We start from the raw sequence: 68,158 nt of genomic DNA, 5'->3' as shown, positions 1-68,158 counted from the left end.
TGCACATCTTTTCAGCCATTTTTTATTTAAGGAAGCATTGTTGTGTTTGGGGGGTAGGGGGAAGGACCCATTGAATTGGACATTGTCAGATGTTTACTTAGAATGAACAAAAACTATTATTATGTTTTCTGTCCCACTCTGTAAAATATAAAATGCGAGAAACATGATTTCATTGCAAGAGTGATGCTGGCCACCTGCGCCCTGTGAATGTGCATCACTGTCTGCCCGCCACACCCCTGCCCCCATAGGTCCACCAGTGAGAGCTCGGCTGAATCCTTGGTGCTTCCACCAGCCCCTGGGGGCCAGGAACTAGGCTGGGGTGGTAGAAGCTGGCTTTAGAAGCAATACAGGTCTGCAGGAAATAAGTGAATTATGCACGGTCAAAGACGTATAACCATAAGCAAATGCAGCATACTTAATGCAACAAATGTCAGAGAGAGAGGAGGTGACAAGGGTGGGGCATATATGAAAAGACAAAAAGGCAGGTGCCTTGGAATGAGTGCAGCCTGCCCGCTGATAAGCCATCAGCTCCAGCTACTCTCCAGGTAGGTCTCCGTCCTCTGGTGCTGTGTGCCTTCCCTGAGCTTGGGGGTGGAGGGGATCATGCCCAGGGCCAAGTGCAGTGGCCACATCCCGGTTACATACGCTGAGTGACTGATCTGTGCCCAGCTGATGGAGGGCATTGGGGGTCAGAGCTCATCAGACCCAGTGCCTGCCCCTCAGGAACCTCATTTGGAGGCTGTGGTTCTCCAACTGAGCATCAGGTCCACTCAAAGGCAACCAGAATTCCATGCAGGTGTTGTCACTTCTCAACCTGGGGTCTGAGCGAGAAGTGATTCTTCCCCTTAAAGGATCATAAACTCCTCTCCCAGCTCCTATTATCCCCATGGCCAGGAGGAACACAGTGGATGCTGAGTTAGTGAAGAATTGGGTCCCAGAGTGCCTTCTCTTCACTATTACAGAATGACATTTGGGGGGTGGGTGCTAGGTGTGTGAGAAAGGCAAGCACAGGATTCTGGGGAGCCTAGAGGAGGGTCACTTAACCCTGCCTGAATTCAATGGGTGGAAGAAGGCTCTCTGGAGGAGGAAACAGGTGAGCTGGGTCTGAAGGGTGAGGAGGGGTTGTCAGGTAGCCAGGTGAGGAAACTAGGGTAGGAAAGTTCGGTATGTCTGTACATGTCCTCAGGAAGGACACATTCAAAGCTCCAGTGCATGTCGGAGCCTGTACGGGCATGGGTGGGATGAGCTGGGCAGCTCCTCTCCATTCAGGTGTCTGTCTGCATCCAGTATGCTCAGGAGGCGAAACATGCAGCTGTGCCCACAATTAGCTTTTAGGCATATACGATGAACCTGAGTAGAAGAAGAGGTAGGAGGAAAAGACAGGAAGAAAAAGAAAAATTTGCCATGAGGAAAGGAGGAGGAATCTGAGGCAAGGGAAGAGGTGGTTCTGGGCAGAGTTCCGGTTGCTCTACATCTTCACCAAAGATTGGTGCTGTCAGTCTTTTTAGTTTTAGCCATTTTGGGGAGTGTGTCGTGTTAGCTCATTGTGGTTTTAATTTGCATTTGCCTAAAGACTAATGAAGTTTAGCGTCTTCTCATGTGCCTATTACCACCTTCTTTGGCCAAGGGTTTCTTCAAATCATTTGCCTTTCTTTTTCCTGTTTTTTTTTAATGTTTTTTTTTAAAAAAATGGATTGTTTGCCTTCTTCTTATTGAGTTACAATAATTATTTATATATTCTGGAGCCAAGTCCTTTGGTAGATATACGTATCATGGGTAGTTTTTATCTGAGGGGATTACTTCTTCATTTTCATACAGTGTAATGGTGTCTTTAGAAGAGCAGAGTTTTTAAATTTCAAAGAAGTTCTATTTATCAATTTTTTTTTTTTTTTTTTTTTTTGGAGTACGCGGGCCTCTCATTATTGTGGCCTCTCCCGTTGCGGAGCACAGGCTCCGGACGTGCAGGCTCAGCAGCCATGGCTCACGGGCCCAGCCGCTCCGCGGCATGTGGGATCTTCCCGGACCGGGGCACGAACCCGCGTCCCCTGCATCGGCAGGCGGACCCTCAACCACTGCGCCACCAGGGAAGCCCTATCAATTTTTAATGGTAGCTTAATATTAAAACATACCAAAATTTAGAAATTAACTCATTTAACCAACCCATGCTTGGACATTTAGGCTGTTTCCAACTTTTCACTATTTTTCTTGTAAGGAATGTCATTGTACTTATAACTGTTTCAAGGATAGTCTCAGATGCATCTTAGGGTGAAAAGGTTTGTAAGGCTTTTGTTATACACTCTGAAAATGCTTTCCTAAAGGGCTCCTCATACACTGTAAATGAAGTCCAGTTTCAAGGAACTGGCCAGTCCTCTTAGTATTCCTTCCCAGAGCTTGCTAGTTTGTTCATAGATAAATGAAACTTTAGAAATGCTTAAAAACATACATGTGCAATCTTGTCATGACACTTTGTTTAGTAAACCATTTTTTCCCCTAGATAATACAAAGACAATTATAATAAATTTCCAGTGAGCATTTCCAAAGGCTGGCATCTTACTTCTAAAGGAACTCAGCCATGATTTTTTGAAGGATTGCTGGGCAAAGGGCTATTTGCTTTTCTGTACCTCTGTTGACCCATCTCTAAAGCTGGCAAAGGTCAGCCTACTCTGTCTCACTAGCAAAGAGGGCCACAAACCAGAGACACTGTTCCTGACTCTCAGGACAGGATGTCATGATAGTAACCATTTGCTGAGGCCACTAAGCCCTGGGCAGGGACTGCTAGGTTACCTCTAATCCTCAGCAAAAGCCTTGCCTGGTGATACTCTTGCTTCAATTAAAAGGAGCAAGGCAGTGACTGGCCCAGTTCACACCACTAAGAATCACAGAGCTGGGGCCTTTTGGCTCTGAAGCCTATGCTGCTGTTGTCATGTTTTTGGTCTATTACCTTTCAGCCACACCATAGACCACACACAGGTCAACAAATGTTTAAAGACACGGGGGAGGAACACAGGGAAGTCTATTATCTTAAACATTTTTTTGCTCTTGGAGATTTCATTTGCCGGTGGCCAAAGAGAGTTACTGGTTTTTGCTGGAAGCCTTGGAAATATCCTGGAGCTGGTTGGTGGCCCGGTGACTGGCCTGTTCCCCAGCCCCTCCTGCATGCCCTGGTTAAAATGGATGAAAACTGGAGCTGACCATCTGGGTCAATAGGTTTGGAAGCAAGTAGGTGGAGCCTGGAGACAGGTCCCCTTTCAGAAGGTCCCCTGGAGGGCTGTCTTCCTATCTCTGCAAAGGTCCCCTCCAGGATAGTGGACATGCCCGGGAGAACAGATAGGTATCAGCACTGAGGACCAGCTTGAGCCCAGGCTGTGAATGGCATGTCCTTAGCCTCTTTCCACCTGTATTCTGAACGCCTACTCCTTAACTAGGTACTCGGACGTCCCAATTTGCCCAGGACAGTCCTGGTTTAGGTCTAATATCCCAGTGTCATTGTTTTTTCCCACTTTCCCTCAAAACTATCCAAGTTTGGACATTTCATCTTAATTCAGATGGGCCAGATAGAGGCACTCAAGAGAAACTCTAACTTGAGGATACTTGCGTTAGGGATTCACCAGGGTTGTCTCTCAGAAGAACATTATTTTGATAACGATATATCAGTCATGACAACTGCAGGTGACCTCACATTGGCTTTAGAAAGAAAACAAATGTATTGGTTGGTTTAGTTGGATAGTGGGAGGTAGGGAGTGGGCAGGATTCAAGCATGACTGAAACCACGTTCTCAAACAATATCGTTATGACTGTCTCTCTGCCTCTGTTTCTCTCTCTGTCTCCGTCTCTCCAACTCTCAACCCTTGTTGACTTCATTTGCTAGGCAGGATCTTTCACACGGTGACCAAGCTGACTTCTGGAGGCTCCACACTTACATCTCATGTATTAGCAACCCCAGCAGAAAGAGGAACTTCTGTGTCCTACAGGCATATATTCCTACAAGGCCAGGGAAGACTCTTATTGGCTCTACTGGGGTCATGGGCTCATCCCTGAGCCAATGGTTATGGCCTGGGTGAATGGCTCACCTGGGGTATGTATGCATCATGGTGCAAGGGACAAGGCAGCATCAAAAAAGGACAATTAGCTGGGCAGAGTAAATTTATAGCATCTGCTCATCACTGTACAGAGCCACCATTTACAGAGTCACTTCTAATATTCCAGGAGCTTTATATATATTGTTCTTTATTTCCACAACAATCTAAAGAGTGTAATACACTCGCATATTACAGATGACGCTTGAACAGTTTAAATGACATACCCAAGGATGGGCAAGTGGTAAACTGAGGAGCTGACTTCTGACTCTAGGTCTGACTGGCCCTCCTACAATGTCATGGTGACATTTTACACTTGGAGGGAGTGAGGATAATTTGAGCCAGGGGCCCTTCTTGGACACCATATCACACATATGCTGCCTGAAATAATGCTTCTGGAAAGACATATCCCCTTTCGGTTCTGCCTGTAGATTCTTCTGCATCCTCCCTGCCTCTCTAAAAGATGAAGCCAGCTGTCCCAGGAGGAAGGTATGAAGATGGTCTGTTCCCCATTCCGGAGATGGCCAGGTGCTAGGTGATCCCAGCACAGGACCTAGCAGCCTTCGGGTAAACCTGTCTTCTTCAAGTCTCCACCTGTAAGAGAATGGCACAAAGTTCTACTGCTACTGAACACAGGATTACTCTGACTGTCAAAAGAGTATAAAGCAAAAATCTTGCTTTGTAAGACAGAATGATGCTGGTGATGCTAAGAGTCATAGTGCCATCTCAGAGCGTCTGACTCAATTCTTGAAGGATAGAGGGAAAACATCACGCAGTGCTCTTTTTTCTCCAAGGGACAGGAGGACTTCCCTTTGCCCACCTGAGTCCTTCATGGTTTAAAAAATCATTTCCCCAGACCTCACTCTTCAGACATGCAGACCAGCAGGTACGGCACACACTCTTTCACAGTGTGGTTTCCCAACCAGTGTCCCAGGGAACAGTTTCCTCATTTCAATTTGTGTTTTTAATAGCATTTCTTTCTGATGACAAAAATAGTATACAAAAAAATTTGCAAAATAAAAAAGGAGGAAGGGAAAAAAAGACCAAACCCATGCCGAACTGCTCACCCAGAGATAGCAACCACATTTGTTTTTTTAAAATTAAAACAAAAATTTTAATTAAGTGTGGTTGAGTTACAATGTCGTGCCCATCTCTGCTGTACAGCAAAGTGACTCAGTTATCCACATACAGTTTTTTATATTCTTTTCCAGTATGGTTTATAACAGGACACTGAATAGAGTTCCCTGTGCTCTACAGTAGGACCTTATTGTTTATTCATTCTCTGTATAATAGTTTGCATCTACCAACTCCAAACTCCCAGTTCATCCCTCCCCCTCTCCCCCCTGGCAACCACAAGTCTGTTCTCTATGTCTGTGAGCCTGTTTCTGTTTTGTAGATAGGTTCATTTGTGTCATATTTTAGATTCCACATATAAGTGATACCATATGGTATTTGTCTTTCTCTTTCTGACTTACTTCACTTAGTGTGATAATCGCTAGGTCCATCCTTGTTGCTGCAAATGGCATTATTTCGTTCCTTTTTATGGTTGAGGAGTATTCCATTGTATACATGTACCACATCTTCTTTATCCATTCATGTGTCGATGGACATTTAGGCTGTTTCCATGTTTTGGCTATTGTGAATAGTGCTGCTATGAACATAGGGGTGAATGTATCTTTTTGAATTATAGTTTTGTCTGGGTATATTCCCAGGAGTGGGATTGCTGGCTCATATGGTAATTCTAGTTTTAGTCTTCTGAGGAACCTCCATACTGTTCTCCATAGTGGCCGTACAGACTTACATTCCCACCAATAGTGTAGGAGGGTTCCCTTTTCTCCACACCCTCTCCAACACTTGGTATCCGTAGACTTTTTAATGATGGCCATTCTGACTGGTGTGAGGTGGTACCTCATTGCAGCTTTGATTTGCATTTCTCTAATAATTAGTGATGTTGAGCATCTTTTCATGTGCTTACTGGCCATCTGTATGTCTTCTTTGGAGAAATTTCTATTAAGGTCTTCTACGCATTTTTCAATTGGGTTGTTTGTTTTTTTGTTGTTGAGTTGTATGAGCTGTTTGTATATTTTGAAGATTAAGCCTTTATCTGTCGCATCATTTGCAACTATTTTCTCCCATTCCATAAGCTGTCTTTTAGTTTAGTTTTTTTTTTTTAATGGTTTCCTTTGCTGTGCAAAACTTGTAAGTTTGATTAGGTCCAATCTGTTTATTTTCATTTTTATTTCTATTGCCTTGGGAGACTGACCTAAGAAAACGTTGGTACAATTTATGTCAGAGAATGTTTTGCCTATGCTCTCTTCTAGCAGTTTTATGCTGTCATGTCTTATGTTTAAGCCTTTAAGCCATTTTGAGTTTATTTTTGTGCATGGTGTGTACCAACCACATTTGAATATCAGTTGGGACTATACTGTTGTAGAATTTAATATACTGTATTATTCTATTAACAACACATTATAGCATTTCCCCATCACGAAAAAGTAGAAGTGTTATTGTTTTGGTAAACATTTCATGTTTGGCCATACTGTAGTTTAATCACAGCTGGTAATAGGCCTTTGTGCAGAGGCCTGGGGTTGGGCTTTGGAGAGCTGGAGGGACGCAGGGGCTGGGAGGCCTGCGCTAAAAGGACAGAAGGAGAGGTATACCAATAATCCGTCAGATATTTGCTTGTCTGCTCGTTTATTCCTGCCTCGATATTTGAGGGCTCTGCTGGGCACCAGCCTCCCCTCCCTGTTCTCCTATCAATGCCCGCTTCAGGTTGTTAACATCACCCCCTCAAAGAGCCTTTCACCACCCCCAGACCCCATCAAGCCCCTGCAACAGTGAACTTTCGAGGGAGGGGCTTCATTGCTTGCACCAGTGGCAGAGCTGAGCCCAGACTGGTACTTAGTAGGTGCTCAGAAACGTCTGGAGACTGAAAGAGAGAGTGAACATGAAGAGTAACAAGAACAATATAATAATAGCCAACATATTGTCAATTTTGTACTATTATAATGGGATGCATATCTTTGTGATGAAAGCTTTGCTAAAATTTTATATTTCCTATACTTGGGATTCTAGGGTTGAAGAATATGGGTATTTTGATGATTCTTAATATATACTGCCAGATTGCTTTCCAGAAATTCTGTATCTGTTATACTCTCAGAAGCAGTATGTGAGAGTATCTGTCTCTCTGGTTTTAAGTAACATAACTTAAAAAACGATTTGCTGATTTGATGAAAGTGAGGGCAGGAACGGTATCTCATTGATTTAATGGACAGTTTTTTTCTTTCTTCTTCTTCTGGTAAGACTGAACTTTTAAAAAAAATTATTTATTTTTTTCGGCTGTGTTGGGTCTTCGTTGCTGCACACGGGCTTTCTCTAGTTGCGGCGAGCGGGGGCTACTCTTCGTTGCAGTGCGTGGGCTTCTCATTGCGGTGGCTTCTCTTGTTGCAGAGCATGGGCTCTAGGTGCCCGGGCTTCGGTAGTTGTGGCTCGCGGAGTCTAGAGCGCAGGCTCAGTAGCTGTGGCACATGGGCTCAGTAGTTGTGGATCGTGGGCCCTAGAGCGCAGGCTCAGTAGTTGTGGTGCACAGGTTTAGTTGCTCCGTGGCATGTGGGATCCTCCCGGATAAGGGCTCGAACCCATGTCCCCTGTACTGGGAGGCAGATTCTTAACCACTGCGCCACCAGGGAAGCCCAAGACTGAACTTTTAATACCTATGTATTGATCATTTGAATTTCCAATTTTGTGAACTGTCCATTTGCCCATTTATTTGTAGAAATCTTAATGTTTTTCTTATGAATTGTGAGTTCTGTTTTATTTTCAAAGATATTTCTTTAGTTTCTTACACTTCAATTTTTTATGTCAACTTTCTTTTCAAAACGGAAATAATTTTTTTCCTGATGGTGAAAACAATGGACTATCTTGGTAAAAAGTAAGACACTAGAGAAAACCATAAAGAAGAAAGTAAAAATTGCCTACATTCCTACCCTTTGGCCTATACTAACATTTTTTGAGCATTTCCTTCCAAACTTTTATCCTGTGTGTTGACGGTATTTTTTGAGGTTTAAAAAAATTGAATTTTTGCGTACCCTCAAACAAGCGTTTTTTTAAGTCAATACTTCCTCCAGTGGTTTTGTGCTTTAAAAAGTCTTTCCAATCTAGAGATCGGATAAAGAATTATCCTTTTTAAAGATAAGAGCTGTGCGTATTTTTTAGTTATGAAGGCAACATAGCATATTACAGAATATTTAGGAAATTAAGGGGAAAAAATCAGCCATCATGCCTTGATTGTATCACATCTATTTCCTTGTGCATGGTTCTTTCGAGTCTTTTATCATGAGCACTTACTTTTATGTTGTTGCAAGGAGAGGGCATGCACGATTTCCTATCATCTCCTTTTCACTCATAATTATACTTAAGCATTATTTTCATGTTGCTACACAATCTCTGTAATTGTTTAAAACGATCCTCTAATGGTCTCTCTGGTCACCGTGCTGTCTAGCTAACCCTATCCTGCTGATAACCATTTAAGTTGCCTCCAATTTTTCTGTCAAGTGGTATTTTGAAACACCAAAGTCCAGTGAAGCAGAATCTCCCACTGTTCCCTGGAGGCTGACTGTAATATGATTTGACTTCTGCTCATTTCCTCCTTTCCTCAGAGGAGGACTGGAAGAAATCGCTCTTAGAGAATGGTTAGAAGAATGCCAAACATAAAATTAGGAGGAGAGGGACCATGAGGTGAAAGCTTGATGAGCTTTTAGGAGAAAGCTACCTTAGAAACTGCACTGTTTAGGTTTTGTTCTTGTAACTCAGGAATCGGGCATGAGTTTATTATCATAATAATTTTGACAAAATGCCTTCCCCTCATGCAGTGCTTGGTGCTTTTCCTGGTATGCAGTTCTGTGTATCAGCTGAGGGCCTTAGTGCTGGAGGGCCTGGGTCTGAATCTCTGCTTATCTCTTTGACCTTGAGCAGCTGCAGAGCCTCAGTCTGTCTTTCTGCAAAAAGGAATAATAATAGGCCCGGAGGACTGAAGTCCTGAGCACTCTTGGGGAAATACCAGAGGAGTAGCCAGAGAGGTTGCAGAGGAGCCTTCCCGGGGAGCACAGGCCAAACCTTTTTTTCCTGGGCCTCGGTTTCTCCATGAGTATGGCAGGCTTGGTGTATGGTCTGCAAGAGCCTTTCCTGCTCCTCCCAGAAGCCTCCAGGGGGCCCCTGCCCTGGCTCCTGCCTGGGTGCTGGACATGTCCAGTCCTCTTCAACAGGGCCTCCAGGACTCCTCTCAGCATTCAACTCAGCCCACAATTCCTGGGACACACCCTGACTTCCAGGACGGCAAAGTGCTGTGGCATCCTTCCAACCCCTGACATGATTTTGGGGAGGGGTGTGGGTGGGATCAGTAAACCCAATGCATATTTATTAATTTTGAACAAGTGTCATCGGTCTGTTGGCAAAGTTGTCATCGGTCGGTTAGCAATAACCTTATCTTCTCTTTGGATAATGACAATTACTCATTTTTCTTCCAGCAGGGCATAGGAGATCACCCAGTGTATAGTGGTTGGAGAGCCTGGGATGTGGAGTCAGAGGTCTGACTCCAGGCCTCTCTGTGCCTCGTTTGCAAAATGGGAGAAATACTAGCACCTACTTCATCGGGCTGTCCTGGACACGGACCGAGATAATGCCTGTCGATGAGGCGCTTAGCAGAGTTCCAGGCACACAGGAAGGCTCAGTACTGTTAGGCTGCTGTTATTATAATAATTATCCGCAAATTAGAAAACCGAGCGCCTGTTTGGCAAGGGACTAGGCAAGGGGAACAGTTCACAGGTGGCGCCCTGAGAGCCCAGGTCGAGAAGGGTGAACCTAGAGGCCAGGAGGAGGCCGAGCGTCGAGAAGGGGGGCCAGAGGTGAGCCCCGGGAAAGAGAGGCGTATCCGGTTGGGCTGCGCGCTCCAGCCCGGGCTCCCTGATCGCCACACACTTTATCTTTGATTTTTGACAGCACCCTTCTCCTCCATCTGGCCTCCTTTCCGGGGCTGAGGAAAGGAAAGACGGCCCGCGGCGGCGCCGGACCTAGGCCTGTCGTATTCGTCCCAGCCCCGGGGCGGTGTCATCGGAGGGTCCCGGGAGTCCCGCTCGCCACCTCAGCCGCGGCGACGGTGGGCGCCGCTCCCTCCTCGCTGGCCGAGCGGTTCCGGCGCCCGGGTGGCCCTTTAAAAGGCCGTGTCTTGTCCGGAGGGGGCGGCGGGGGGCGCTGACCGCCGCCTGAGGCCCGGCCCCTCCTCCCTCCCCCTCCCTCCGCCAGTCCGTCCCTCCCACGGTCCCTGTGTCGCTCGCTAGCTCGCTTGCCGGGCGCACGCTCCGCCTCCGCCAGTCGGCTCGGCGGTCTAGTGCGCGGTGTGGAGCGGGAGCCCGGGCCGGACGCGCGGCCGGGGGCCGGGGCTGGGGGCTGGGTAGATCGGCGCCAGCCACCGGGCAAGCCTGAGCCGCAATGGCTGAGATGGGCAGCAAGGGGGTGACGGCCGGGAAGATCGCCAGCAACGTGCAGAAGAAGCTCACTCGCGCGCAGGAGAAGGTGAGCGAGCCCGAGACCCTGCAGCCGCGCCGTCCGGACACCTGTCCCCCACCCCCGCGCCAGGGGCTGGTCCTGACCCCGGGCCGGGCCCTGTCACCTCCAGACGAGCGCTGCCGAGGGCCTTCGGGGGTCCACAGGCTGCGCCCCCCGGCGTTCTGGGTGCCCTTTGCCGTCCGCGTCCTCCGTCTCCTCTCACCCCCGGCGGGGTGCAGGAGAGGGCGCAGCTGTCCCGTCACCCCCCCCACCCCCACCGCCGCCGCTTTGTATCTTCGCGGCACCTCTGCAGAGGAGCGGCGGCCCCCGCTCTTCTCCGGGCGCGAGGTCCAGGCTCACCCCGCCCTGGAGGCCGAGGCCCAGAGGCTGGGAGGCGAGGTGGCGCCCCTAGCCCTCCGGGACCACTTGAGCCCTGCGGGCGGGGCCGGCGCTGGGGCGAGGGGGGTCTGCCCCTTGTCCCCAGGGTCGCTTAGTTCCGGGAATCCCGAGGCTGCCCCTCCGCTCGCGGGTGCTTGCGCGCCGACTCCAGGCCTCTGAGCGCTTCCTGCGCTCGCCGTTCCCTCCTCTCCACCCGCCGCTCCACCTTCTGTCCCCGTGGGCCGAGGGAGGGGTCAGGTTTCCCTTCCCGAGAGGTGCCTGCGACCTGGAAGCTCCGGCCCGGCTCCCGGGGAGCAGAGAGCTGCGCACCCATCGAGAGGTGCCCTCGCCAGAGCAGGGGCTTCGTGTTTCCGGCCGCGGGGAGAGAGGGTGGCGGCTCTGGCTTTGGGAGCCCACGGCCGGGGTGGGGAGCCGGCCCGGAGGAGGGGCGGCAAGCCGCCGGGGGTGTGGAGGGCCCCGCAGGAAACCCGACCCCTCGGCGCGGAGAGCCACTGTTTGCAGCCGGGGCTTCCCGTGGCCCTCGGACTGTGCAGGAAACGCGGGATTGGGCGGCAGGGGTCCGCGCCCGCCCGGCTTGCTATCCCTAGCCGCCTCTGGTTTATTGAATTGGATCACGCCAGCTGCTGACGCCACTTCCCCTGCCGACTCCAACTCTGAAATCTGAGATTGCAGAATCAGTGCTGCTGCCAGGGTGGCCCCCCGGTGCTCCCCTGGCCGGGTCTGTCCCCTCTGCCGCCCGATCCCGGAGACCGGCTGGCCTTCCCCCGCCAGGCTTGTGGCTGTTTATAAACAATGACTTTTGCAGCCGAGACCTGCGGGCTCCCTAAGGATGCAGCCACGTGACAGTGGGGGTGGGGGTCGGGGTGAGAGCGGCGGCGGCCTCTGGAGCTTTCCCCCGCGCTTCCCTCCGAGTCCTGCAGCTCATCCTTGCGGTCCCGAGCTAAGGAGGTGGGTGGGTGGTGTAGAGGGAAGGGCCCTCAGCCAGACTCCAGATCTGGCCTGTCCCAGCTGTCCTCCTCCCCTCCCCAGGGCGGGACGAGGGATTAGAGTACCACAGATAGCTGGCTGGGGGCTGGGAAGGCTTCAGTCGCCCAGGTTGGGGGGAGGGAGGGGCAGATGCCTCTGCCCTTGCTCCCCTCCCACGGCTGGGTAATCCATTTAGGTGCCTGGAGCAGGCAGCTCTGGGTCTAAGCCTGCTTCCTGCCCCCGAGGGGCTGAGGAAGATGAATGGGAAGCCTAGGGAAGGCAGAGGCAGTTTCCCTGCCCCCAATCCAGTGACGCCTTACTCTTCCCCGGCTCCCCTTTGCTTTTGCTGTGTCCCCGTTGCCCTACTTGCCTTGTTTCTGCAGCAGCATCTTTCAGTAATTTCAGGGGCAGTAGGCATGGGCTGTGTCCCCTCCGTGTACATGGCGAGAGGTCATCATTGACCCCACTGAGCTGCCCCCCCCCCTCCTTAGCCTCTGTTCTGTGGCTGTGGGCAGTTGGTGGACAGCTGGTCAGCTGTGGATGCTGGCCGTGGCCAAGGGCCGGCCCTGCCCGAGCCTGGGCCTCATGGGACTGGAGTTGCTTAGCGTTCTTGCTGTTCTCTGCCCCGTGGGCTCTGGTTGGGAGATCTTCCCCAGCGGAAGCCAGAGCAGCACCACGGGCATCCTGGCCGAGTCTGGGAAAGTAGCCTCCCCTGTTGGCCCAGCTGCAGCCCCCTCCCAGGAAGCCCGATGACTTGACCCACGCCAGTCTCTCTCCTCTGCCCTCCGGAGGCTCAGAGTCTGCGTTGCCGCCTCGGTGCCGCTGACCTGGCTATCTCCTCGGCATCTTCAGGTGGCCCTCGGGACCATGTGTAACTCGCAGTGGCAGTGGTCTCATAGGCACCCAGCCCCACCTCGCCTTGGTCAAATCTATGAGTAAAGGGGCAATTCCAGTGGTCCTGTTGCCACGGCAGGGTATTTCCTGAGCAGGGACAAGCAGGCGCTTGGGTGGAGGGCCTAGGTTGTATCTGCATAGGAAGAAGGGCCCCCATGTCTCCTCTTCTTTTCCGCACCCTCGATCTCCCTCCCGTGTCTTCTCTGTCCAGTTGTCCACCAGGATTCAGAGGGGGACGGTGAGGCGTGGGACAGCTTGCCCGCTGGTGCCCGTGGAGCCAGCTCTCCTGTCCCCCAGCTCAGTGACTCCCCGCTGGGCCCTGGCATTGCCCAGTGACCCGGCAGCATCCATCACCGGTCTGGGTGCTCCCTGGGGCTTGGGCAGATCCGTGTGGGCACCCAGCATTCACCTGGCCCCAGCGGGTGCAGAGTGACTGTTACGAAAAAACAAGGGCGTTTGGGGGCTTGGCTTGGGAGCCCTGACGCAGGCTCTGGGTGAGCTGATTTGTCCCGTGTGTGCTCCCTGGCCTTCCCTCATTCAGCGAATCCCGCCTGCGCCTGGACCTGTGCTGTGTGCCTGAGCCTGGGCTGAGCCCGGGGTGCTGCGGGGAGCAGGGTGTATGTGGCTCTGGCCGGCGTGGAGCTTACTGTCGTAAGGTCCTGAGGCCTCTGGAGGAGGAGGGTGTGAGAGGGTGTGAGACCACAGCGGAGGGCTCCCCGGGGTCCGCCAGCCAAGCATGGCACTGTCACCGCTCACCTCCCAGCCCCCAGCTGCCCCCAGGGTGCTCGGGTGCAGAGCGTGTGCCTGGAGTTCGGACCCAGGTACCATGAGGTCATCTTCCCGTCGCGTTCGGCTTGTCGGATCCTCTATAAATGACTCTGTCCATTTTTGGGCCTCAGTAGGTGGCTGAGCAGAGCCAAGTTGGGGTGGAGCCTGGGTCAGATGACAGAGAAGATTAGGGCTTGGTGGGCTGGGTCCCAGGGGTGATGGGACGGTTGGGGAGAAGGGACAGGTGAGGTGGGGGTATGCTCTGGCCTGCTTGCCCCGAGGTCCACTGCCCAGTAGTCCTCACGGGGCATGCATGAGAGACGCCGGCCTGTGCTGGTGGAGCCGGGCCCACGGAGGGCGCAGGGGAGGAGGCTCTGCCCACTGTCTGCCCCCCGCCGCCGTCACCCCGCCACTGCCCCGGCGCTGCTGGGAGTGGGGAGGCCTGGCCCCGAGGGGCAGGGCCTGGGGCTGTCCGTGCACGCAATAGCGCTGGCGTGTCACAGCAGATGCTCCCTAGAGGGAAGGTGCAGTGGCAGTTATCTATAGGACCCCGACACATGGCCATGATGGGGCCACGCTCATCTGGGTGGTCAAGGCCTCCCGTGCCGTAGCCACGGAGGCCTCCTCAGTAGGAGCCAGGCCTTTGCCACCGGCTCTCATGCTCACGGTGGCCTTGAGAGTAGCCACGCCACACAGAAGGCAGGGGGCAGGGAGCCCGCTGAGTCTGCTGGACGGCCTCTGAGGCCCCGGGCCCTGGTCAGCAGTGGCTCTCCTCGGCCCCGACTTTCCACTGTCCTCCCCATCGGGGTGTCTGTCTCGCCCCTGAGTGTCCTCTCTCTCGTCCCCTCCCATGTTGGCTTTGCCTCCGTCACTCTGTACCTCCCTGCGCTGTGTCTCTTTCCTCTGATCTTACACAAGTGTTTCTGCACCTCTCCAGGCTCGGATCAGCTTCTCCCTGAACCCGAGTTATTTATGTAGATGGTTCATCTTGCCGGCACTGGAGAGAAGGCTCCTGAGCTAGGCGTCATCTCTGGGTGGGGTGTTTCTGGGGGCTCAGTGGATGTTTGGCTGAGGCCTGTGGGTGTGGGGAGGTTGCAAGCGTGACCTCCAGACTTCCCGGGCCCCGGCGGGCGGGGGTGGGCTGGGCCTCACCCCACTCCATCGAGTCTGCTGGCTTGTGGCAGGGCCCAAAGCAGGCTGTTTTGCCCAGGTCGGCTCACTGGGCTATCTCGGGCTTGGGGAAGGTGTTCCCCGGGGGCGGGGGGAACAGCTGTGGGTCAGGGTGCCTGTGGAGTGGGGGAGTGAGCCGCTGGTCACCCAGGGAAGGGGTGGGGTGTGTCGGGAGCGGAGAGGGGTACCTGGGCCGTCGATTTGGGTTGGATGTGATCAAGTCTTGAATGCTGGTGGGATCTGTGGATTCTGTGGACTCTCAGAGAGGCTGAGGCCTCAACTCTTCACCCTCCTTCTTCCGCAGATGACCTCGCCGTGTCCCCTTCTCACCTTCGCTCTCTGGCATTGCCCAGGCCCTTGCGCCTGGATGAGGCGATCTCTGCCCAGCTCGCCCCTCACCAAGTTGTGCTTCTGTCCCCCCCTTTCTGCCTTAGCCCGGCCTTGCCTGGGCTTTTGCCATGAGGTTCTAGAATCCCTGGGTCCTACCCAGGGGCGTGTCAGAGACAGACCCCGGGCATGGGCTCGGTAGGCAGCAGGTGGGGATCCTGGGTTCCCCTGACCAGCCGGGACCTTGGGCAGATGGCAGGACCCTCCTGAGCCCAGTTTCTTCATTTGTGAAGTGGGGGTAATGCTGGTTCCCCTTCACACGCCCGTCGTGGAGAGTAGGGCCTCGGACAGTTGCCCGTCACACAGCAAGTGCTCAGTGAGCAGAGCCGCACGATGACCCAGAGACCTCCCTCCCTGCCAGGCCCTTGTCCCAGCCCTTCTCCCTGGAGTGTCCATTACAGGCCTCTGCAGACAGCTAATCCCTGCTGAGCCCCTGAAGGATCAGGATTTGTAATGTTGTCCCAGCCCAGGGTGATATGTGTGTGTGTGTGTGTGTGTGTGTGTGTGTGTGTGTCCCCGTGTCTGTGTGTGTGTGTGCAGGGGAGCGGCGTGTGGCGGGGGAGGGAATTGCACAGTTCCGGGGTTGGGGCGGGAACTGGACTCAACTACACGTAAATCCGGTGGCCCTGGGTAAGTGTCCCCCCTCTCTGGGCTTCACTCTGGCCATCTGTAAAGTGATCACGGGGTTTGCTTCTTCATTTACTGGAAAAACCCACTGTGTGCTGGGCACCATCTTGGTTCTGTAGGGCTGAGCAAAACCAAGCCCCTGCCTGCCTGGAACTGACGTCTCGTTGGGGGAGACACTCAAGAAACGAAAAGTCTGGTGGCAGGTAGATACAAGAGCAGGGCAGGTTTTCCTCAGTGGAATGTGATGGCTCAGATCAGCCTTTCCTGAGCATTCCAGGGCCAGGTGCTCACATGGTGCAAGGGATTGGTTTGGGGAGAGGCTGAGCGGAAGCTTCTGGCTCCAGGTGAGAGGGCATCTGGGGGATGATGCCTTCCTGTTTGATGTCACCCTGCTATGTGGTTTTCTAAAGCTCCTTTTTATTTATTTATTTATTTTTTGCGCGGCATGCGGGATCTTAGCTCCCCGACCAGGGATCGAACCTGTACCCCCTGCATTGGAAGCATGGAGTCTTAACCACTGGACCACCAGGGAAGTCACTAAAGCTCCTTTTTTGGCAAGTCTCCTTTTGGGATTAAAAATGCAAAGAAAAGGACACCAGAGCTGAAGGCACTGACAGTGCAGGCCAGTGCTTCTTTGTGGGCGGGGGCTCTCACCCAGGATGTAATAGGAGGTGGGAGGGGCCAATAAAAGAGGAGGAGGGAGACACCAAAGATGGCCCATCCCGGGGAGGACCACTTAAAAGATTTTCACATGAAGCAGCAACTCAGGGTGGTGGCAGCCACACTCTAGGGAGCTGGGTTTGAATCCCTTCCCACACGTTACTACCTTTGGGCAGGTCACATTGACCTCTCTGAGCCTCAGTTTCCTCAGCGGAAGTCAGTGGTGAGAGCCACAGAGAATGCTGTGTGGATTAAATGGACACAAGTGAAGGGCAGGGCTGGTGGTTCTTGTGCCGGGGATGGGGCATGCCTCGTGGGACCTGGCTGGCATCTGGGGCTCCTGGGGCCTCCCCAAAGAGGCTGCCACCTCCCAAAGAGGCCACATCGTTCTGGACCGGGCAGCGAAGCTGGCTTAGTGCTGAGGGCTGGCAGGGGTCAGGGCTGGGGAATTGAGAAGAGAAAGGCAGGCTCTTCCTGTCCCAAGGGAAGCCTTTGTCAAATATTAACTTAAAAATAACCTGGTTTGGGGGCTTCCCTGGTGGCGCAGTGGTTGAGGGTCCGCCTGCCGATGCAGGGGACGCGGGTTCGTGCCCCGGTCCGGGAAGATCCCACATGCCGCGGAGCGGCTAGGCCCGTGAGCCATGGCCGCTGGGCCTGCGCGTCCGGAGCCTGTGCTCCGCAATGGGAGAGGCCACAACAGTGAGAGGCCCGTGTACCACAAACAAAACAAAACAAAACAAAACAAAATCAAACCTGGTTTGTCGCACACCTGCTGAGTGCCAGGTGCTTGGTGAAAATTCTCATCCACACTGCAAGCAGGGAGGTCATTATGATACCCATTCAGCAGATGAAGAAACTGAGGCTCAGAGCAGTGGTGTGACTTGCCCATGGGCTGTCCTGGTCCACTGTCTGGGGTGCTACCTCTTCCTTGGTGAGTAGGCCCTCAGGCCAGGGGGAAGGCCCAGATCATGCAAATAAGATGCGGATCTCTATCCAGGAGGGAAGGCCTGTCTGGGGGGGCGGGGTGTCATTTGACAGATTTTCGTCCCAAGATGTTCCCCACCATTAAATTAGATCTGGGGCTGCTTGTCTGCCCCTGGGTCCCCACGTGGGGTCTAAGCTTATACTTTGGGATGTGGCCTTTCTGTTTTGGGGGTGTTTGGTGGGCCCTGGGGTGAGGGGACAGCCTGGGGTTTCCTGAGGCAAGTCTAGGGACAGGAGTTCGTACCTGCAAGTGAGGACAAATGAGGTGATGTGTGTGTGTTTTCCCAAATATGAAAGCTGCATCCGCTTTACTCAATATAAAGGAACACCCTTTATCCTGAGATTGTATCTACTTTTGTTCATATTGTTGCAACAGTGTTTCTTTTATGAAATGATGGTAATTCTGGTGGTTTCTTAATGTTTTGGGGGAGGAAATAGTCATAATACTGACCGCACCCCCCCTTCCTGCAAAACACACACACACACACACGCACACACGCACACACACACACATACACACTGGCCGAAAAAAACACACACACGCGTGCACACACACACACAGGGAAGATTTTCCTGGTGTGGAATCTAAAAGTCTGGGGCCCAGTGCCCTGGGGCAGTTTGCTGCCCACCCTGTGGACTGGCCGCCTGGAGCTGGGGTGTTGTTGGCTGCTCTCCTGGGTCCAGGCTTGAAGCAGGCCCGTGGTGGCCTGGGGCAAGCCCCCTAGAATATCTGCTCCACAAGGGTGGGTCCTGCCTGCTGCAGTAGCTGTGGTGCCCCCAGCTCTGCACACAGTAGGTGCTCAGTGCTTCCTTGTTGACGGGATGCTTGGATTCTTCAGGCAGGTAGAGGCAGGCTGACGGCTGGCAGAGGTCCGGGAGGCCCTGGGTTCAGGGTGTAGGGTGGGAGGGGGAAGGGCAATGTGGCTGCTGGATTTCAGGCCCCCAGAGAGCACAGGAGGCATCAGAGCCCAGGTCTTGGGGTCAGGTGCAGGGGGCGCATCTGGCCCTGGCACAGGCCATTCCGAGGGACCCCTGGGCAACGCTGCTTAGAACCTCCTCCGGCTGTAAAATGTCTCAGGTCTGTGATGGTGCTACCCTGAGCCTGGGGCTGCAGTGCTTGGGCCCAGACACTCGAGTTCTCAGGAGTGGGCTGGGGCCCTGCTGGAGAGCCCTCCTTGGCTTCGGGCCAAATGCCAAAGAAGGGTTGGCCTGGGCCGTCTGCAGGGGTCCTCTTCTGACCTGAGAAAGTTTTGAGGTGACCGGGGTGCCGGGGATCCCTGACCTGGAGGTCTGTGTGATTTGCTAGACCTGAGACTCATTGCCGCCCTCAGACCCACTTGGGCTTGCTCTCGGCTGGGCCTCTTCCCTCTGCCTCCTGGACCTCACCTTCAGCCCCAGTCCCTGACCCCAGGTCCCAGTGCCACGGCAGATGGGGTGGGATTGGGGCCACAGCGCTGGTGGAGGGTGGGCATTGGCCTTGGGTGCTGAGACCTGTCCGTGGTGCCCCTGGGAGTAGACATTTGTGCCCTGTCCCCCCCATGCTGTGCCTGGGGTGACTGGCTGGGTCTCTGCTGCTGTCCCTGCTCTGTGGACAGGGGGCGAGCTTGCAGACATCTCCGCCTCTGCAGTGCAAGGGCCGCAGTAAGGCGGGGGCTGAGCCCCAGGGGCTGGGAGTGAGCGGGCGGCAGCCAGCAGCAGCCACCGCAGTGCTGGGGGAGGGACTTGTCACTGTTGTCACTGCCAGTGGAGCTGGGGCTCTCAGGCCCTCAGAGGCCCTGCAAGCCCCCCCACCCCCACCCTGGAGCCCCCAGGGCACCTTTGTAGGGCCATCAGAGCTGCCTCCTCGCTTTAGATGCCTGGACTTCTGGCGCTGAACTAGCTCTTCTTCCCCTTGTCATTCTCTCCTTCGTGGCCTGCCCATTGTGGGCCAGAGGGCTGAGGTCTGAGGGCTGAAGGCACTGGGAGGAGAAGAGCTGGCCCCTGCCCTCCAGGAGCTCCCAGCCCCACACCCAGTGCCCATCACAGCACTCGGGGGAGGTGAGGGGAAGGACATTGGGGTCCTGAGGAGCCTCCCATCAGGCCTGAGCAGTCAGGGAAGACTGCTTGGAGGAAGTGGCATCTCCTCTTGAGGGAGTGACCTGGGTTAGGTTAGAATCCAGCTGTGCCCAGGAAGGTACGGGGGGGTCTGGGGCAGGGCTGCCATCCTGGAGTCCACTCCATCAGGGCTGGGGTCACAGCCTTCCTGGAAAGGCTGCTGTACGTCCTGTACCTCCTCCCAGTATGTGCAAACCTGCTTCTCTCTGTTTTGAGGCCACAAGGTGACACTGCGGAGGGGATGACACTGCTAAGCCTGTCGAGCTGGACAGCTGGGAGGGGTCAGTGGGCCAGCTCACCCCTGTTCAAGGCACCCCAGTGTGCTCCGCCCTTTGAGGCCAGACCAGATGGCCAAGTGGGGGATCCCCTAGGTCTTGGATCAGAGCCGGGGAGGGTCCTCAGAGGACGAGGGGTCATGCCAGCTGGTGGGAACGCTGGCTCGGAGTGCAGACTGCAGGGCGAGGAGTGCACGGCAGTAAGGTGACATTGTGTGCATGAGTCTCAGGGCCAGTGGCTGGCTGGTGAGGGGTCCAGGGCTCCACCCAGGCCTGTGCTTGAGGAGCTCTGCAGGGGCCGTGGGGCCGGAAGGCGGCTGGGGTGACGGGAGCGCCTTGCCAGCCCTTTTTCCGACAGCTGCTGCTACTTTCTTTGGACCTTTTGGTCACCTCGGCCTCTCCCCAGGACTGCGACCAACATGCTGGAGCCCTGGCGAGCCGGGTCCCGTCGCTGGGCACTGAGGACAGACCTGGCCCAGGGAAAGCTGGCCCGAGGGGTCTCCCTGCTGCTCCCACCCCAGCCCCATGTGGCCGCCCCTACTTCTCTGCTCCGAGACGGCATCACCTCTCTCAAGTCGTGTCCTCCAGCCTGTCAGTAACTATCTCGGGGCCAGATGTGGGTGATGGAGTGGATGAGGGTGCTGAACTGGGCCCCGGATCCCTGGCAGGTGGGCAAGAGTCAAAGAGAGATTGAACAAGGGAAGGGGAGGAAGGAGGTTGGGGTGAGTGCGGGAGAAAGACAGACCTGGACAGAGAGAAGGGAGCATGACCCCAGTGACCACCCACCTGCTCTGGGGTCCTGGGCAAGTCACGCCCTCTCTGAACCCCTATTTCCTCCTCTGTAAACGGGAATGGGAGTTCCTGCCCACGGGCTTTTGGAGAGGGTCCAGCAGGAAGGAACATGATCAGTGCCCAGTGCCTGGTGGTGGTGGAGGAAGTGATGCCGTCAGTGCCTGGCGGGGAGGACGCACAGGTTCTGTTCCAGGGAGCATCTTGGGGAACCCTGGGAACCCGCAGGTAGGGACCATGCTGGCTTTTGTGTTCTGATGACTGGATTCTTGAAACTGAACTGCAGTGCATTTTTGCTTCCTTTCTTTCCTGCATAGGCCGAAAACACTAAATCGGGAGGGGTGGTGTTGCCTCCCCCAGGAGGGAAGCCAGAGCCCCCCTGAGCCGGAGCATGATTGAATGGGTGGGGGGAGGGCAAACAGTTCCAGGTGGGCTGGGTTGAGGGGCCTAATGAGGGGAGGGACCTGGGGACATAGGTGAGGGGTCTCCCATCATTCATTCATTCGTTCATTCGAGGAACCCGATGCACAGCAGAAAGAGCTGGGGCTTGAGAGATGTGGGTTGAACCCTGGCTCGGTCACCGAGCCTCAGTCGCCCACCTAGGAACTGGGAAGCATGAGATGCCCCTCCCAGTGAGGGAAGGTGAACTCCGGGACTCCTGTAAGTGATAATGGTGGAGCTGAGTTCTGCTGGGTCCAGCTGGGTCTGGAGGTCAGGGTTAGCATCTCCGTGGCGTTTTGTTTTTTACTGAGAACCCTCCCACTCGCTGTTTTTCATTTGTTCCTCTCAGTGGCCTGTGAGGTTGGCGGGACTGGATTATGGTTCCACTTGGCAGATGAGAGCACCGGAGCTCAGGGAAGCCCTGGGATTTCCTCCCTCCCAGTCTTGGACTTGGCGCCAGGTTGGCCTTTCCTGGGAGCTGCCACCGCCATCCCTGAGCTGGGAGAGGGTGGTTGGAGGATGCTTGGAAGAGATTATTGTAGTGCAAATGTGAACGCTGAAATGTTTTCCAGTAAAAATCAGTGGGTGGGGGGCTTCCCTGGTGGCGCAGTGGTTGAGAATCTGCCTACCGATGCAGGGGACACGGGTTCGTGCCCCGGTCCGGGAAGATCCCACATGCCGCGGAGCGGCTGGGCCCGTGAGCCGTGGCCGCTGGGCCTGCATGTCCAGAGCCTGTGCTCCGCAACGGGAGAGGCCATAGCAGTGGGAGGCCCGCGTACCGCAAAAAAAAAAAAAAAAAAAAAAAAAAAAATCAGTGGGTGGGGGCTGCCTTTGTGGGGCGAACACCTGGGGAGCGGTGTGTGTGTGTGTGTGTGTGTGTGTGTGTGTGTGTGTGTGTGTGTGTGTGTGTGTGGTGTGTATGGGGGAGGGGGGCTGGCCTGCTAGAGGAGAAGGTGACCCTGCAGAGCCACCTTGGGACTTTCCACATGGCCCCTGGGATCCCCCATGACTCCACCAGGCAGGTGGGGGAACCTGGCTTCATGCAGGAATCACGGGACTCCAGAGGGTCAGGGTCGGATGTGGAAGGAACTGTCCTGACTTGACTCCCAGGGGGAGCCTCAGGTAGAGAGAGACCTGGGTGCAGATTGAAAACAGAGTTGGGGAGGGAGGGGAATCCCACGGCGGGGGAGGGGAGGGGAGAATTGAGGAGGAGTTAATGGCCAGGAATACAAGTGGAGTTGATCTAAACGGAGAAATAGAATCCACAATTAATTGGGTGCATTTGCTGAAACTGGGACAGGATGAAAATATTGTTGTTTGAAATATAAACTAAGCCAGGAGCTAGTTCATAAGTTGTGTGTGTGTGTGTGTGTGTGTGTGTGTGTGTGTCCCTGCCACCCAGGCCTCCTGGTGGAGGGGACCATGGGCCTGGCAGTGGCCACAGCCAAGGGGGGTCCTGGGCCCTTCCTGTGGGTCTCGGGGGCGGCGCTGTCCTGGGTCTGGTGGACCAGGTGGGGGCCATCCTGGTACTGCACTGAGGAAGCTGCACCGAGGCGTGGGTGCAGGGCTGCAGGGCCGCCTGGGAGAGCTGAGTCAGCACCCTGGGAAACCCATGGTCAGCAGCAGGACAGAACCTGATTCCTGCATCCCAGCTTTGAGTCAGTGCACCGTCGGGTCACACTGTCCTACTGTGTGCGCTGTGGGTGGAGGTGAGAGACCAGGAGAGGCCACACCCACATCCTGCAGCCTGGATCCGAGCTCCTGCCCCCTCCCCTCCACTGGGGACTTGGGCCAGTTACTCTACCCTTCTTATTTCGATGTGCTCCTCCATACAATGGGATGACCGTCCTCCCTGCTAGACCCGAGTCTTCAGTGGTGGAAGCTGGTCCCGCTGTGAATGTGTGATCCTGACACCCTCACACAGTAGGCACTTAACGCTGAGTTGGGCTGTGAGGCTCCCTTGCACGAGGGATGAAAAAGGCTTCTCGGAGCATCTTACATAGCGTGGCAGGTGGAAGGCCCATGTTCAAATCCCAGCCCTGCTCCTCCTAAGCGCTTGACCTTGGGCAAGTTACCTGTCCCCTCTGAGCCTCGGTTTCCCCGCATGCGAGGATTTAACGGGGGAAGAGGTGTCTCCATTTCACAGCCGAGGACACTGAAGGTTGGGGTTCCAGCTCTCGGGTGGGGTGGGGGTACTGAGGCGCCTTGGTGGGCGTGGGGTGTTCAGCTGTGCCCATGCCCTCCGTGTGTGTCCAGTTGGGCCATCCTGCCCAAGTCTGGGCCAGCCTTGGCCCAGCAGTGGTGGAGCCATCCAGGTTCAGCTTGGGATCCAGATGGTGAGGCCTCGTGGGAGGAAGGAAGGGGAAGGTGTTGCCCAGAGAGGGCCCGGCAGGGGCCAGGTGACACCGTGGACCCCTTCCCACCACTTTTAGGCCTCCCCCGACCCCTATTCCGTCTCCCTGTAAGCAGCAGGAGTGTCTTCCAGCTTTTAGATGCTCCAGAAGTGTCCAGAGCTGCAGCATGGGCTGGCCAGGAGCCGACCTCCTGGGGTCTGGGGCTGGGCGTCCACCCCAGGCCATGCCCTGCACTGCTCTTTTCTGCTCTCCTCCTTTGGCACATTGCTGTGATTTTGTGTTTTTTTTTTAAAAAGGAAGTGGGTAACTCTGACTGCCAGCTCAGCTTTCCCTTACTGTTGAACTGTGTTTCTCCTGGGAAAGCGGGCCCTGGGGGAGGAAAGGGACAGGTGGGTGTGAGCAACCTCCGCAGCAGGCCCAGACAGTGAGCTGGCACTGGCTGTGATTTCTGGGGGCCAGGGCCCTCTTTTGTGGGTGGGTGTAGGGAGTCTCTGCTACCCCTCCGTGTCCACACTGCCTCAGCTCTTCTCAGGGAGGGACGTGGGTCAGACCCTGAAGACCTCCTTAGCAAGATAGACTCCAGGGCTGATGCTCTGTCCCAACCCTGGGAAGTCAGAGATGGAGGGGCCTTTTGCGCTCACTTGGTCCTTACCTCCCGCCTTTCAGGGTAGAGATGGGACCCTGGGTGGTGACCTGCCCAGACCTCTGGTGGCCCCTGCATTGTCCCCTGTGGTCTCCGGGCTGGCAGGGGGAGGCCCCAGCTCCTGTCCACCGTGTGCTGATTTCCTGCATCTGCTGGGCTGGGAGGACCAGTGCCTCCCCCTCAGGCCCCTCCCTGCCCACAGTATTTCTCTACCCCGCCGCAGCCCAAGACCAGTTGTGCAGGGTTAGCAGGAGGGAGCCTGGGAAAGCCCCTCTTGCCCGCTTACAGTCAGCGCCTCTGCCAGGGGCGGGGCCACCACTGGACTCCCACTCTGGGCCCCTCTTGTTTCCCGCACCCTGGTTTTCGCCCTTGCTCTGACTATGCTCCCTTCCAGCCCCTCCCAGCCCCCTCGCAGTCTTCCCCCAGCCCCTGCTCTAGTGGAAAGCAGTGGCACTGGCCCTGGCCCCCTCTTCTGCTCTGGGGCCCTGTACCAGTGAGTCCCCAGCCTTTGATTCTGCATCTGCAAAGTGGGGTGTCCTCACAGGTAGTGGCAACTTGGAATCAGGCCAGGGCTGCGTTAGGGGAGCCCTTAGGACAGCTCCGGGGCAGCCGAGGGCCTGGGAGGGACCACAGGGCCGGGGTGGGGAGAGGTGGGGCGAGGGGGGAGGGAGCCGGCCCTCCCCCGTGCTGTGTTGTGGGCAGGGCATGTGTCTGCACTTGGCAGGACTGGGTGGAGCTATTTAAAGCTGACTCTGGGCATCAACTCCTTTGAGTGACAAAAATAACAACAATAACCAAAATAAAAGCACTAACATGTTGGGAAAAAATACCACATGTCTTATGTCCTTTAGGTACTCTTTAATAGTTCCAGGTCCACAGATGTGGCCATGGAGGATTCCGAGTGGTAAAATGAATGAATAGCCTGGTTGCACATTGAGGCCAAACAGACATAGGCAAAGGGCCGAGGGCATTCAGAGGAATGAGTGAAGCCTTGTGCCTGGGGTGGGGGTCAGGGAAGGCTGCCTGGAGGAGGTGATGTGAAGGGCCGGCTTGGCCTGGCCTCAGTAGGGAAGTGGTTTTCTGATGAATATCGTGGAGGTGGCCGTGGTCCTGCCGTGTCAGACCTTTGCTTGGCCCCAGGCAGGTGGGTGGAGGCGAGACCTTCACCTGCCCTGGCCTGGCTCTGGCTCTGTGCCCCGCTGAGTTGGGGCTGGGCTCGTGCTTTGCTGCATCTCCACACAGGCTGTTCCCCGGGAGCCCAGCAAGCAGCTGATATGGGGCTGGTGGGAGGTGGCTGGGCTGCAGGGGCAGATTCCACCCCTCTGCTGGTGGCCGGCGTCGTGGCGCCTGGGGCTGAGAATAGCACCCACACTCGCATGGAGGGGACAGGTGGGCCGGCGGTGGCTGGGGGTGGGTGGAGCTGATGTCTCAGAACAGGTGGTGTGGAGGGCTGGGCGCAGGGCGGGGCTGTGCGCGTCCTCTGCTGGCCCCACCCAGCACGGAAGCAAGTGGCCGGCGGGTGACCTTGTGGCTGGGAGCCCTCCCTGACCCCTCTGTAGAGTGGGCGGCATCCTGGGCTCAGCGCTGGGATGTCAGATAGCAAGGCCCATCAGGGCTGCTTGTGGGTCGCCAGAGGCCAGTACTCTGAGCCGCTGTTTGGGCTCCAGGGGGCCTTTACCAGTTTACCCTTTTACCAGGGGTCAGGGTAATGGTGGTGGGACTGGCAGGGCCCCTGCAGAGCCAGGGGGAGGAGGCTGCTGAGGGCGGTGGGACCAGGAACGGGAGGTGGGCTGGCTGCCGTGCAATGCTGTGTGTCAGCCCGAGTGAGTCATGGCGAGCAGGTGCTTGGGGCGCCAGGCACCAGGCACAGGAAAGGGATGTGTGGGCTGGAGGGGTGGTGGAGGTGAGGGAACGAGGTGGGAGCGGCTGCTAGAGCTTTCTGGCTTGGGTGGGAGGAATCCCAGGTCGACATAGGGGTAAAGGGACAGGGGGAAGCCAGCCCCTGCTCTGTGCTGGACCCTCTTGGCTACACAGCCCCACTTCATCCTTACACCCCCTTGAGGTCTTGGCTGGGTTTGCTGATGGGGCTCAGGGCTCAGAAAGGTGAGCCCTGGCCCCCTGGCCCTGCCTACCTGCCTTCCGACACCTCTGGGGACCTCAGACTCACTGTGACCCCCAGGTGTCCCCACCTCGGGTGATTCAGGCTCCTTCCCTCTTGTCGCTCAAACCTGGCGTCCCCCTCAGTTTTCTCCCTGTCCCCCCATCCTTGAGCACTTCTCGCCATTTCCTGTCTTGGCCCTAAACCATCATTGCCTCTCACCTGGGTCACTGTAGTCACCCAAGTGGGCTCCCTGCTCCAACCTGCTCTGCAGTCTGTTCACACAGCCACCTGGGCTCAGATCTGTGGGTCAGATCACAGCTCTCCAGAGCCTCCTACCCCCCGCTGGAGTTTCAAAGCCCTGTGGCCTGGCACTGGCTGCCAAGGCAGTTTGTGCAGTGGTTGGAGGGTCTAGCCTCTGGAGCCAGGCTCGGACTTTGGATCCTAACCACCCCGCTGGCTGGCTGTGTGACCCTGGGGAGTTTTTAAGGCAGTGCCTCAGTTTCCATGTCTGCAAAGTGGCGATAATAATAGTGCTTCCTTCCATGCGAAGGGCTCGGCACCTGTGTGCAGGGCATCTTCCTCCTACGTCTGCCCTCTTGCCCTCTTTCACACTCTGGCCTGCTCTTCCCACCCCAGGGCCTTTGCACTTGCTGTGCCCTCTGCCTGGCGTGGTCTCGCTCCCTCATCAGGTCACAGAGGTCACGTCCCTGAGCCCCACCCTCTCCGTGCCCTGCTATGTGTTTGTTCAGAGACTTCCATTGCCACTGGACACGCCTCCCCCTTGGAGCACCGGCCCTTCCAGAAGCCCTCCTACCCACATGGAGGCCTGCTTCTGGTTCTGGTTCTGTGGACATCCAGGAATGGGCTCAGACTGGCGGGTGGTTCCTGAGGAGAGGGGAGCCAGTCATGACCAAGCCTGGGCCCCCTCCTGTGCCCCCTTGGGGCTCCAGGGCACCCCATGTGGGCTGAACCCCTCCCAGGTCCTCCCTGCGAGGAAAGGGGCTCCTTTAGAGCCATTTTGTTTGGGAACCAATAGCCAGGTTCAGATTCTAGCTCCTGTTTACTTAGCCCTGAGACCAGGGGCATTAGGCCTCAAGTTTTTGTGTTTTTTTCTTTCTACAACATATTTTTATTAATTTACTGCCTGATAGTTATCTATAATACCTTTTTTTTTTTTTGGCCACACCGCGTGGCATGAGGGATCTTAGCTCCCCGACTAGGGATGGAACCCAGGGCGCCTGCAGTGGAAGCGTGGAGCCCTAACCACTGGACCGCCAGGGAAGTCCCAGGCCTCAAGTTTCCTCATCTGAATACCTCCCTCTCATGGGATTTAGCGAGTGCTTGTAAGCCTCTCCGGACACCTTTGGATTAGCGGCTGCGTCTGATCTGTGGCTGCCTCCGCCCCGCACAGGCCCAGCCCAGCCCCGCCCCTCCCAGCACCCCCCAACCCCTTCCCCATCCCAGCTTTGGCCCCTGCTGCCTCTGCTCCCCGGTGCTCTGTTCTGGGCTGTTCCAGCCTCCTGCACCCACCGCAGCCCACCCTAGCTTCCTCTGGGGTCAGGGTGGCCCTGCTCTGGCTTCTGGCCACTGGCTTATCTGCTGAACAGGCTGGAATTTCAGGCTTCCAGGGAGGGGAGGGGAGAGAGGAGAGGAGGGCAGGGTTTCTTGGCTGGAATCATCTGGAAACTCCTTACCTGGGAGTAAGTAAACTGGTTTCGACCAGACTGTCATATTTCAAGGCGCTGTTGTGGGTCTGACATACATGGCGGCCAAGTGTTTGTGTACCAGTTAAGGACGTAAAAAAAGAAAACCAAACATCACTTTTCACTCTCGCCAGTATTTCTAAAGGAAAGGAAGAATCACTAAAAGAGGAAGGAGATAATTTTAGAGTGACAGTTTCCCAAGAAAGGCCCGTCGGCTTCCTTAGTCGGTCAGCCGTTCTTACCAGGGCCCACAGGAAAGGGTGATGAGTCTCTGTGGACTGGTGTCAGGGGATAGCGACTTCCAGAACATGAGGACTTGGGAAGAAAAATAGATCACCAAGTGGGGTGAGGCCCTGGCGCTTCAGGGAGGCTTGGGAGGGGAACCTGGAAATGTTTTTCAGTTTTGTATTTCACTGCAAAAATGTTTGCAAACTTTGCATTCTAATACATAATCTGTGCCGCTTATGTCACAAAAGTGGTTTCTTTACCAGTCAAATCTTTGGAACGCTGCAAGGTGGAGCAGGAATCTTTTGTAGTAAACAGACACGCTTCCTGTTACCCCCAGGCGGCTCTGTATCCCTGTTTATGGATCACAAGTTGAGGGATTTCCCTGGCGGTCCAGTGGTTAGGACTCCGAGCTTTCACTGCTCTGAGGGCCCGGGTTCAATCACTGGTTGGGGAACTAAGATCATGCAAGCCCAGTGGTGCGGCCAAAAGAAAAAAAAAAAAAGAATCACAAGTTGGGTTTCGGTTTTGAAATCCATCAGGTTCGGGGTCCTGGCTCTGCCACTCATTAGCTGAGTGACCTCTCTGAGCCTGTTTCTTCATCTGTAACATGGGACCAACAGTCACACCTTGGGATGATCCTGGTGATATGAGTCCACCTGTAAGGCAGTGTCAGGGGTGGTGGGACCCCCTCAAGTTGGGTCCTTGGCCAGGGCTCCCTGGGGTCGTGCCTTGCACTATGATCTTTGTGGAGCTTCGAAGGAGGGGCAGATGCAGTCCATGGGGAGCTTGGCTGGGCGGGTGCATGGCTGAGAGATGACATCCGATGGTGAGGGGTACCCCCCTCCCCCCCCGGGTGTGAGCTGAGCTCACAGACTTCCCCTGAAAGGAAGGCGGGTGGCAGCCTCTCCTGTCACCTCCTCCAGCCAGCCTGGGGAGACGGAGGTGCCGAGCAAAGATGGGGGCACAGAGGAACCAGGGAAGGGGGCTGTCTCTTGCGGGCAGCCCTGCGTGTGTGCCGGGCTGGGGAGAGGGAGCTGGAGTTGGGACGCCCTCTCCTGAGACCCGCCGGCCCAGAGGTGGCCCTTCCCGGGCCTGGAGCCTGGCTTGCCCCCCCTGGGAGACTGTTGCTTTCCCTTTCTCTGGTTTTCTCCCCAGCTCCCTTCTGCATTCCGGATTCTTCTTTCACACCGTCTCCTGGCCTCCGCTCCGCTCCTTGCCTGGCTCTGTGGCCTCCGTGTGGTTCCTCCTGCCACCTTCCTCCTGTGTCCGGAGGCGACTGAAGGGCCGGGGCAGGAGCCGTGTCCGGGAGCGTGTGTGGGGCTGTGTGCAGACACGTGGGCGAGCACCGGCACGCGGACACGCGAGTGTGCACACGGGCCTGCGTTGGGGGGCGTTCTTGCCTTCTGGGGTTGGAATGTTGTTCCTGGCTCTTGCCCAAGGCCGGCGTTTTAACATTTATCTTTCTTAAAAAGTCATTGCCTTTTGGAGAAGTCGTCAGGCTGAGCCTGATGTATGGCCAGCCTGGCACCGCAGGAGGGCTGAGGAGTGCTGTTGGAGGGCCCCTTGCCATGCGTTCTGGAAGCCCTGTGCTCTGGACCGGCTTTCCGGGCCCTGGGCTCTGCTCCCAGGCAGGAGCCTGAGCCGCTCCCCACCGCTGCCGGTCACAGCCGGGCCAGCGAGGCCAGACCCCTCGTTCTAGCCGCTCTCTGCCTGGTGCCCACCCAACGCCAGGGTGCAGCGGCCGCTCTGGGGCTGTAGCCGTGTCACACTGGCCAGCAGATCGCCAGCCTTGGGCGTGAGCACTGTGGTTCTGGAGGCAGAGGTACCTGATGCGTCTGCGTGAGTGAGTTCACGGGCCCTCGGCGGGAGAGGCAGCCTCGGTGTAGTCACCAGCCCGCCGCGGGCAGGGGCTGCAGCCCAGGAGCGGCAGCCGGGGAAAAGGACCCAGGAGTCAGGAGCCCTGGGTCCAGTCCTGGCCGGCCCAGTCTCCTTGATACAGACCGGGGTTCTTGGCCTTCCGCGAGCAATAGAAACTGACTAGGGGCCAGACCAGAAATTCAGGCAAGGCTTTACGGGCCCTCCCCCCCGCCCCTCCGCTGCAGCTGGTGGGAGCGAGAACACACAACAGCTTCCCTTGCTCGCTTGCTTCCTGAGGGGGGAGAGCTTGTTCCTTACATGGGGTGAGGGTAGAGGTGTGTCCAGGGGTCTGACCGGAGGGGTGGCTGAGGTGCTTTGTCCACCCCCTTGGTGGTGCTGTGTGCAGGGGGCATGCGCAGTACCCTGCTTTTGCTCCCGACCCCCTGCTTTTGCTCCAGGCTCTTCAAAAGTGGCAGCTGGGTTTTTTGGTCTCTTTGTATCTTTTGTCCATAATTTTGCCCCAACTGTGCATGCACACAGTTACTTTTAGTCCCATATAGTTTCTTTATATTTTGTTGCTCGTGGAGAGGTATGTCCAGGTGCAAGCATTGCAGCAAAGGGTCCCAGGTCCCAGGCTGTCTCATTCCCATTCATGAAATGGGGGTGCCAAGGCCCACTGGAAGAAGAGGCCCAAGGGGTCCAGATGGCTGCACAGTGCCAAGAAGGGTTCGGCCAGGCCAGCAGGGCATCCCTGGGCTAGGGTCGACTGTCGGAGGAGCCCATCGCCTCTGCATCCCCAGGGCTCAGTCACCGGGTGGTGTGGCCTCGGCCTCGGCAGGGACGGACCCAGTGGGCAGCTGCAGGGCCTTGAGTCTAGCTCACTTTCCACAGCAGACGAGATCTGGGCCACACTTGCTCAGCCACGGCGTCCTGGCTCTGCTCCTTCTTTGCCCTGTGGCCAAATTCCTTCCTTTTCTCATCTCTAAAGTGGTGGTGAGAATACATAGCTCTAGGCCTGGCATGAGATGAAAAGAAAGACCTAGGAACCGGACGCCCAGGAGCAGTGAGCACACCTCTCCCCTAAAGGGACCCTGGGCTTCTTGGAGGAATGGCTGATTCTAGGGCCGGGGCAGGGACCCGCTGAGCCTGGAGCATCTCGTAGTGTCAGGAAGCAAGGAAGTGCTCAAAGACTAGTGGAGGCGTGTCCACAGGCTCCCACTGGCAGAATTTAGGACAGTTTGAGCGTGAAAAAGAATAATGATGGTAATAGACTATAGCACATTGAATGCAAAACGGAGGCAAGAGTCCATAACAATATCCCCATAAAGGCAAGACCGGGGAAGGACTTCTTTATAGCACGCCAGGTAATATAGAGGAGGTGATAGAAGCCCGCGATAACAGTTGGTTCAGGCAAAGATGAGAGGCACAGAGCTTCTCAGACTTTAATGCACACAGAGCCCTAGGGGACTTGTTAAAATGCGTCGTCGAATCCAGCAGGTCCAGGGTGGAGCCTGAAATTCTGTATTTCTGCCAGGCTCCCAAAGGGCTGTGATGCCGCTGGTCCGTGGACCCCACTTTGGTATAACTGAATCACTTTGCTGTACAGCAGAAATTAACACAACATTGTAAGTCAACTATACTTCAATTAAAAAAAAAAAGCAATGTGTGAACTATGAACTGTGTTTGGATCCCAGATCAAAAAACAAATAACCCAGACCTAAGGGAGATTTGGGGGACAACTAGGCATGTTTGTATATGGACGTATATTGGGTAATAGTAATAAGTAAAGAGGAAACATCGGGGGTGCCATGGTACCACGGGGATTTAGGAGAACATTCTTATTCTTGGAAATGTGCCGACATAAATGTGCCGACGTCATTAGGGGTGAAGGACTCGGGGTACAGGGTCATGATGTTTGCAGCCTACTTTCCAGTGGTTGGGCTAACGTACAAACAAGCGAACTAAACTGTTTCAATAGAGAGAAAGAGAGAAAAATTGTGGCCTGTGGTAACAATTGGTGAGTTTGGGGAAGGGCAGAGAGCAGTCTGTTGTACTCTTCTTTCAACTTGTTTTGCCATTTATGTGGGTTATATTTCAAACTAGAAGTCAGGAGGGGGCCTATGCAATGTGGCCGTGCCTGGTGGGCTGGGGCTTACCTCTCCCCTCTCCCTCCTTGCTCTGCTGAGGCCCTGCCCACCTGGCTCCTAGGTTACTAGAGGGTTGGGAGGAGTGTGGGGACAGGCGTCCATCACAGGGGGCCCGGGGGGCCTGGGCAGCATCTGGGCTCGAGGACCATGAAGCCGGCCCATCCCGCTGTTTGGAACAGAGGATGGAGCCGTCGGGCAGGAGTCAGGGGGTCACCCCAGGGTGTCGGGGAATGAGCCAGAGACCCTGAGGCTGTGGAAAGTTGGGGCAGAATATCCTGGGAGGGGGCAGCTCCAGCCACCAGGTGGCCTTTGGTCCAATTCTGATGGCCACCTCTTCATTTTTGCCTCTTGGCGTGTCTCCATCCGAATGGGTCCCTGCTGTGTGACCCCTGGGAAAGCCTGGCCTTCCACCTGCCCATCTGCCTGTCTGTCTGTGTGCCCCTGCCTGCCTGGGAGCCTCTGTGAGGCTGCAAGGACGTGCATCCTGTCGCTGTGGTCCCCGGACCGCAGGCCCTGCCCAGAGGAGGAAGTGCCGTGGTGACGCCCAGCCGCCCGGGCGCAGCTCATTCCGTGACCAACCTCAACCGAGGCCGTGGCCGTGGAGGTGCCAGAGGAGATGATGAGGAAGGTGAAGGCCTGCTGGGGTCTCAGCGGCTGGGTGGTGGGTGCCCGGGGGAGCTGAACGCTCCTCTGTGTGTGTGAGCGTGAGGGCTCCGGGTGCTGGGGGAGGCGGGAGGAGGCCTCCATCTCTGCTGGTCTCTAGAAGGGCTTTTCTAGCCTGGTCCAGAGCCTGGGGACCAGGGCTTCTGTCCTGGGCCCCTGGGCTGGGCTTTTCTTGCCAGCCCTGTGCTACATGTTCAGATGTGGGCATGTGTCCCACACATGCAGGGGGCGGGCCACGCTCTGGGAGGAGGGAGGGGTCCAAGCGGGGCCCCTGGGGTCAGCCGAGGGGTGAGTGCCTGCACGCTTGCTCCCCTGCACTGTGTTGGCTGGGCTGGGGTGGCTTGGAGGGGGCCAGGTCTGCTGGGTGCCCCTTCTCCAGTCTGGAGCTTGGGAGCAGCCCTGTGCTCACTCCTGACTGTGAGGCCCTAGGCTGTGTGTCCTGATTTGCCTGCCATATGTCACGTGGAGCCAAGGACACTTACCTGTGAGGAGGGGGCCCGTGGTGTCTGTAAAGTGCTGTGCTCGGTGGGCAGTGAGCGATAATTTGTCCCTAGTTCGAACGAGACTGGCCCCGGGGGCCCTTTCTGTTCTTCTGGGTTTGGTGGCCGGGTGTGTGGCACAGCTGGTCTGTCCCCTGGGGCCACTGGCCATCCAGGAGGAGACGAGGGGGCCTGGCAAGGCCCGGACGAGGCCTCTGGGCCGTGAGAGGGGCTGGGGAAGGGGCACCCCCCTCCCCCTGCAGCACCCCGGCCACAGGAAGCTGTCGCTGAGCCCTGGCACTTAGAGGCACTCAGCCGTGTCCTGTGAGCCTCCTGCCCCACCCAGGGAGGGGCCGCTGGCCCTGGGTCACAGCCCAGCCCGGACAGGCTGACCCATGGACGCTGTCGGGGAGGTTCGTTCTGCCACCAGCTCCCCTTTTTCTGCCCTGCCCGGGGCTGGTCCTTCCGAGGCTCTCCATACCCTCTGCTATCTAGCTGCACTGAGGATGTGGTGAGAGCAGACGGGGTGGCACCGATAAGGCTTCCTGGACCGCTGGGCTTGGGCTGAGCAACTGCGACCTTGGTGTCATCTGTCGCATCGTCAAAAAGGCTCCCCTTTGTTTATTACAGGGGAGACATGCATGATGAGCGTGTGCTTAGCGTGACACAGGAGAGTCTGGGGCTCCCCTCTCGGCAAGGAGAGGGCTGTGAGCTTGTGTGTGTGAGGGCTGGACAGAGCTACCCTGGGGCCTCTGTGGGGGTGGGGACAGATCGGGCATGGCCCAGCGGCTTTTAGGTGGCAGGGTGATCGGGTGCAGTCTGGGCACCCCAGAGGCTGGTCAGAAAGGCCTCTTCCCCAGTGTGTGGGGCGTGGCAGGAGGCCCAGCTATGGAGGGTGGCAAACAGGATAGCCATCGGTGCTGTGGGGCTTTACTGCAACAAATTTTGTCCTGGTCCCTGGCCTGGGGCAGGTGGTGCCCAGCTTGTTTTTCCCCCAGTAGCCACACTGGGAGCTCCCCCTGAGGACGAGGACCCAGGCTGTGTGCCCTCCTCCCCTTGTCTGTAAAGTGGGATGGGTACAGTGAGCAATAAACAAGGCCAAGGCCAGCACACACTCACTGGGCGGTGCCCTGAGCCTCGACGGTGCCGTGGGTACAGTTACTCCTGTGTCAGAGGCAGGCACTGAGGTGTAGCGAGTTAAGCAGTTAGCCTGAGGTCACATGGAGCCGTGCTGGTCACCGCCTTCCACACTGACTTTGCAGGGCTGGGACCTACTGGAACCAACACACGTTACCCAAGACCAGACCTCAAATTCGTGTGAATGCCAGATCTCACCCTGATCCTAACAGCCACCTTCATGGTGAGCCCTCTGCGTGTCAGGCTGAGGACTTTCCATACACGACCCTCTCATTTTGCATAACAGGAAACTGAGAGGCGGACTGTTTTGTTCAAGGTCAAGACTCTGATCTCAAAGTTCAAAGCTCAGATGAGAAGGAGTTGTGTGTCCACCCTGTGCCCAGCCCTGTAACGGAGCTGGGGACACAGAGAGGGCTGGACACTGTCCTCGATCTCAGGCTGTGCAGGCTTGGGCAAGGCCAGAGGCAGACACTCAGGCAATGAGGAGAGTTGGTACAGGCCCTAAGTGGTACAGAGTGGGATGGAGGAGGGAAAGGGCAGGGGCAGCTTCACAGAGGAGGTGTCGCCTGAGCAAGGTTTTGGAGGATGAATAGGAGTCTGCTGTGTGCACATGCATGCCCTTGCATTCAGGTACAGAGTGTGTGCAAGTGTCTGATATCTTGGGATGCCATCTGTCTGGACTGGGAGGGTGGGTTCGTGTCAGGTCCAGCCATCAACTGTGTGAAGGCTGTTCTGAAAGTCTTTTAGGGGATCACCTGTACTTGGGTACCTACTATGGGCCAGGTACAGAGACGTTTTACAGACATGAGCCTTAAGGTGGGCGCCAATGTCCTTTATTAAAAAAAAATTAATTAATTACTTGGTTGCATTGGGTCTTTGTTGCTGCACACGGGCTTTCTCTAGTTGTGGCGAGCGGGGACTACTCTTCGTTGAGGTGCGTGGGCTTCTCATTGCGGTGGCTTCTTTTGTTGCGAAGCACGGGCTCTAGGCGCACGGGCTTCAGTAGTTGTGACTTGCGGGCTTAGTTGCTCCGCGGCATGTGGGATCTTCCTGGACCAGGGCTCGAACCCGTGTCCCCTGCATTGGCAGATGGATTCTTAACAACAGCGCCACCAGGGAAGCCTGCTAACGTCCTTTTTATTTTCCGACAAGGCACTTGAGGTTGAGAGAGATGGTCAGAGTCCCTTTTCTCAGGGTTCTTCTCACCACCTGGCGTAGTCTCACCATGGCTGGCCTCTTTCTCGAGGCCTGAAGCTCTCTCTGGTGGCTTCCGCTGGCTGGGGGAAACCCACAGCTGTGTTGGATGCTTGGGGCCAGGTGTGCATGTCTGTGTGTACATCGGGGCCTTGGTGTTCTCAGGAGCCCTGATAGCCGGGCGGGCACTGGTGACTCCACTGATGGAGGGCATCTCCTCAGGGAGAAGGAGAGGCAGGGGGTGGACAGGCTCACTTTCCAGTTCTCCTGCCTGATGGTTTGCTCCAGTGGCCCCTGCTGACTTCTGCAGGTTCTTTCCCACCTGGTGGTCCATTTCTCTCTCTGGAGGTGGTGGGGCTGTGGGGTGGGCGTTGATGGGGTGAGTCACCTACTTGTGCTCAGTGTCGAGTGGGCTGGGCATCCCCACAGCTCCACCCTGTTCCCATGGGGCCAGCCGGATGTGGCTGCCAGGGGGATGGGGAGCCTGTGGATTGAGGGAAGTGCCCGTTTTCTTTCTTTTACTTTCTTCTTCTTTTTAAAACTCTTTTCTTGGCCACGCTGTGCGGCATGTGGGATCTTAGTTCCCTGACCAGGGATCGAACCTGCACTCCCGCCATGCATTGGAAGCGCGGAGTCTTAACCACGGGACTGCCAGGGAAGTCCCAAAGTGCCCGTTTTCCTGCTCGTGGTTTTGCTTTTCTCCTCTCAGTCCCGTGTTGGCCCTTGGCATCCAGCTGCACTTCGCCCATGGAGTGTCCTGACTGTTGTAGCACAAAGTTGTTGGCGGGCTGCTCCCCAGTGTGCACCGCTGCCCCCGCACCTGCCACTCTCACCTTTCCTCTCCATCCTTTACGACCTCTAGTCATCTTGAGCGACTTGAAATTCCCTGGTAACGGACCTCATCTTTCTGGTCCTCCTCGCCTTTGCTGCAAGCTCTCCCCTCCGTCTGAGCTGCCACTTCCCCCTGGAAGTCTTCCTTGATTGCCCGGCCTGGATAGGATCTCCATCCTGGGCTCCCGCAGACTCTTGTACCTCCCTCTCTCTTGGGACTGGACACACGTCTGAATGATTTGCTGACCCAGCAGAGATGAACAGGGCTGGGCACAGAGCGGGAGTTTGGCAAGAGATGGCCGAATGCATTGCATGATGAGAGAGAGGGTCTGAGAGCTGACTGGCCTCGCCCTGGCTCCTGGGCAGCTGGGGGAGGGGGAGCGGGGCAGCACAGGCCATCTTAGGGTCAGTCAGGGGTGGGAAGGGTCCAGGCTGTGTTCTGGGACTGGGCATCCCTCGGTCTAGGACCCTGGCCTGGCATTCCAGCCCCATCTGGTACTCATCCCTGCCAGGGGCCCACTTGTTTGTCTACTCCACCTGCCACCCTCACCCATTACCACCTGCTTACTTGTTATTCTTGTTGGGTCTTGGCCGCCGTCTCTGCTGACCATCATCTCGGTGTTGTCCTTTTTGCTTGCCTGCCCAGGCCTGTGGAGGGGCATCTTTGCCTCCCTCTACCCCTGCACACCCCACCTCCTGTCTCCCTCAGTATCCCCTTCCTGTACTCCCATCTCATGTTTTCCTCTGCTGTCTTCCCATTGCCCTCACCCTTCCTTGCTTCTTTATTGTCGCTCTCTCTCTCTGCCCATAGAGAACTCTGGGATTGGAGGGACAGAAGCTGGGAGAGGGGAGTCTGGGAGAGCCTGGTGGGCCAGGGCTTCCTCTCAGGCTCCTGGTCCGGCTCCCTCTTTTTCTAGATCTTTCCCCCTCTCCCGGCCTTGGGTCTCTCTCTCTCTCTCTCTCTCTCTGCCTTTACCCACCCACCTCCCCATCTGTGTCCTCAATGCCCTCTCTGCTGACACAGCTGAGAAGGGACAGCTGTGACTCACAGAGGGGCGAGTCTGCCTCTGGGATTTGGGGAGTAGAGTGTGTGGCCGTGAGCCCACGTGTGTGTGCCCTTGTGTGCCTGTGTGTGTGAATGCACGTGTGCCAGTGTGAGTGCCAGGGGTGGGAGGGAGTCTAGATATGGGCTAGAATGGGTCACAACTGAAACTCTGGTCAGATTGGGAGCTGACTCCCAGGGACTGCAAGAGCCTGACGCCCAGCCACCCTCCCTGCCCTCCTGGTCCTGGGGCGGTCACTTCCCTGCCCCTCCGTCTGGTATTTATGAGCCTTGGGCCCAGGAAAAGGAGTCATGTGGGGAGGTGGGGCTGCCCCTACTGGCCCCCTCATGTTCAGCTGCCAGGGTGGGGGCGGAGCACCCAGGGGTGCAGTGTAAGTTCAGCTAGGAGGGGCGCCCGACCCCTCATACTGCTGTTTCGGTTACTACAGCAAGTCTGTCCTAAGTTCCTCCTCTTGACTGATGGGTGAGCCCTGTGTAGAGGATGAAGAGGGTCTCAGTCCTGCCCTTGGGGGTCACAGCAGCCACAAGACCTCTGATGGTCCCGGTGCCCTGGGCTGGCTGGGTGATATTGGCCATGGGCCTCCCAGACCCGACCCTGGCTGGGGTGGGGAGGGGTCTGTGGTATTGGTGACAGGGCCCTCTTGGTTTGGCTACTTCTCTTCTCAGAGTAACACACTTTGTTTCTCCCTCTGCCTTGGCAGGTCCTCCAGAAATTGGGGAAGGCGGATGAGACAAAGGATGAGCAGTTTGAGCAGTGTGTCCAGAATTTCAGCAGGCAGCTGGTGAGTGAGGGTGGCCCTTGGCCTTAGGGAGCTTGTGAAAATGGAACGGTGGCTGCCAGGTGGAAAATGTCAAGAGCTGAATTTCTGGGCTAGGGGAACTTGAGAAGAGCGTCAGTGTGGGCTGGCGAGGTCACGGAAGGCTTCTTGGAAGAGGGAGCGTGTGGGTGTGGACCGTGGGGGAGAGGAAGGAGGGGCAGGGGTATACCTTAGGTCCTTGGTAACACTTAAGGTTGGGGTGGGAGCTGTCATTAGATTGTGCCCAGGCTCTGGGAAACCTTGAATGTCAAGGCAAGTGGGATCTCTAGAAGCTTCTTGTGAGGAGAGTGGTATCTGCAGGGTTTAATGTGGGAGCAGAGCAGACTGGCTTTGATTTGGGCACCTCGATCAAAGTGTCGACCGTGCCTGGCTGAGTGGCAAGCTCCAGGCCTGGCCATTTGTAGATGGCTTGTGGGTGCCTGTAACAACCCTGTAAGGCAGCTGGTGTCACTGTGCCCCTTTCACAGATGAAGCAGTTGAGGCTCAGAGAAGTTGGGTGATTTGCCCAAGGCCATCCAGCTTTGGGAGTGGATTCAGACCCATACTTGTCTGATTCCAAAAACTGCAAGGGACTTGAAGGGCATCCTTAGCAATTCCTTTTACAGGCCAGGGGCCGGTGACAGGAGGGCCTTAATTATGTCGACAGCCTGGGGGCAGTGGTTAGATCCAAGGGAGGACTTCCTGACCAAAGGGCTCTAAATGCCCTGACTGGGTTGCACCTGAGGCCTTCCCCGCTCAGGTCTGCTAAGTCTAGAATAAGCTGCTTTGGTGGCTGTGTCTGAGCGTAGTAGAAGAGGAGAATGAAATGACCCTGGCAAGTGTCCCCTCACTGGGCAGGGCCAAGGAGGCAGGGAGAGAGAGCTGCGCCACGGCTCTGTGGCTTCTGCAGACCAGCCCCAGTGAGTGACAGATGGGGATGGGGGCCAGAGGAGGCCACAGGAATGGGCATGGCTGTGGGGAGTGAGGTCAGGGTCTCAGCTCTGCTAGGAAAGGGGCCAGGTGGGCCTAGACAGGGGCTGGGAGGGCCCAGGCCTCTTCCTGCTTGTCCACACCTGACGCCTCAGAAAGCACGGAGGGTACCCACCACAGCCTCTGCGGCTGGAATGGAACCTCTGGCGGAAGGGGCCTCCTTTGGAAAACTCTGACAGCCCGCTGGCCAGGGCCTGGGAGCAGCTGGGAGAGGGCCGAAGAGCATGCTGGGAGAGGGCAGGGGTGCATGCTGGGAGAGGGCCAAAGAGCATGCTGGGAGAGGGCAGGGGAGGAGCTGGGAGAGGGTCGGGGAGCCTGCTGGGAGAGGGCAGGGGTGCATGCTGGGAGAGGGCAGGGGAGCAGCTGGGAGAGGGCAGGGGAGCAGCTGAAAGAGGGTAGGGGTGCATGCTGGGAGCGGGCTGGGAGCATGTTGGGAGAGGGCCAGGAGCATGCTGGGAGAGGGCCGGGAGCATGCTGGGAGAGGGCGGGGGAACAGCTGGGAGAGGGCAGGGGTGCATGCTGGGAGAGGGCAGGGGAGCAGCTGGGAGAGGGCCGGGGAGCCTGCTGGGAGAGGGCCGGGGTGCCAGCTGGGAACGGGCCCAGGACCAAGTCTACCCTCACCTGCCAGAGAAGCTGAACTGAGGGGTTCCCCAGAACAGGGCTGGGAGCCCCCATGGCTGCTTGTCCCCCAGGCCAGGAATGTTTCAAGGCCCAGAACAGAGACATCTGCTGGCTGTGTGGCTCTGTGTGAGCCCTTGCCCCTTGGGCCTCACATTTCTCACTTGCAAAATAGAGGTTTGAACAAGAACCCTGAAGTTCCCTCTGGGTCGCTGGCTCTGGGCAAGGAGTCACCCACTGATCTTTGCCCAGAGGGGCTGGGGAGTGAGGCCAGGGCTAAAGATAGCCAGTGCTGGTGGCTCCCTGGCTGTGGACATGGGTGGTCATTTGAGCTGGTGCTCTGCCCTCAGGCTGGGTGGGGTGGTCGGCTTCTCAGGGGCCAAGGGTGGAAGCAGGGTGGGCAAATTTAAGGTCTCGTTTGAGGCTTGGGGTAACCCTCCCTTAGGAGTTAGGGCAGCTGGGCAGTTCTGGATTTGATTGGTGTGTGGAGATGACTAGGACCTGGGGGTGGGTGGGGTTCAGGATTTACAAAGGTGTGAGGGTCACTATTCTCAGGGGAGTGAATTCAGGGAGCTGCAGGGCTTGGTGGGGGGTGGGGGGGCAGCTTGGGAAAGGCCAGGTGAAGCTTGAGCACAGGGAGCCCTGCTTTTCACCTGGGAACACCAGGCCTAGCGGGTCAACCCTAGCTGAGTTCAGGATGGCAGGGAGTTTGGGCTTCAAGGAAGTGAATCTCCCACCCCTTCCTATGGGGGTGGGTCCTAGGAGAGGGTGTCGGTCACCTTGCTGTCACCTGCTCTCACAGGGACCCGGTTTACATAACTCCTCTGGGCCTGCTCAGTGTTAGTTGCGACATCCCTGCCCCTGCGTCCCGTCCCTGCACTGTGAAACCCTGGAGGGCCCACTCACACTCCCGCCCACCTGAGTGCTTCAAACCCAGCTCAGGCCCTCCCGGAAGCCATCCTGGGTCCTCCAGGTGGCCCAAGCTCTTCCTCCTAGGAGCCACCTGTACCTTGCACCCCAGGGCTCATCGTTGCTGTTTATCTGTCACTGAGGTGGGGCAGGTCTGATTCCTTCTCATCCCCCAGGATCCACCCAGGCCTCTGCTCCAAGGGGGCTTTGCTGGCTATCTGTCGTTTGAAGCTCCTATGGCATTGATTGCAGAGGGGCAAGAGTCAGCTGGAGCCAGAGAGGTCCATGCAGGGGAGGACTTCCCTGCCCCCTGGATTCCCTGGGAAGATGGGGGCTGACGTCAGGGAGGCAGGGAGAGCCTTTGGAGGGAGGTTCGGGGGACATGGGCTGCCTGCTGGCCACCCCATGGAGCCGCACCTGCCGTCAGTCCCAGGCTGTGGTGCCCTTCCAAGACTCCCAAGTCCGGAGCCAGGAGAGCAGGCTGAGGGGCAGGGGCTCCAGAACTTTATCCTTCCCCAGCTGCTCTGCAAGGCGTTTGTTAGAGCCCAGGAGCCTCCGCCGAGTTGTTTGTCAGAGCCAGTGTGGAGGGGAGGTGGCTTGGGCGCCCGCCTGAGGCGACAGCTGGCTGGGGGCCCCGGGGTGGGGGGCGTCGACCCTGGGCCCAGCTGCAGTTGGCACAGGGCGGGCCTTGCACATCTGTACCCAGCGTGCCTGCTCACAGCGTGGCCTTGTTTGGGAAGCACAAGGGGCCCTGGTACGGCCTGAAGCCTGGGCAAGTGTGGCAAACCCCCCCCACCCCGCCACGGGCGACCCCTTTCTCAGGGTGCATTGGAGACAGACGCTGGGGGACTCTGGGGAGGGGAGCGAGGTGATGGAGGCTAAGCTGGGTCTGGAAGATTCTGTGACATCAGATGAACACAATAACATCACATCACAAACATATTTGAGTCTTCATCTCTACCACCAGAGCACTGAGTTGTGAAGACTGGGGAGGCTGCATCAAGGCTGCATCAGGAATGGGGTGGACCCTTCCTGGTTCCCCAGTCCCATGGGGTCCACATGCGATCCCTGAGGGAATTCCAGAGAGGTTTGAATGCTTGTGGATTGGCCTTTTGTTTCGTACTTTAATCTTCAATCAGCACACCTCAAACTTGGATGTTCCTAAGAATGATATGTGGCCAGGGTTTCCTTCTTTTAAATGTGATGTGCTGAAACCCTCCTTGCACAGTGTCTCTGCTGTCCCATGGAGGCGTTCGTCATAACGAATAGGCAGCTTCCTGTTCCGGCCCCTTCGTGACCCATCCGGCAAACTGGGGCCTGAGTGGCCAGGTATTGGAGGTTCTCGCCGGCTCTCCCAGTGCCCGTGTGACCCTGGGCAAGTCATGCAACCTCTCAGTTTCCTCTTCATTAGGTGGAAACAGTGGTGTTGAGAGCTGGTGTGTGGAAAGTGCCGGCCCCAGTGAGGAGCTGCTGCCCGGAGCTCTGAGGACACCAGGGCAGGAGGAAAGGGCTCTGACTGTAAAGAGGGGGGCCTGTTTGCAGGGGGACAGGAGAGGTTTGAGGGTGCTGGGGGTGACCCTGTGCAGGGGGGCTGGGTCCCTCCCTGCCCTCGGCTGGAGCCTTGACCTGCAGGGGTGGACCACCACCTTCCGTCTCCTACGGGAGCTCCAGGCTGGCCGGGTGGAGCTCTGTAGGGGCTCACGTCTCCTGGGACTGTGGCTCGATGCTGTCATCTATCTAACCCTCCACCAGGGGGAGGGACTTCAAAACAAGGTGTCACTGAGGTGTAGGCTGGTGTCAGGGTAGGGAGAGCCCAGGAGGTCTGCCGTCACGGCCCTCCAGAGGCCCCGGTCTCCTGTGTCCCCCTAGGTCCCCCATCATTGTTCTCAGTGTACAGCCCACTTCCTGAGGCTGGCCTTCACGACCTCGGGCCCGGCCCAGCTCGCTTAAGCCATTTCCCTGAAGGCCTGTGATGTGCCAGGCGCCCCTGCAGGCACTCCACGCACATTTGCTTGTGGTCTCCCAGGCTGGGGTCATTCAACCCAGTTGGCAGGCAAGGAGACCGAGGCTTAGAGAGGCTACGTGTCTAGTAAGGGACAGAGCTGGGTCTTCACGGCCCCAAAGCCTATGTGTGCTTTCTCCCGCTTTCCACGCGGCTTCTGAAAACTTCAGCATCTCACTGGCGGTGGCCTCAGACTTTCCCTGCTGGCCTCAGCCTGCTCGCCCCTCCTCGCACCTGGAGCTCAGCTGTCCTGCTCCTGCCTTCTGCGGTGCTGATGGCCAGAGGGAGTTGAGGCTGTGCCTGTGGTTCCACCCTCTCTGCTGGTCCTGCCTGCTGTTCCAGGAAGTCCCGGGAGCTGCCCTCCCAGCTCAGGGTGCTTCACTCCCTGGCCCATTCTCCCTCATCACCCTTTCCTCCTACATCTTCCCTCTCAGCTGGGCCAGTGTCCCGAGAGGCCTGGACATGACCCCCATACTTCTCTGCGCTCCTTCAAAAGGCCTTCTCTTCCGGACCTCTCCTCTCCCCATCAGAACCCTCCTGACCCTGGTGGGATGCAGTGGGAGTCCACTGGCCTCAGGCACCAACCACCTAAGCTTTCAGGACAAGGTGCTGGGTGGTTCCTGTACCCCCGATCGTGTTCCTGGGCTTGTTGGTCGCCTGGTTCATGGTTACCCGAGGGCAGGCCTGCCACACGCTGGTCCCATCCTACACCTGGGCTGTGCGTGTGTGTGTCCTTCAACCGTCCTCCAGTGTCTCGTCCAGGGTGGAGGGGTCTCTGTCTTCTTGCCTTCCTTACAGGGCTGAGAATAGTGTCTGAGAGAGAAGGTGCTGACACCCTTGGGTGAATGTTCCTTCGGGCACAGGGCTCCCGAGAGGGAGCTCGGTGTGTCAGTGGCCAGAGAGGCGATAGCTGCCGTGCCCCGGCGCGGTATCCTTTAGGCCCCCAGTGCCTTGCCGTGGACAGCCCATCCGTGGCAGGTGTCCGGGAGGTGCAGGAGGCAGAGGGAAGGTGTGGGCTGTGCCCCAGGCCCTCACCTTCTTCTCGTCTGCCTCTTTGCAGACCGAGGGCACCCGGCTGCAGAAGGATCTCCGGACCTACCTGGCCTCAGTCAAAGGTAAGGGGCAGACCTGGCCTGGATGGGCGGGCTTCCTGGGATGCAGAGAGGGGGCCCTCCCCATATGGAGCTGATGGGCGCAGAGCTGGGAAGGGGCAGCAGGGCTGTCAGGGATGTCCACCTACCTCCTGGGACTTAAGGGGTGGGGCAAGGGTAACCCCCACACCCCCCCAATCAGGGGTCCCCATGGCCCTGGCTGCAGCATGGCCCTTCTGCCCCACAGCCATGCATGAGGCCTCCAAGAAGCTGAACGAGTGTCTGCAGGAGGTGTACGAGCCTGACTGGCCTGGCAGGGATGAAGCGAACAAGATCGCTGAGGTGAGTGTGGGACCGGTGGCCTGGGCCCTTCCCCAAGGGCCCTTCTGACCTCAGCTGGCCGCCCGTCGCACCCTGCGGCGCCCTCTGGGACCAGCCCTTCTGGTCCTCATGTGCTGTGTGCTCTTGGACAAGTCCACCTCCCTCTCTGACAGCCCTCGCGCTGAGATGGGTTTCCTGATGCGATCCTGAGGCACCTCTCGTCTCTGTGCTGTGTCTCCTGGCTCGGGAAGCCTCCCTCCCTGGCCCCACCAGCCCTGGGCCTATCTGATCCTCAGGGTCACGTTTTGAAAAGGCAGGAGGTGTGACCGCATTTTATAGATAAGGAGGCTGAGGTTCTGAGGAGCCGCCCAGCCGTGAAGCGATGGGGCAGAGCTGGCCCCCGGGTCCCTGGGAGGTGAGAGCCGGACTGGCTGTGGGCCGGCTCCCCTGGTGCGCGCTGCTGTGTTCTTGTCTCCCGCAGAACAATGACCTGCTCTGGGTGGATTACCACCAGAAGCTGGTGGACCAGGCGCTGCTGACCATGGACACGTACCTGGGCCAGTTCCCTGACATCAAGGTGAGAGGTGCTTGGTCTGTCCACCCTGCTGCGGCCTGGCAGCCTGTGTCGGGGAGCTGGAGAGGGAGAGAGGGACGGGGGTGCCGGGGCGGGGGAGAGGGCAGCCCCGGGCTGAAGGCAGGCCTCCCCCACTCGCCTGGCACTTCGTCCTCCAGGGCTGCTCCCTCTGAGACCAGCCTGCCAGCCCCCAGACCTGGGCCTTTCTGAGCTGGAAGCCCTGTCCCTTTGGGTCTCCAGACTATGGAAAGAGACCTCATGGGGCATGTAAGTGTGTGGCCGTGTCCCTGTGGAGTGCCTGCAGGGTTGACGAGGTGTATTAGGGGGCTGGAAGGCCTGGGTGTGTGTGCCCTGTGTTAGGCTCTGTGTGCTTGGAAGGGAAGGTGTGTATAGTTGTGCGTGTCGCCTCTTACCTGGGTGTGTTTGTGCGACGTCGCGTGTTCAAAAAGCCAGCTGCCTTTGCTGGGCCTGGGTGAGTTAGGACCCGTCAGTGTGCCAGGATCGCCGCCGAGGTGACTGGGACCCCAGGTGCTCCGGACATGCAAGCAGAGTTGTCTGGAGCTCAGGTGGTGACCGTCGTGCTGGACCCGATCCCCTGGGTGGGTGGGTGCGGGGGTCCCGGTCCACGCTGGCCACCTCGGCCACCCAGTGCAGATGCCTCAGGCTCCCGAAGGTGCCTTATGGGGAGAGTAGGAGGGAGGCAGGTGGTGGTGGCCCGGGGGGAGAGAAGCCCGAGGCCCAGGAGGCCTCTTTAAGGAGCTGAGGGCCAAGGGAGGGGGCTCATCGGACGCGGCTGGCAGGAACTGACAAAAATGGTTCACTGTTGCGAGGACCTCCATAGAAGAAAGGACCGCAGAGGGCACGGACTGCCTCGAAGGGTGAGCTCTTTGCCACCAGAAATGTCCGAGAGACAGTTGCAGGCACGTCTTAGACGGACTTGAGCCTGGAGTCGGCTGCCCTGAGCCCTCCGGGGGCATCTAGGTCACCGTGCCCGTGACCCAGTTTCCCTGGGTCAGCATCTCAGCGTGGGCGCCAGGCCCTGTTCAGCCCCCTCCTCCTTCTGTCCCCCCAGTCACGCATCGCCAAGCGTGGGCGGAAGCTGGTTGACTACGACAGTGCCCGGCACCATTACGAGTCCCTCCAAACCGCCAAGAAGAAGGATGAAGCCAAAATTGCTAAGGTAAGGCTGGGGGTGTTGGGTGCTGCCGGGGAGTCTTCAGGGAGTGGCAGGCAGCAGGGCCGCAGGGGTCCCAAGCCCTCCCCCGGGGAGCCTTCTTCCTGTGCTGCGTTCACCGCACCCTTGGCAGGCTTGTTTGTCACTGCGCCCTGGCCCGCGGGCATCCTCAACCCCCTTGCCAGATGGCTTCATGGCTGGGGACTAGTCCCGGTAGGTCTGGCCGAAGAGCTGGGGTGGGGACGGCGCTGGGCCCAGGGCCTGAGTGAGAGGCTCTTGTGGGCCCCTGGGTGAGGCCCCCCTCCTGGCCCATCCTGTAGTGCCGTCCTGTCCCCTGGCCCCTCCGCCTGCTCTGAGGCTGCTTTCCAAGATGAGAACAGGCCTGGCTTGGGTTTCACTGGCCCGGCCCCTCCCGGCCTGGCGTGCTCCGGCTGGAATTCCTTCACCGGATCCCAAGCGACCCTGCCACAGCTGGAACGAGCCGGGTGGGGGTGGGGCGGAGGTTACACACACACTCTCCAGGTGAGGGTCTGCGGGCGGAGACCCCCCCCCCACCCCGCCCCCGCCGCCCTCCGCCCAGCCCGGGGCAGGACTGCGCTTGCTGAGCCCCTCTGCCCCTGCTAACGATTCTCACATTTTGCTTTGCAGTTGGAGTTCACCCCCTTCTCCGCCCCGCTCGGGGCACCCCTTAATTCTCAGCCTCGGGGCCTTTACCTGCTCTGGGGGCCGGCCCTCTGGAGGGTGGCAGGTGTCTGTCACTGCACTGGAGACTGTTTGGACGTGGTGTTTAATGTCTGTGTCTCTGTTTCTTTCTCCCCACCTCCCTCCTGTTTCTCTACTCCTTGGCCTTGACCTTGACCTCCCCTCCCCACCCCCAGCCTGTCTCGCTGCTTGAGAAAGCCGCCCCCCAGTGGTGCCAAGGCAAACTGCAGGCTCATCTCGTAGCTCAAACTAACCTGCTCCGAAATCAGGTGACACTGGCTTCTAACCTTGCACGTGCTGGCGCCTTCTGGTTTGTCGTCCTGTCCTTGGTGCTGGGTGGTGCTGGGCGCCCATCTGCCCAGACGCCCTGGGGGGGGGGAGGGGCGGGGGCGGGGGAGGGCTCCTCCCGGGTTGGGAGGCAGGGCTGTTTTCATTATGTCTCTGCTGCGAGAGCTCCTGCTTCTGAGATTTGAGGTCCAATGCAGGAAGCGGATAGAGGCTGCGGGCTCTGCTTGACCTGGGATGGGCCCACCTCTTTTGCGTGGTGCCCGGGGCTCTGGTCATCCTGGGACCGACTCTGAAATCCTAGCCTCCAGGAGCCCAGGAAAGCCTCGGAACCTTTGTCCTCTGTGAGGGCTCTTGCGGGGAGGGATGTGGTGTCTTTAATGCATTGTCCTTCAAGCTTCATAAGAACTGTGAGGTTGCCCTGAATTTACAGAGGAGACAAACCTGCCCAGAGAGGCAGAATCTCCTGCCCAAGGTCTCAGAGCCGCTTAGTGTCTGAGTTGGGGCTCACCCGACTCAAGCTCTGGGTCATTATCCTGGCTCCCTGGCCCGGGGCTCCATGTGGGTGGTCCTGCCACAGCTGGCCAGTCATGGTGACCCTTGTAAGTGGACCTGTAGGCCCCATGGTGCCCCTGGAGGGGACGCCGGGAAGGCTCTTCAGTCCGGCTGGGATGCTGAGACCTGGGGCCGAGAGGATTGGCTCTTTGTGAATTTCATGGAGGGCAAACAGTCCGCGTCACAGTGGTCCCTGAGGGCTTCCTGGAGGAGGCTCTTTGTACGAAAGTCATGAGTGATGACTACTATCCTGGCAATACCTCGGAATGGGCCGGGCCCTGGGTGAACACAGTGTGGCCGAGGACCACGATGCAGTGCCCTGGGAGAGGTGGCCTCGTGGTTCTCAGTCCAGTGAAACTGACCAGGCTGTAGCACCCCTTCGTGGTCCTGGGGTGGGGGCAGGTGACAGAGGCCCCACCCAGGAGGTGGGGTTTCGCTCTGGGCAGCTGCCCCCTTTTATCTGGGCCACCTTCTGATTTCCTCACCTTCAGCCCACACGTATTGAATGCCTGTGATATGGAGAACTCTGGGCTCCGCGTGGGCTTGTGGCTACCTGTTGCCCGATGTCTTTTAGGCCAAAGCTGTGGGCCGACTTTGGAGGTACTGAGCTGTTGACAGCCTTACCTCTCCAGGGTCTGCGGTAAATGGCTGGGGGAATCTTGGAACAGGCCCGTGTCCTCCCCTGCTGCAGGAGGTGGAGGAGGGCCGAGGGGCTGGAGTGGCCTGTCCTGCCTGTAGAGTTCAGGACTTCTGGCCGGAGGGGGAATGGGGCCACTCACCCAGAGCCAGGATTTCTGCATAATTTTCCCTGAGACGGGTTTGGCACAGTTGCCAGGTGAACATTTTTGTTCTGTGGGAGAAGCCCCTGGGAGACTGTGGGGCTTGGGGTGGTGGCCTTGGCCGCTTTGGGGCTCCCGGGATGGGTGTGGTTGGGGATCCTGCTGGAGGGCCCCCAAGCCCGCCCTGGAGGATCGGTCCTGGAGGATGGCCGGGGGAGGCCAAGGCACTGGGATCTCATCTTTGCATGTTGGATTGCAGATGTTTCGCCTTTCGGCCAAATTCCCATTTGGATCGTTTTCATTTGAGCTTCTCCTCCTTCTGCCCCACCCTGCCTCACGCCTGGCTGGAGCCTGGGGAGCCTTCAGGCCTTTGGCTGGCAGTGGCACTTGGGGTCCCGGGGCTGCCCTGCTGGCTGACTTGACTTCGGGGAGACAGTGCCACCTCCTGAGGCTGTGCTCTCCTGAGCCGGCCAGCTCCGGATGTCCCCTGGGCTGCTTCTGAGCTGCTCTCCATGTGTGCTGGGGCCTCCCCAAACCTGCCTGCAGGGCCCCGGGGCCCTGCTGCATGGCGAGCTTTCCCACCGCTCTCCACGTCCGCCAGCGGCGTGTAGTGGAGCCACCAGGGCTGCAGGGTCTCCCCAACAATGGACAGCTCTCCCCCGACCTCCTGCCACCCCTAGTGTTTCTGAAAGAGCCAGGATGTGAGGAATGTGACTCAAAGGGAATAAAAGACACAGGCCCTGACTTCTAGGAACTCTAAAACGAAGCCACCTTGTCCTTTGCAGCATTGCTGGGTGTGTGATCAGCGCTTGGTGCACAGCTACGAGCTGCTGTGCCGTCCGCCGCCGTCTTGGCTACGCTTGTCCATTTGGGGAGTTAGGACGAGCATCGTGGGGACCAGAGTGGTGGTCTCTGTGGCTGCAGGAGCCGGGGCGGTCAAGGTGGTCCTGGAGGATGTGGGACTTGAGCTGGCCTGTGGGTACTTGGGTGGGAGGCCCACGTGACAGTGCGAGGTGCTGGAGGCTGGAAGTGTGGGTAGTGGCCCCCCATCAGGCACTGGGATTCTCAGAGGACTAAAGCAGGGATGATGCGGCCCATGGCCTGGAGGGCACCGCAGATCTGACCCATTCCAGGAGTGGCCTGAGGCATGCATGCTTAGAGACGTTTCTTTTATTTCCTATTCGCCCTTTAATTTTTTTGGATAATATTTGTTTTTATTAGTATTCTGTGGACTCCCTTTAATTTTTAAATGAGATTTTAAAAAGTGAGGTGAGGAGCCCTTGCTCACTCTAGCAAGTTCCAGCAACCTGAAGGCCATGTAGTCAGGGGCATGGTGGCCCTTCTTCCCTCCAAACCCCACCCCCACATTCACCACGGCTCGGCCCCGGCACAGCGGGGGGTAGGCCCTGACTCGGGCTGATTGATGCTGGTGCCTGAAGCTGGATGGGACAGCTGGGGGGGCTCAGGTTGGATGGGGCAGCTTGGGTGTGCTCTGTGGCAGCTGGCGGTTCCGGCCAGTTGGCCTGCGAACGTGAGGCTGCCGGAGGGGAGTTTTCTCCTGGACGGGGCCTCCACGTTCGTTCCTGGGCTGTGACTCAGAGCCTGAAGCCAAGTCACCCCCCCTGAGTCACTGTTTCCTCCAGCGCCCTCCAGAATGTGTTAGCCGAGCCCTTTCTGGGGCCGGGGTCTGTGACTCACCCTTACCCTCGGCTCAGCCCTCGCCAAGCTCCTTTCTTGGGCTCTGTGATGGGGTCTTAGCGCCACCGCCTGGTGGGTGTGGGCAGGCCTGGAGGGCGCCCGGCCAGCGCCCGGTCCCCAGGCCTCGGGAGTGGGTGCAGGCCCCCTGCCCAGCAGCCCGGCTCCCTCCTCCCCTGCCTCTCCCCTGCCTCTCGTGGATGTGCCCGATCTGCTGCCTCTGGCCTCAGTCTGGTGGGGAAGGGTCACAGAGGAGAGAGGGGTCGGGAGAGGGTAGGAGAGACTCTCCCAGGGAGGCCAAGTCAGGCTGGTGGTTGAGGCTGAGTAGGGGCCAGACCTGGGAGAGGAGGGAAGGAAGAGTCAGAGGGGCCGGCACGAGAGCTGGCGGCATGCGGACTCCTCGCCTGAGAGAGGCTCCCCTGGAAGTGAGCAGGGTCCCACCTGGCTGGGTCTGGGGCCTCTGCCCTTCCTGTGCCTCAGCCCCCTTTGTCCCTTGTCTCATGCTTTCTTGCTGTGCTCCTCTCACCTCCATCTTGGCGCATCTGGGCCAGATGCTGGGGGGCGGGGCGGGTTCTCCCTTTGGCCGCGGCTGCTCTGCCCGGAATGCCCCCGACGGGCCTGGCTGTAAGGGCCCGAGGGGCTGCATATGGGGAGGTCTGCCCGGGCGTCCACATCCACTTCAACCTCCATCTTGCCCGAGCCCTGGTCCCCGTGCACTGGGGCGGGGGGGGGCGGGTCTTGGGAATGGGCGTGGCCTAGCCTGGGTGAGCTGGGACGGAGGCCTGGCAGAGGGGAATGACCCGTCCCGCCCTCCAGGCCGAGGAGGAGCTCATCAAAGCCCAGAAGGTGTTTGAGGAGATGAATGTGGATCTGCAGGAGGAGCTGCCGTCCCTGTGGAACAGGTGAGGGGCGGGGGTTGGCGGGCAGAGCCTCGGCCGCCCTCCCCTCCTGAGGCGGCATGGCCATTCTGCGTGCCCTGCTCCGTGCCCTCCCAGGGCTGGGTCCGGTGAGGGTGGAGGCGAAGCAGCCCGTGTGGCTCTCCTGGGCTGCCCGCCCTGGTCTGCAGTTCACCTGGCCCTTCTTCCCTCCCCCCTGCAGCCGTGTGGGTTTCTATGTCAACACATTTCAGAGCATCGCAGGCCTGGAGGAGAACTTCCACAAGGAGATGAGTAAGGTAGTGACCCTGGGCTGTGCTCCACCTGCCAAGGGCCAGGGTCAGAGGCATGGGTGGGCCGAGCTTCTTCTTCCCTGCTGGGGTTGGACACATGCTGGTGACCACAGGGGGACCCTCTGGGCCCCTGAGAAACAGTGTCAGGGCCCAGTCCTCAAGGAACAGAGTGTCAGGGCCCAGTGGGAGCTGCTGGGTGCTCTGGGGAGGCTGCGAGTGGGCCCCAGGGGTCCAGCCCCGGCCCCGTCCCAGCTCCCAGTTCTATTCTCCTTGCCTGGGTGGAGCCCACCACCCTCAAACTGGAAACGTGCTCTCAGGCAGCCTTGGCCCAGGGAGCTCAGTGTCAGAAAATGGTGGCAGTTTTCCAATTTGTAGGCAGATAAGAAATAAATTACTAAAATTTTCCCAATTAAAAAAATGTTTTAAGTTTGCTCTACCTACAGAATCTGGCGCAAGAAGGGGCCTGATTAGCTTAAATTCCTATGTTGCAGCTTAACTGGCAGTTAAGCTGCAAAGCTGCGTTGGAGAAACGTGGCGTTGGCAGCTCCCTCCCTCCCTGTGCCCTGGGCCCCGGCCAGCGCCCGGTCCTGGGCGCTTTGTCTCCTGGGCCCAGAGGAATGAAGTGATTGTGGGGCATTCCAGGCCCAGGGCAGGAGGACGGCTTTTGCCAGCTTGGGGCCTGTCCTGAGTGACCACCCTCAGTATGGTTTCTTGCCTGGTAGGCCTTCCCTTTCCTTCCTACTTTTTCTTCTTCCCTTCAAAGATTTGAGACAACTTGTAAAAAAAATTTAAAAAACAGAGAGAGGTGTTTTGGGAAGAAAACATTTATGTAAAGTGGGAGGAAAATTCAGTTCTGGGCTTCCTAGTGGCTAAAGCAGAGGGAAGTATACTCAGTAAAGAGAATCACGAGGTGCATGGGGTAAGCCCCTCGTCTTGCCTGGGCTTTTGGTGAAACCTCTGGCAGTTGTAACGTGGCCTGAAAGCATCCTGGCAAGTGACTTCAGCAATTAGGATCAACAGTTAATTTGCCAAAACAATTGAAAAAACTTAAAAACAGTACAAGCTCTATGGGGCATTTTAAGAAACGCCCCGTAAGTAGGAAGAAGAAAAAGGTGGTCCCAGAAACAGTAGCTGTTCGCAGGGCAGCCGACTGCCTCCTCCTTTTTTCCTGTGGGTTTTCTGGGACAGCTGTGCTGGTTCCCTGCCCCCAGTGATGGGAAGAGAAGAGCTTGCTCCTGGTTGGGGCAGGGGCACAGGGGAGGGGCTGGTGGGGAGGAAGAGAATCAGGGATGTTGTTAGGGAGAGGGGGGCTGTTTGGTGGCCCCCAGCCAACCGGCTTGCTGTCCCTCCTGCAGCTCAACCAGAACCTCAACGATGTGCTGGTCAGCCTGGAGAAGCAGCACGGGAGCAACACCTTCACGATCAAGGCCCAGCCCAGGTGTGTGATGCCCCCCCTCCCCTGCCGAGGGCCGCTGGGGGCTCAGGGAGGTGAGGGCTGGGGCTGGGCTGTTTGCTGAGGTCCTTTCTGGCTGGGCCTCCCTGTGCTCAGGGGCGCAGGTGAGGGCCCCCCTCCTCCTCCACCCCGTGCCCCCTCTGGGAAGGAGCTACCGGGGCAGCCTGCAGCTCCCCTGCCTGGGCCTGGCTTCCCTATCTGTGCAGCTTTGCAGGTGGGCCCGGGGACTAAATGATTCAGCCCAATGGGAAGGGAGCCTCCTCGTAGAGCGGGGGCCTGGTCCCAACCTTATCCGAGGCCCCGGATGGCGGGGAGAGGGGCGTGCCCTTGTTCCTGCCCTCTGCCCAGAGGGGAGCCCTGCTTCCTGGGGCGAGAGCTCCAGGGAGGAGGGGAAACACCTGGGCCTTGGCTGTGGCCCGTGGGAAACCACAGCAAGTCTGAGATTTCCCTTCCTTTCCGTCCGTGAGCATCGCACCGCAGTGTGGAGAGCAGCGATGCACCGCGCCCTCCTCGGCTACAAGGCGGGGTGATTGCATCTGGTTCTTGGGGTAATTAGGGTGTCCCCTAGGAGGAGGAAGGCAGTCAGTATTCAGTGAACGTCACTGTCCCTCTTGTCCCCTGCAAACACAGTATGTGTGAGGGAGGGGGCGGCCCACAGGGTGCCCGGGGGGCAATAAAGGCCAAAACGTGTTTCCCAGGTCACCGCCTGGCCTGGAGGTCATGGTGGCGCGTCCAGGATGGGTGAGGAGGGTGGAGGGCGCCGCCCACCCGGGCAGTGCAGGCAGCGGGGACCAGGCCGCCTTGGGAAAGGGCTGGTCTGAGGGGAGAGGAAGGGCCTTGGAGGCTCGTGAGCCTCCTTTGCAGCAAAGTGGGCAGCCAGGTTGCCACCTCTCCCAGGGTCCCCTGCTGGCCCGCTGACCCCGGTCCTTCTTGGGCCCCAGAGCTCCTGTGGCTGGACCCCGGGCAGGGCGGGTGGCCAGCGCTGTCCCGGCCTGAGCCGCCTGCCGCCCGCCAGGTCCTGCTTCAGGGCAGCGTCCTCTTTTTGCTTGTTTCGTGGGCACCACCTCAGCGTGCCCGGCAGGACACGGAGGCCAGCGGGGGCCCCAGGACTGGACAGCCGGGGCCGTGGGCAGGACTGGGCCCTCTTCCCGGCCTCCGGGAGTTAGGAGGGCTTCTGCTCTTAGCCCTCCTCTGAGCAGAGGGGCTGCCGATGAGGGAAGGGAACAGGCCGGGCCCACATCTGCATTTCCCCCAAACGAAGGCCTCAACGTCCCGCCCGTCCCCACAGAAAGAAAACTAAACTGTTCTCGCGGCTGCGCAGAAAGAAGAACAGGTACCGGCAGTGAGTGCTGTGTGGTGGGGGCCTCGGAGGCCAGCACCCCGGCCCCTGTGCATGCGCCTGGCCCTGCCAAGGGCGCCACTAACCCCTAACTTGCCTTCCTGTGTGCGGTGTGCGTGTTGGGGGGCAGAGGGCAGAGGGGTGTCGGTGGGAACGGAGGGCGAACAGACCGCCTTAGCACGTTCCTCTTGGGCTGCGGCCTGACCAGGAGTGGAGGATGCGGCCAGAAGGGAGGTCCGGAGGCTCCGGGAGAGGGCTGCTGTAGCCCCGCGGTTTGTAGGAATTCTGTGTGTGTGTGCGTGTGTACATATGCTGGATGTATGTGTATTCTTTAAGGAGGCAAAGACGTTCCCATAAAACACATTCAGTAAAGGTGAGAAGGAACCAGCGAGTCTCCCACGCATCTGTGCCATTGTCTGGCCCCCCGCCATGCTCGGGCAGGTGATGGGGTCACTAGTTTCTGTCTGTCCTTCTAGACCTGCCCGGTCCAGCACAGTGGCCGCCTGCCTCATGTGGCTGGTGAACACTGGAAATGTAGCCAGTGTGACTGAGGAGCTGAATTTTTAATTTATTTAATTTAAACAGCCACCTGTAGCTGGTGGCTGGTCTCAGTCAGCACTGTTCTAGAGTTTCTTTAGGCAAGTACAGCATAGATTTTTATTTTGCACCCAGTAGCGGGCCGTGCACACCGTGTGTCCTTGTTGGTACTGAGACTCGACTTGAGGGCCTCACCCTCTCGTCCCCGCTGTGAAGACACCCCCCCCCCCGTTTATTTACTCCTCTGCCCGTTGCCTCTGCCGGTTCCCCGGGTTCCCCGGGAGGACCCGTGGGAGCAAAGGCTCGGGGCCTGGGGAGCGGGGCTGGCTGTGCGCTGGCGTGAGGGGTGGACGGCAGGCAAGCTGGCCCGGAGGCCCGTGGGCTCAGGCTGAGGAGCGGGGCCGCCCTGAGCACAGAGGCTGCTGCGTGACGCGTGGGGGTGAGACTCACTTTGCTTCTAGGATGCGTGGCTTTCTCCTGCTGTGGGGCTCGGCGCCCCTGCACCTGGTGGAGGCCTGAGGGAGGCTGGCCGGCCCCTGTCGGCGGCTTCCGGCTCCCGCCCTGGTCCCCACCCCCAGCCCCGGGGCCCCGCAGATCTCAGCTTCCCCGCCGGGGCCCGCAGACCTCAGCTCCGGGTGTGGTTGTCACTGTGTCCAGGGCAGGCCCTGCTGCGGACACCTGCCTGTTCCCAGTGCTCACGCCTGTGTCGCCTCATTTCCACCCGTCCTCCTGCCCACGAACGTGCAGTTTCACACGTGGGTGCACGGGGACACACACTTGTGCACACGTGGGCGTCACGTTTTTCCAGTGAGTCTGGACACACACGTGCACCCTCAGTTTCCCAGGATCTACGTGGACACACACATGTGCGCGCACATTTTCACACACGGGTCCCCAGGGCATTGGCACGTGCACACACCCTGTCACACGCACACTCCTTCCTGGACGCCATGGCCTCCCTGCATCCGGGCCCCTCTCTTGTCTCACCTCCGCAGTGACAACGCCCCTGCGAAAGGGAACAAGAGCCCCTCTCCTCCGCCTGATGGCTCCCCTGCCGCCACCCCCGAGATCAGAGTCAACCACGAGCCCGAGCCAGCTGCTGCGGCCACCCCCGGGGCCGCCCTCCCCAAATCCCCGTCTCAGGTAGGAACGTGTCTCGGTGGCCTGTCCCCTCCCTTCCTTCCTCTGCCTCCTGCTCTGCCGCCGTTCCCCTCCATCCCTGTCCCCTGTCCCTGCCAGCCCTGGCTCCTCTCCGTGGCCCCGGCCCCTGCCAGGGTCACAGGAGCATCTGTGACCGTCTGTCTCCTCCTTAAGTGTCCCCCCATCCCCACCTGCTGTAGCCTCCCCTTCTCTCCTCTCCCCTGGCCTTTGGGCTGCTTGACCTTCTCCGTCTTCCTTTCCTCCCGAGACACAGTCTCCAGGGGAGACTGCATCCAGTTCTGCGCAGGTGGCTGCCTCCCCCTCTTCCTTGCCTTCTTCCTTGCGGGGGGCCATGCGGGACCCTGAAAGGGGCATCGCGAGGAGGGGCTCAGTGAGGGGAGAGGGAGGGGGAAGCCCGCTCCCCCCGTCAGTTTTCTCCAGGTTTCTGCAGCGTCCCTGGGAGCTGCAGAGGGAGAAAGGAGGGGTGGGGTCCACCAGGCAGGACCACCTGAGCCCTGCTAGGCTGTCCCCGGGCCCTGCGGCTCCTGGCCCGCTCGACAGCTGATTAGAAGAGCCATGCTAAGAGGGTGTTGAGAGCCTGCACTTGACTCGAGCACTTGCTCGGGGCCGGACCCCGCGCCAGCCTTTCTGTATTTTCATTCACTGTCCTCACAACCAGCCTGTAAGGCAGATGCTCTTATCACCCCAACGACAAGTGATGAAACCCAGGCTTGGGCGGCGGGGGGGGGGTGACTTGCTGTGGTCCCCGAGTGGGCAGGTGTGTGGCCCTCTGCGGGGCCCTGGCTGTGCGCTGGCCTCGGGGGTGACGGCCAGAGGCTGGGCTGCAGCTCCTCCAGGGGTTGGAGTGGGCAGAGGGCCTGGGCGTGCAGGAGCAGAGGCAGGGGGCTGGACGCCCGGCTCTCTCTCAGCTCCTGTTTCTCTCCTCAGCCTCCCCCGAGGGCGGTGAGAGCCAGATCCTCTGATGCCAGCCCCTGGCGGCCCCGCAGGCCCTTCTTTCCTTCTTTTCTGCCCTGTTCTCTCCTCTTCTCTCTTCTTTCGCTCCCTCGCCCTCCGCCCTCCCCTCTCTCTGCGCAGGGTTTCCGACCGCCTGCTCCGGCCCCTCCCGGGAGCCCCTGTGGTCTCGGTGTCCATGTCTCGGGGAGCAGTGGCTCTCCTTGTTTCGTCCTCCTCGGCGGCCGGGGGTGTGACTAACGTGGCTTTGTCTCTGTCTGTCTCCCTGGCCCCCATGCTCTGCTGTGCGGCCCCCCAACTGCTGCCGACCCCCAGCTCCGGAAAGGCCCACCGGTCCCTCCGCCTCCCAAACACACCCCGTGCACGGAGGTCAAGCAGCAGCAGACCCTCAGCCTGTTTGAGGACACAACTGTCCCTGAGATCAGCGTGACCACCCCCTCCCAGGTCAGCCGCGGCCGCCGCGGCCCAGCTCTCTCTCCCTTCTCTCGCTCTTTCAGAGTGCGCTTGGCCTTCCCCCCCTCCCACCCCCGGTGCCTCTGCCTCAGGAGCAGGGGTCGGCTCTGGGCCTCTCTCTCGCACGTCCCTCCGTCCCTCCACCCGTCATCCCTCATCTCTGAGCACGTGGCCAGACCTAGGGACACGGGCAAACAGTCCTAGTAGAGACCGTCAGCTGTGCAGTGGCCTCTCCGTTCCATTGATGCTGTGGCCAAATGGGGCAGGGAGCACGGAGGACCTGGGCCAATCAGGGAAGGCTTCCTGGAGCAGGTGACGTTTGCCTACGAGCAGACACCGTGCGTTGGCCAGAGGTGGTAGCGTGCGAGCGTGTAGGTCAGGACGGGTGAGGGACAGGCTCAGGATCTGCTGGGAGTTCCGTGCGCGTCAGAAGAGCACTGCTTGGGCGGCGGTGAGGAGGTGACTCGCAGGGTTGGGAACACCTGCAAGGCGCTGAGACTTTAGCTCCCAGAGCTGCTGACCCCACTTGGAGCCGGGGCTGTGGCTGGGCCGCAGAGCCCGGCTCCTGTTGTCCATGCCCTAGGAGGCACGTAATGCCCATCCCCAGGGGGACGGAGGGAGGGTGGAGCAGGGGAGGTCACTGTGGTGGCAGGGGGGTGGGCCGCACATGGTCGGGTCAGCTCACAGAGGCCGCAGTGCGCCGACCACTCCAAACCTGGCCTCCGGGCCTCACAGCCGGGCCGCCCTGTCCCCGCCGGGCCTCACCATTCGTGCAGGCTGGCTAGTCCCAGGCTGTGCTGGGCCCACGTTGCAGCACTGCTGTGGGCTTGTCCTGCCCGGGTCTCTGGGTTCTGCCTTGTGCAGGCTCCTTTGCACAAGCTCAGAGGCCTGCAGGGAGGGGCAGGGCTGGGGGGTGGCACATCGGGGGAGAGGCAGTTAGGAGCGGAGGACCGTGCTCTCCGCGATGAGGGACTGTGGGGTGAGTGGGCTTCAAGCCCCCATGGGAGGACTTCGGGTCGGAGCTAGGAACTTTCAGTGCAGGGCGGCTGGGGGAGGGCGGGGGTTGCCCTGCCTCGGGGGACCGGGAGGGAGCCTTTCTGGAGAGCCTGGCTGAGGCTGGCCCCGGGCACTCCCAGGGCCTTGGGGAACCGCGGCCTCAGGGCAGCTTGTGGCTGGGTCGCTTGCTGCCTGGAGCCTACCTCCGCCTTGGGGTGCACTCGAGGGCTAGTAGACACTGTGCAGGGGGTGGAGCCAGCCGCTGACCTACGGGGCCTGGTTCGGTTTTCAGTCCCCTCTGGGAGGGGCTGTCCCCACTTCACAGGTAAGGAATTGAGGGCCTCACCTGCAGCCAGGCTGCCCGCTGAGCGTGGCCCTTGCGCCCCACCATGCCCTCTGCATGTCTCCTGTCTGTCCTTCCGCCCACTCCTTGGAGCCGGGGCCCCGCCCAGCAGGGTTGGAGAGCGCTCGCCGGGGTGCTTTGCATGGGGCTGGGGTGGGCTGGTCCCCCCAGGATGCTGTGCCGACAGCGCTGCTCTGCTGGGCTGTGGTGAGTAGCCTGCGTGCCTGCCCCCGCGGCCGGTTCCGGGCCTGCATGGTGGGAGGCTGGCCTGCTGGGAGGTGAGCAGAGAGTGCGCGGTCTGTCCTTGGCCTGGTGACCCTGTACCCTTGGAGTCTGGTGGGTGGGGCGGCGGCTGCCTGGGCCTGGCCGGCTTCTTAGAGGGGTGGGTGGTGGGGCCGTGAGGGACAGAGAAATGCTGCCTGCAGCCGGTGAGGGCACCCAGGCCCAGCCTGCGCGGCCTCCCGGACACTCGGTCCCCGAGAGATGGCAGTGACCTTCCTCCCAGGCTCGTTGGACAGGGCTTGACTTGAAGGAGAGTCTGTGGCTGGGGATGAGTGTGGGGCGGGAGTGAGTCCCCTGAGCTTGGGCCTGGGCCCTCTGCGCTCTGTGCCTTATCCCCTGAGCTGTGCGCTGGCGGCACCAGCCCGTCTCAGGACTGCGGGTGTTGGGTCTCCCCACACAGGCCGCAGCTCAGGTGGGAAGGCCCCCCCCGGGAACCTCTGCCCATGCTTCCAGGTCTCGGGTCCTTCTAAATGGAGGACCTCAGGTGCTTTGGGCTGGAGAGTGTGTTCCGTCAGTTCTGGGCCCCATCAAGGGGGTGGGGAGGGAAGCTGGCTGGCCTGGGCTTGCGGGGCTGTGGCCCTCCCAGCCCTGCCTGAGGGGAGGACCCTGGGCTGAGCCAGGGCAGGCATAGCCCTCCCTGTCCCCGGGGAAGCCCCTTGTGTGAAATGGGGCCACAGGGGAGCAAGCCCTCCTCCTAGGAAGGCAGCGTGTCTGCTGGGCACTGGTACCAGGCGGCTTGTCCTCCAGGGTGGCTCTGGGAAAGACCCTTTTCTTCCATGATCGTCTGGCCCAGCTTACCGAGGGGCTGGCTTCTCACAGTGTGGACGGGGCCACTGCGGCCCGTCTCCTGGGGCCATTCCTGTTACATGCACATCCCAGGGCTGCACTCAGCCCTGCTGAATGGGAAACTTGGGGGGGCTGGGGAGGGACGTGCAGTGTGAACATGGGTGCTCAGGTGTCGGGGACCCCCCCACCGCCCCCTCCTTACGACGGGGCTCCTGGGCTCTGTGTGCTGGCTCGGCCCTGAGCTGGCTGGGGGTGGGTGTCACCACAGGACTGCCTCTCAGTCTGCGGCAGCAAGGGGAGGCCTGTACCCGTCCAGGGGCCCTCCGAGCCGGGGGACTGAGTGTGGTCTTGTCCAGCCCGTGCCTTGGCCTGGGCTGCTGCTGGGGGGCGCAGGCCCGGGGAGGCCTCCTCGGCCTGCAGGATGGGACAGACGCGAGACAGTTGGGGGCTCGGCCTTGGTCTGGCGGGTGGCTGCCTGGCGGCTGGCCCCGCCCCAGGTGTGTCCTCGTGTGGGCGGAGCCTGTGCCGGGGGTGTGGTGTGGGGCGTGCCCTCGTGTTGGTGGGTGTGTCTGGGAGCGGCGCCTGCTGTGCCGCCCTGGCCGAGTGCTCACAGCCTGGCACTAACTGCCTTCCTTCTCTGCCGCTGTTGCCAAGTTTGAGGCCCCGGGGCCTTTCTCGGAGCAGGCCAGTCTGCTGGACCTGGACTTTGACCCCCTCCCACCTGTGGCAAGCCCTGTGAAGGCACCCACGCCCTCTGGTCAGGTTGGTGTGAGCCCACCACTGCCCACGGGCCCACCGGCCTCTGGGCCCCGGGGCCTGGGTTCATGTCTGCCCTCCGGCCATGTGGGCCCATCTAGGCCCAGGCCTTTGGGGGTCCTGGGGTCACCAGGCTCTCCGCCCACTCACTGCCCTTCCCCTGGAGCCCTGGTCCCCAGCTCTTGTCACCTCCCCTGGTCCTGACCATGGGAAAGGGAAGAGGGCAGACACAGGTCAGCAAGAGGACCTTCGGGACGAGGTCAGCTGAACACTCACCTGGCAACTTACACGGTCCATCTCAGCACCCTCCTGCCCCTCTCATGGTGGCAGCCCCGGGTTTGGGCACTCCCTGGCCTGGGGGTCTCAGTAGCCTGGAAGGTGTCCAGGACTCGGTGCTCTGGGGACCGCAGAGCCTGGCTCTGTTCTGCCTGCCCTGTGCCTGCTGGGCTCGAGGGCCCTGGGACGGGTGCGGGGTGGGGGTCCCTGGGGACTGCTTGCCTGCTGCCGCCTCTAACCTCTGTGCTAACTCTGTCCTTCTCCCCTCTGCTGTGCTCAGTCAATTCCGTGGGACCTCTGGGAGGTAAGCTGTGTTTGCTCTGTGCCCACCCCGCCTCGTCTTGCACCTGGCTGGTTCACAGGTGCACACGCACACGCACGCCTGGCCGTGCCCACGCGCACAGGGAACTGTCGCGCCTCCAGCTGTTCTGCTTCCCCCCCCGCCCCCACCCCCCCATGGAGACACTGGGCCTTCAGCCAGGCCCTGTGGGAAAAGGCTCCTCAGCTTAGCCTCTGAAGAGTGCCCCGTGGTGCAGCCCAGTTGTCAGGGCCTGTGAGTGGCGTAGACAGTGACCAACTGGTCCCCGAGGGTGGATGGGGTGTCCCCGTGCTGGGCCAAGGCCTGCTGGGGAGGGGGGCCTTGAGGTGGAGGGTCCTTGCCCCCGAGGAGCTTTCTGTCAGCAGGGGCCCCGCAGGGCAGTGGCACCAGGGAGCTGCTGGGACAGAGGAGGGGGGAGAGATGATTCGAGAAACAGGACAGAGTGAGGCCAGGCGCCTGCCCGACAGGTGCTGTCATCACCTGGTGGCTCAGACATCCACGTCCTCAGGGAGGACACGGGATACCCCACAGCTGGTGACGCGGCTCCCGCAGGACCAGGAGGGGCTGGCGAGAAAGTGCCTGCAGCCCAGGCTCCGGGGCTCGCGAGCTCCAGGGTATTTCACTGGAGGAGGCTAGAGAGAGCCTGGCGCCAGAGAGAGCCACGTGCTGAGCTGCGTGTGGCACATTCGCACCTTCCTGTCCCCTGGGCAGTGGTGGGAGGAGGTGTCCCTCTGGGGAGTCTCTGTCTGTGCCCTGTGCGGCTCCGGCCAGGCTGCAGGTGCCCATCTGCTCCCGTGGGCCCACGCTGGGCTGCTCATGACCTTCTTCTCTTGTCTCCCGCCCCCCCCCCCGCCCCCCGCCCCTCCCACCCTGCTCTCCCTGGTGGCCCATCACTAGCCCACAGAGAGTCCAGCTGGCAGCCTGCCTTCCAGGGAGCCCAGCGCTGCCGAGGGCACCTTTGCCGTGGCCTGGCCCAGCCAGACGGCTGAGCCGGGGCCTGCCCAAGTAAGTGCCCCCGCCAGCCCCTCACCCGCCCCCAGCCTCTGGGGGTGTAGCATGGAGGAAGAGCCCGGAGGAGGGGGCACAGGACGGACAAGGCCACCGTGGGACTGAGGGTGAGGCTAGGGCCCTGAGCCAGGAGGCCCCGGGGCAGGGCTGTGGCTCAGTCAGGTCAGCCCCTCACCCACTCGCCGACCCCCGCCCCAGCTTCCCAGCTCAGGCCTCCCACTGTGGGAGGGAGGCATGTCTCGAGCACCTCCAGGTCCATGGTGGGCACTCTCCAGAATCCTCCTTTAACCTAGAGCCTGACCTAGACATTTCCTCCTCCTGCAGATGAGGTGGGGGCCAGGAGGGCCGAGTGATTGCTCCCAGAGCTCAGAAGTGGCTGAGTTTCAGTGCAGGCCCAGCGCAGCCTGACTGCAGCCAGGCAGCGTCCGGGGTGCTCTGCCTGGGCCCTCGCCACGGGAGCCGCCTGTGAGGGGCCAGCGGGACCAGGCGGGTGGCAGGAAGCCGAGGCTTGGCCAGGGCTTGGGCTTAGAGGGCAGGGCCTGTGAGGGAGGCTCAGGGGTGGCACCCAGGGGCCTGCGCTGGGCTTCTCAGCAGCATGTCGCTCGGGGTCCGTGTGTCTGCCAGCACCTTCTCCAGCCGCTTCCGTGCCCGGAGCCTTTCTTTGACGGGCTCCCTGTACCAGGCAGAGGCACTGGCTCTCCGTGGCCCCTCTCCTTGTCCCGGTCTCAGCGCCCCATCCTGTGTCTGACCCCATGCCGGCATTTATGTTGCAGCCAGCAGAGGCCTCGGAGGTGACGTGTGGGACCCACCCTGCGGCTGGAGCCCAGGAGCCCGGGGAGACAGCAGCGAGTGAAGCAGCCTCCGTAAGATGACAGGGACCAAGGCCCTGTCTTTTCTCCCCGTCGCCCGCGGCTCCCTAGCCCCGTGTCTTGCTCTGTGCTGGTCCAGGTCATGGTTCCTGGTGGTGAGGAACCTGGAGGCAGGCTGGTCTGGCATTGGGCACAGACACCCCCTCCTCTGACCGCGCGGCCCCGCCCTCCGGGACCCACTCCCCGCCCTCGCTAACCTGCGCCCCCTCCCGCCAGAGCTCTCTCCCCGCGGTGGTGGTGGAGACCTTCTCGGCAGCTGTGAACGGCACTGTGGAGGGCGGCAGCGGGGCAGGGCGCCTGGACCTGCCCCCGGGGTTCATGTTCAAGGTGAGCCTGGCCTGCTGACCCGCAGCCTTCGGCTGCCTCCATGGGGTGGGGAGGACGCTGGGCCCGAGGCTATGTGGGGGGCCCAAAGCCGTCCCTCCCCGACTACCCGTCCTCTGCTCCCCAATCCGCGAGGTGGCTTCCGAGCCCCGCTCCTGCTACTTTCACCTTCTCCCGGCGCCCACGGGGCTGCAGGTGGGACAGAGGCTGCCGAGGAAGGGGGTGTCAGCTCTCCCCACCCTCTGCAGGTGCAGGCCCAGCACGACTACACGGCCACTGACACGGACGAGCTGCAGCTCAAAGCTGGGGACGTGGTGCTGGTGATCCCCTTCCAGAACCCAGAGGAGCAGGTGAGGCCCGGTCTGCAGGGAGGCGGCGCGGCCAGCAGGGGGCAGCAGAGCCACGCCAGCCGACCCGCGGCCTCTCCCCACGGCCTCGCCTTTGCTTCCGTCTCCCTTCCCTGCGACCGGCACAGCTCCCCTTTTCTGCTCTCACCCTGTCTGCCCCCCTAGTTTCTCACTTCCTGCTTCTTGCTTCCTCCTTTCCTCAGTCTCTGTCTGCCTTCCTCTCGATTCTCTGCATCCTAGTTCCTTGGGCCCCTTCTCCCTTACAGGCCCCCCCAACCCGGGCCCCCCTCCTCCAGGACCGCATCCCAGGCTGCCCCTCCATGGACCACACCCCCCACCCGCGGCTCTGCAGCCTCCTGTTGGGCCCAGGTGCCACCCTCCAGGCTGGCCCCGCCCTGTCCACAAGGGCACGCCCTTCCCTGCCCATGTGACAGACCCCCGAGTCCACAGCCCTGTCCCCAGCTGGTCCTCACCCTGTGCCTCGCAGACCCTTCTCCTGCTGTGGCCTCTCATTGTTGTGAAGGTGCTCAGAGTGGGCTTTGCTGAGCCCTGGGGGGCCTCAGAGTGGGGCAGAACTGCCCCCTCTCCTCCCCGCCCAGGTCTGGACGGGCTGCTTTATTCAGGTCGCTGTGGCCCCTCAGCAGGAGCCCCTGTTTGTGGGGTGCTGGTGGTCCAGTGGGGCTGCCCACATGGGTATCCAGGTGGCAGCCACAGTGCAGAGGGGACCTAGTGGGACTCCAGTCCGTTCAGTCACCAACATGTCCCTGTGGTGTGATTGTCAGAGTGGCCGGGGGTGGGAGGAGGGCTGGATTTGGGTGAGGCCGACCTGGCTGGGGCGTCTTGGGCTGGGGCTTGAGGACAGTAGGTACTTACTGAGGCCACCGTGGGCTGGGAGGTTTGAGTAACAAGGATTTCCTGGGCCTGGCGCTGAATCAGCCCATTTTCCTAAAGCCCCAGGTCCCCGCCGATCTCCCCGGTGGGCCAGCCCTGGGCTAGGTGGGGTTTTTAGGAGCAGACTCCTGGCCTCCCAGCCCACAGTGGGAGCCATCTGGGATGGGTGGAAGTGGCTCAGGTAGGACACACACAGGGTCTAGGACAAGGCAGGTAATCCTGCAGGTGGGTCCCAGGCATAGCCCCGCTGCAGGGGCAGCAATGGCAGGGGGTGTGTGGTCACTGCAGGCCCAGGGGTCAGGGCTTGTCGCGGCTTGGGTAGATGGTCCCTCTGAGGGGTCACTATTAAAGCAAAGGTCAGGTTCGACTCGGAGGGCTTGGTGGGATGGCCTCAGGTCACTCTAGAAGCTTTCAAGTGGTCAGTGCTCAGCAGAACTTTCTGGCATTGTTTGTGGAAAGCCGGAAGAACAGTTGATGTCCTCCTCGGTGATGTGGCCTCTGTGGGCACCAGCTGGTGGGAAGCTCTTTGGTGGGGGATTGAAGGAGTCGTTTAGAGGCGTTTGGACCAGTGCAGCAGTCAGGCTGCCTTCCCGCCTGAGGACTCACCAAACAATAAAGAGTTAAATGCACCTACTGCAGGGAGGGATGGCTCCTGGGCTGGGGGGCCCGGTTTGGGTCTCAAGAGAAGAGCAGGGAATGCTGCCTGGAGGAGGCGTCCTTTAAGGCGGGTGTGACGGTCTAGAGGAAATGAGCGGCTAGAAGGAGGGTTCACCCTGTCGGGGTGGACGTCGTCCTCCCTCAGCCCCATGCAACGCGCTGGCTTCCCCTCAGGATGAAGGCTGGCTCATGGGTGTGAAGGAGAGCGACTGGAATCTGCACAAGGAACTGGAGAAGTGCCGGGGCGTCTTCCCCGAGAACTTCACCGCGAGGGTGCAGTGAGAGCAGAGCGGCTGGTGGTGCTGCGGATGCGTGAACAGCAGCACCTTTTCCCGAAAAATGTGTGTTTCTTTTTTTTTTTTTTCCGTTTTTGTTTTTAAACTTTTGAAAAGCAAAGGGAAATTGAGGGGAGAGACCTAAGCCAGGAGGTGTCTTCCCAAAGATGAGGTGGTTTTCCAAAGAGCCTGGTTTCGGCGAGTCCGGCAGAATCGCCAGTGTTCCTGAAGCTGCTGTATCCCCTAGTTGAGTTCCCGGCCGCCTCCCCCGCCCGCGCCCTCTGGGTGGCGCCACTGCCGCCGCCTGGATGCCCGGCCGCGGGGCGGGTCCTGGGGGCCGCCGCGCACCGCGCTTGCCTGAAGCTTGGGCCGGCCGCCCGGGCCGGGGCCCTCCTTTCCTGGCAGCTGCCGTGGGTGGCGTCCAGCGTCCCCTGAGACCTCGGGCGCAGACACCAGCCTGGCCTGGCCCTGCCCCGCAGACGTCTGTGTGCTGTTTGAAAATAAATCTTAGTGTTCAAAACAAAATGAAACAAACAAACATGACAAAAGTACTCAAAGTGTGTGTGTGTGTGTGTGTGTGTGTGTGTGTGTGTCCCTCCATTTCTGTCTGCTATGCAGTGCAGCCACGATTATCTGTGCTTTTGTCCTGAGACAGCCCACCCAGCAGGCCCTCTGCCCTGACCAGCACCCCTGCCCGTGCGTGACCTCCGCGTCCTTTGGGGCTCATCTGGGCCCGGACCCGGCAGGGGCTTCGGCCCTGTTCCGTGATGTTTTCACTGGCTGTTGGTGGGGATGCAGGAGATGGGGGCCAGGTGACGGGAAGGGCAGACAAGGGGCTCGAAGAGCCAGCTCTGTGCCCAGGAGTCTGCTGGGTGCCGCCCTCAGTGACTCTATTTAGTGCGTGTGAGAACACGGGGGTGGCACCAGGGCAGCATTGCACAGGTGAGGAGTCAGGCTCGAGGGATATGGGGGGTTTGCTGGTGAGTGGTGGGACAGGGGCGGGAGTAGGGGCAGGGGCTGAACCGGAGCAGTTGGCCCCCGGGCGCGGGAAGGCCTGACGGGCTGGCTCCGCCCTGCTCCCCACCTGCCTCTCTTTCTGGCATCAGGGCCCCCACTGCATGCAGCCCGGGTCTCCAGCTCCATCAGTGGACGCGGGCTGCTCTGAGTGGCATGTGGCACATGCAGCAGTGGCCTGGGTCCTTCCCGGGGGCTGCTGGAGTTGTGCTCTTGGGCCCAGGGACCAGCCTGGACTTCCAGGTGGCAAGGATTTATCTCTGCATAAACCTCTTCTGCAGAAAAAGCAGGTGAAAGGGATGAATGTTGGAGTCTTAGCTTTATTTTTGGATATACCTCCTGAGCTTTGTTTCAGGTGGCGGGATTGTCACTGCCGTGGTTCTGCCGTGTCCTGTGGCTGACAGTGTCTGCTCTGTCAACCAAAATTTCTATGAGCAAGGAAATTATGAGAGTGGGGCACAGGAAGTTGATTTCTATTGCCCCTGCTTCGCAAGCTTTAGCATTTCCTCCTTCCCTCCCTTCCTCCCTTCCAGGTTGACAGGTTAATTCTCTTGCCCAAAGCCACTCAGATCATTGTTGTTGGAGCCAAGCTTGAAGCCCAGACCAGGCGAGCTCCACTGAGCTTCCAAACCTGGGGTGTGTGTGCCCTGGGGTATGTGGAGGCCTGCAGCCACGGTGCCAACACGAGAGGCTTCACTTTTATTTCATGATGAGAAATTTAAAGACATTATTCAGGAGAAAGTATTTGCGTTAGGTTTCTCACAAGGTGAGATTCAGAGAGGTATCAGAGAGGTATCAGCTGACCCTCACGGGGGTCCCCTCCCTTGCAGCTGGGGCACTTTGGCAGGAAGAGCCCTGCTTTGTGTCGGGTGGGGCCTGCAGGGAGCTCCTTGTGGGAGTGGGGAGGGAGCCGGCCCTGCAGGGACAGCTCCAGCCCAAGCGAATAAATAGCTAGCTCGAGGCCTGGGCTGCACCGAGTGTCTGGGAGCTGGGACATCTCCAGGTGTGCGTCAGTCCAAGAGAGCTCAGAGCCAGTCAGCTCACACCTTGTCGGCCTCCCCTCCCCATCTCGAGGCCACAGACGCCGCTGGCTCATCTCATGGACTCCCCTGGCCTCCCCTCCTTCCGGCCGGCTCCCCAGGAGGCCTTTCACAGTGACTCGGACGCTGTCCAGCCTGCCGGCTGGCCTCCTCTTTTTCCTCCTCGGTTGGATTTGGGAACCAGGCTGGCATTGCTTCTCTTGGTTCCACTGGCCTGCAGACCCTTGGCTCTGCCTCTGGGAATTCAAGTGTTCACACCTCTAGCCTCACCACCCCAAACACCAGGCTCTATGCAGGGACTCTGTGACCGAACGTTGGGTTTGTTGGCTCAGCAAACCTCAGCTGGTAGAGTCTTCAGCGCCTGAGGTGGGTGGGCAGTTGGGCTGCAGCTCAGGCCCTCCGAGATGCTCCCGGCTCCCCTGTGCCCTGAGTGTCAGCTTCATCTTTGGGCTGCGTCCTCAACGGTTTCAGGTTTGATGTCTGCACACCCCACCCAGAGCGGTGGGGGACTTCCTTCCCAGAAGCCCCCCAGCAAAGCTCCTTTGTCTCATTGGCCAGAACTGGGTCAGGTCCCCAGTGCTGAATCAGCTGTGTGGCCAGGGGTGGGACCTCAGGATTGGCCCCAAACTTACAAGGCCTTGAGATGGAGGCGGGGTTGGCCTGGGGGGCTGGGGAGAGAGGACACCTGGACAAAAATTTGGATATAGCTTCCAAGGAGAAGAGGGATGGATTCTAGGAACTGGAACCAGTGACTGTGCACACCATGGTGGCTTCCAGAAAGGGCCGAGAGACCAGGGAACGTTCCTGATGGAGACCATAAGTGTATGTGTGTGACATTTGGGAGACCCTGGCTTTATTCACCACATCCAATCTATCTCAAGGTCAGTGTGTGACCGGTGAACACAACCCACGCAGGGCTGTTCCTCCATGTTCCAAGAGTAATGTTCA

At 59.1% G+C, this 68,158-nt stretch overlaps 1 protein-coding gene across 9 annotated transcripts; it reads left to right on the top strand.

Annotated features, from left to right (window-relative positions):
* Nucleotides 1-10,511: 10,511 nt before the first annotated feature.
* On the top strand, nucleotides 10,512-65,869 carry BIN1 (bridging integrator 1). 9 transcript variants are annotated; one of them, XM_022590569.2, is made up of 19 exons: nucleotides 10,512-10,646; nucleotides 38,175-38,255; nucleotides 43,850-43,904; nucleotides 44,128-44,222; nucleotides 44,683-44,778; nucleotides 45,848-45,955; nucleotides 46,828-46,920; nucleotides 50,782-50,867; nucleotides 51,064-51,139; nucleotides 52,489-52,571; nucleotides 55,458-55,605; nucleotides 56,890-57,018; nucleotides 60,089-60,196; nucleotides 60,747-60,770; nucleotides 61,683-61,790; nucleotides 62,567-62,656; nucleotides 62,879-62,989; nucleotides 63,235-63,336; nucleotides 65,056-65,869. In XM_022590569.2, the coding sequence occupies exons 1-19, from the start codon at nucleotides 10,563-10,565 to the stop codon at nucleotides 65,161-65,163; spliced, it is 1,785 nt and encodes a 594-aa protein (XP_022446277.1). In that variant the 5' UTR covers nucleotides 10,512-10,562; the 3' UTR covers nucleotides 65,164-65,869. The 9 variants fall into 9 exon arrangements, with proteins under 9 accessions (XP_022446277.1, XP_022446286.1, XP_022446280.1 ...); XM_022590572.2 differs by lacking the exon at nucleotides 46,828-46,920 and having other exon boundaries at nucleotides 10,516-10,646; nucleotides 65,056-65,861; XM_022590578.2 differs by lacking the exons at nucleotides 56,890-57,018; nucleotides 60,089-60,196; nucleotides 60,747-60,770 and having other exon boundaries at nucleotides 10,515-10,646; nucleotides 65,056-65,863.
* The last annotated feature ends 2,289 nt before the right edge of the window (nucleotides 65,870-68,158 follow it).

This window comes from Delphinapterus leucas, chromosome 8, assembly GCF_059928025.1.
Source record: "Delphinapterus leucas isolate spDelLeu-1000000601 "Yukka" chromosome 8, BTC_Dleu_Yukka2, whole genome shotgun sequence".
Taxonomy (NCBI): Eukaryota; Metazoa; Chordata; class Mammalia; order Artiodactyla; family Monodontidae; genus Delphinapterus; species Delphinapterus leucas.
This window is presented reverse-complemented; position numbering and strand designations above follow the sequence as displayed.

Coding starts and splice junctions, on each gene's coding strand:
- BIN1 (XM_022590569.2), top strand. CDS start 10,563: ATGGCTGAGATGGGCAGCAAGGGGGTGACGGCCGGGAAGATCGCCAGC. Junction 46,921..50,781: donor CTAACCTGCTCCGAAATCAG/GTGACACTGGCT, acceptor CCCGCCCTCCAG/GCCGAGGAGGAGCTCATCAA. Junction 60,771..61,682: donor TTCCGTGGGACCTCTGGGAG/GTAAGCTGTGTT, acceptor GCCCATCACTAG/CCCACAGAGAGTCCAGCTGG.